Raw genomic sequence first — 72089 nt, 5'->3', positions numbered from 1 at the left:
TAACATAGACAGGGTCAGCCGGAATCATGCCGGTTTGTACAAAGCACAATTGCAAAGCAGCAAAGCACCCATGGAGCTACATCAGGATTTTATCTCCACCTGTTACTCCCCTGTCCTAACCTGAGTGTTCCCATCCTCGGGCTGGGTGTGCCCTGCAGGTGTCCCAGGGGTGGGATGCACCTGGCAGCTGCCCTGCAGCCTCGGGAGGTCACTTTGCCATTTGGCCCAGGCTCCAGGAGCATTCTGTGCCCTTTGAGGGCCCATGTGCACCAAGATCAGTCACAGCCATCACCACTCCCCCACCCATGGAATGCATTAATTATGCAAGCATCCAGAGAGTTCCTCCTGCAATTCCCACCTGGTGTTCTTATCTTAGGACAGATCATATTCCAAGATTGCATGGGAGAGGGGGTTGGTGTGTGTGGAGGACATGCTCCAAGATCTATTTTTTGTCACTATCACAGGGGCAAAATGGATACGGTAGAGTAAACTTTGCTAATGAGCAAAGTCATGAGTGGTGGGTCACTCCCTGGTGACCCAAATCTTGAGCTGCAAAGATGCTTACTTTGACCCAAACTGCAGAAAGATAGGTAGGCAGCGGATGCACAACAGCCTAGTTTGTATTCCTTCCCTCCCCTGTTCTTTCCTTTTTCACATGTGTTTCCCTTCGATTTCTGTTTGAGAAAAATCTGCTTGAGATACTAAAGCTGTCTTTTGGAGAGCTGCTGTGACGCTGTTAACAAACATCCAAAAAGCTGTGTTAGAGACAGCAGGGCATTGCTGCAATTCCATGTTTCCATGTGACCAACGGACAAAATGCTGTCCTGAAATTCTCCAGCAATGAATTTGCTATTGAGTGCCAACACGAGAGAGAGAGAGCCTGAGTTCCCTTCCCCTGCAGCTCTTGGGCTGTCTTTGTCCCTCTCCCATACGGCCCTGCCTCTCCAGGGAAGGACTGGGCTCTGTCAACGGCACCAGTAGAATTTCCAGCCCATCTCTGTGAACTGAATATATCTCTTCTCTCAAATACAAAACCCAGTACTTTGTCTTTCTTGCTATATCTAAGCCTGTTAAACAACGGTGTTTTTCTCATATAGACTTCAAACGGTGAATGCAAATTGGAGTTTTAAAATTAAAGCCTGACTCTTCTGCATTCTAAATATTTTTATTCTTCTTTTTTCCTTACATTTTTATATGTTTAACAAAGGGTTTAAAAGATTTCCTGTGATCCATATTGCCACAGGAATAAACAAGCATTTGGACTTCAAACCCTATCCAAAGCTTGTTTAGCAATATAGTTTTGTTGCAGTGACACAGGACCTTTAATTCATTTGACCCTCTGGGTCTGTTTGCTTTACTGAAATTTGACTCAGCAAAGTTAAATCCCCTTCTATCATTCTGCAAGACAACTCATTTTATGTTTGGATAAAAACCAATTCACTGCCAAAGCTGCATAATCAACTCCCACCCTAACATTCCGGTTAGTAGGGCTGAATGGAAAAAGAAATGGCGATGGTTGTATAGAAATACACCTAATTTCTATGGGATGCTCAGTGAATATCAGAACAATAGATGGTTTGTTAACTACTATGTTTACCAACACTCTTTTTCCTTGGCATGGTTTATATATTTATGTAAGGGGATGGCAGTCTACTGTCATTTTATTGTGCAAAATTCTTGAGTGGATACCATGAAATAATCTTTTTTTTTTTTTCCAAATTTATTTTTACTTGATATTCGGGAAACTGTTCAGTAATGACAAGCTCTGGAGCAAAATCTAAAAGACAGGGCATCTTCTGTATTTGAAGGATTTCTCCATATAACTGCAAATAAGAAAATTATGGAAATATCTATTCTCTTTATATTCCATACTGTTCAATCAACATGATTTTCTCTTCCCTCTTGCTATACAATCATGTGCCGATTTTATTTTGTCTCTGGTTAATTTTTAATATTTATATCTACTTATTATCAAACAAAACAGAGCAATCACTTGTTTAAGGACGTGCTGGAACAAATCATTACAGGAAATTTATATTTATTTCCATGTTCAGGCTATGGAAGCCTAGCCAAGGATATCTCTTTCCACTTAAAAATGTTAAGTCCATTGGAAAAGAATTAGGGGTTGGCCAAAAAAGGATTTTCCTCTCTTTTTTTTTTTTTTCCTCCTCCTCCCTTTTGTGTGACACATTAGAGTCCATGAAAAGCAGCCTATTATCATAAGCCATAAAGGAGGTTCTTTCCCTGTTTCAGAGAAATGCGCGCAGCCTTTTTGATCTCCAGGCTCCTAGTCTGGGCAAACAGATGGAGTGTTTCTACCTGGGCTATTATTTTCTTTTCCTCTTCTCTCCTTTGAGCCAATCCATGCTCCCTGTGCAACCCAAGAGGAAGGACTTTTAACCCAACACAGAGCACTGGCCCTGGCTGAACAGCTCACAGAAAGCTCTCAGTACTCCTCAGTCCCAGTGCACCAGCTCTCATGGACCCCAAAGCATAGGTGCACATCTGCCTCATTTCCCTGCACTGCCTGATTGTATTTCCACCCTCTGCCAAGCTGGTGATGGCCACAGGACCTGAAGAGGGAAAGAGTGAAATACTGCTTTCACCAAGGTATATATGAGAGGATTGTTGGTTGCTTCTAAGTCTGAATCACTCAATTTTCAGTGGCTTGCAATATCACTAACACAGTTTCTTTTTTCCACTACCTTGTTAAATGGAAGAAACCCTTCTCTTTTATTTGAAACATTGGTTTTCTTCAGCTCCCTGTATTTCCTCTACAAGTCCTTAGGCATTTTTCTTAATATAACTCTGTGCCTCAGCTACTGAGGTAACTATATAAGAAGAGTGAGGTATATCTGACATGACTCCTGTGTGACTCTGATCTGACACAGCCCAAAATACTATTGGGATGTGATTGCTACATAGCAGTCAGCCAGAGCTAACACAACACTGGGGGAAATCTTAGAGGCTGCAAAAAGAATGCAGCAACATTGGGAAGGAGGCATTGAAGTGTGGCAAAATGTGAGTAAAGGAATGGAAAGACTGAAATGGAATATTAAAAGTAAATGCACTCAGGAAAAACAAATCAGAGCATGAAGGCTCCTACTCTCTGCAGACACTGGAAATAGATACTGACAATGATAATATATAATTGTTTTTTTCATTTGTTATACAAAAGAATGTACATAAGAAAAATGAGGTAGGAAAATGAAAGGAACAGATTAACAAATGCACCTGAAATTTGAAAGGTATTGGACTGGCATAATTCCAGTGGCAAGAGCAGGAATCATTAACTTGAGCTATTTAGCATTCATATCAGGGCACAACTGTAGAAAACTACAAAATGGAAAAAAATCTGCACCGGTCTATCAGATAACTATAAATAATTTAAAACAAATTCTATCTTATATTTTACAAATCAGTGGACAACTGATTATGCTGTTACGTAGTTTTATCACAGCTACCTCCTTTTATCAGAAAATGGTGGGGGGTGTTAAGCTAATGTACATTGCTTTTACCACTCCTATTTTGGTGGTTCAATTTTTTCCTAGGAAAAAAAAAGAGTTGTCATGTTCATTGTTTGATACTGCTGCTATTCAGATCTGGTTTTACATTAATTCTTCTTGATTTGTCACTCACATGTGATTAATCAAGCAGAAACTAAGAAATAAAATTATGTATTTTGTAAAGGTGAACTAAGGTTTCAGTAACTGTGGAACTGTGGGTAGGAACACTGTGACAGACTGTCAGGAACTCCAACTTGGTCTAGTTCTAGCTACACTGGTGGAGCTATGCTGAACCATATTTTCTGAGAATCTGAATTTTATGTATCCTTGCTATGTTCTTCATAATGCAGTATAATCTCTGTAGGAATAATAACTTGGGAAAATTTTGCTTTGGTCAATATCTGAAATGAAAATTGTGTCATTAGCTGTGAACTGTCTCCCAGGGCAAAAATACACCCAGTTATTACTTGAGACCAAGGAAAGAAATTGCAATATTCTCCTTATTTTAATCTTTTACTAGATGATGATAATGGCAAATTAGAAATTACTTCCAAGTTCCAACTTCATTTTAACATTTAGGATATCTGTCTGCTGCACATTTAATATTATTTCCAATTACAACAATATGTGAGATATCTCAGTATTTGAGGTCCCTCACAACAGGCCCATGGGACAGGAAATTGCAATTTCTGTGCAAATGCAAACAGAGCTATAGACTGTTTTCCCCAGGGAAGTATGTGATTGATACATGTGTATATATATAAAATATATAATAAAATATAATATGTCTGTTATATACATGTGTGTGTGTGCATATCTATAAACTCAATCCAGTTGTGTTTAAATCCAGAATATGTCCCTGATGCATGAACCATAATCCTTGATCCTATATCTTGAAATCAAATGATACCCTCAAAAAATATATTAAAATTCATTATACTCTAGACATATTACTAAAATATTCCTTTGAGGTATGACTTGTTTGAATAGAAGTACAAGAAATAAATTAGGCAGTTTTTTACTTACATACTGCCCACAGTTCTATAGATTTATGAGGAAAACAGATCTGGAGTGCTGCATTGCACAACTTTGTAATGCTGCAGTTAGATTTTCCCTTGTATTTACAGACTGGCTTATTTTAAAATCTATTCAAGCCCTGGAAAATCATAAATATGCAGCTCCACAGATCTGGAGGTCAGGTTCCTGTGACTGTAATACATATCTTCTTTTGGCAAAGCTCTCCAATCTAGGGTCAAACTCTGCTTGCTTTTCTCATGTTTGATTTGGGATGGAAATACACACGAGTGAAGGAACAGGTTTTGTCAGAGTATTGTATGGCTACACAGTGCTGACTGCTCCAAACATGAGCAAAAATATGTACTAAGGTTATAATCTAAGTGAGGCAGAATGACAATGTTTGGTAGAAATATTTCTAAGAGATCTATCAGCACCTTCATGTTTTCATAGGAAATCTAACTAAAATATGCCTTGATATATGGCTATTTGTCCCTCCCAACCAGAACTTCTGAAGGCTCATAGTTGAAGCCTCATTTTGACTCCTCTATTAATATTAGAATTTGTTTTAAAAATGAGTCAACAGATATAAAAGCTGGTATCAGCCTTAACACCTTCAATTTCTGATCAAAAATGCAATTAAGAATCACCCCTTTATTTTAAATCCAGAAGAGAGCATGACTGAGAAGCTGGAAAGTTGGCATCCTGGTACCATCAATGCTCTATCACTCTCTTGTGATGGGGCACTGTAGAGCTGCCACTGGCATGCTCATTGATTTTTGAAGATTCTCTTTCCTGCAGCCAACCAAAGCATGATAATCCCCTCCTCCAGCAAAAAACTGGAGCACACAGCAGTGCTGTGTTCAGGGCATGACTGAACATTTGAGCAGCTGACGTGGCACCACTTCATCCCTGGCACTGCTGCCAAAAGGGTTGTGTATCACGTCATAACCCCAGGGAGGAATTTCTGTACAGCTGGAAATCGTATGTGAAAAAGCAAAGGCAAAATGAACCTTACCTATCTTCCCTGGATATTACCCAAACAAAAAGATTTTATAAAAGGAAATGCTCTTAGATGTTGAGCATTTGCCTAGATCCATAAATGTCTTGAGGTAACCCAGAGCAAAGTCTGTGAGGTTTAGATATTATCTATCCAAAGTTCTTTTATATATATAGATAAATCTACTCCTTTAAATTTCATTATAATACCCTAAGAATTAATACCATAAATAGTTCCATTATCATGTAATCCCCTAAGAATTAATGCCAAAAATAGTGACAGCAGAATGAACAAATTGGAGAGAAGCTGGGGATATCTCATCCCTTATGTCGTGGGGCTGAAATAAGTCATATTGCCATGTCTCCTATGGCAAAGAAGACTTTCATGACTGGGAGGCCAGGTTAGAGCCTTGAAATTTCTGTGCAGCAGTCTTGAGGTCTGTCCAGACACAGATGGTTGAAGGGCTCAGAAGGTGTTATTCCAAGTAACACAGTCCTGTATGTATCCACTGTGGCTCTTAACTGGATTGGGACTTGTTTATCCTCTATTTTGTTGTCCCACCCTCTATTCAGGGCTGCTCAGAGAAGTTGTGTAATGAAACAGAAGAGTTGGTTTGGCTCCAGCTGGTCCTGGTGCCTGTTGTCCAACGTGGGTTTGGTTTAGTTGTGGGGACAACACTTGGGACACAATGAGAGAGAAACTCAGGCTTTTGAAGAGCTTAATATTTTATTTACTAGCTAGTTACCACTGCAAATAAAAATTTTAGTACACAAGATAAGATTAGTTTTATCTTTCTGCTAGGAAATCTGTAGCATGTTCCTGCAACTTAAATTGATAGACTCTGAATTTTCTAATAAGCTTTGCTTCTTTGAAAACCAACTGTCTATAAACAGCAACATGTGAAAGCAAACCAACCCTTCCTATTTTCCCTGTAGGTATAGTCAGAATCCTATCTCCAAACAACCTTAAAGAAAGTTTTCGATGCTACTTTTTTATTCTTGTTAGTTCAGCATAGCCAACAGTAAAGGCCTTGTTGACATTAGGCAAATGTGCAATGATGCAGCAAAATCAATTTAGTCACACTGATGCAAATCCCTCACACAGATGTAATGCCTGTGTGCAAAGTAGGGCATTTCTGAATATACACAATATTTAAAATGAAGTGAAAGAGAGAGATCCTATTCCTCCCAACTGATTCCTTAATGTGATTCATATGGGTGCCCCTGAAAGCCTAAGTTGAAAGAAAGGGACTTTCTGGTCAAAAATAAGGGTTCATTAGGAGTACTGTTGATCAGGAAGGAATATTATGACCTTTAAATTCCAAGTTGCAGTAGCTTAACTGATGGAATAATACTTTAAAAAATACCCTTTACCTTTAAACCAAGAGTATCTGACCTTAAAATCACTAGGAAAAGAAATACATGATTGCATAACTCCATTATATGGTTACTTTTCAGAATAGAAGTGAAAATTAATGTGTTTTTGGTCCTGGGCTGTTTTTAGTAATTTAATGTGATCTGCTGTCAACAAGAGGGAAAACAAACCTCTGATGTTCAATAAGACTAAGAGAACAAAATGTACCTTACTATGGGTATTTAGTAAAAGTTCTATGGGCAAAAAATGGCACAGCCTGTGAAGGCATTATTGAAAAACAGGTGAGGTCAGCAAGGAATACCAGTAATGAGGTAATGACCATCTTCTTTTTTTTTTTTTTTTTTTTTTTTTTTTTTTTATTTTAATAAAAATGCTTCACCAAACTGAATTTGAAGCAAAAGTTTTAGTAATTTTGTAAGTGCATTTTAGATGTTATGGAGGAAAAAGTTCCAAATACTTCATGTATATAATTTATTTAACATAGTAATAAATGAAATATCAAAATCCAAATATAATATATTTATTGAAAGCATAGTTTTTAATCAAATCCGGGGTATGTTGCAACACTTTTCTTTAAAAAGTATTTTAAATTTGGGGAAGCTCTTTCCCAATCTGAATGGAAGCACATTTTGGAACCTGGGATCCTTTTTGTTAAATGAATCTGTGATTCTCCTTGCAGCTGAAGACTCACGCTAGCGATGTGAAAAGATATGCAGGGCTTCTTTTCCATGTACATTCACCTACAACCTGACTGTTAAAGCAACGTTTTCCTACTCCACCCTGCCTCAGAAAGGAGACTAGGAAGTCCCTTTTCAGGAATGAAGTCAGGGCATAATCTCATCCTGGTAGATTACAGTCTCCCAGTGGAGCCAGGTGGCTTGAGGAAACGCGGTTTTGTTCATTTATTGCCAGGAGTTGGCAGTGCTTCATTTTGTTCTAGCAACAATGCTAACAAGAACCTGAGTAGGAAACCCTCATGAGAGAAGGAATCACAGAATATGCTGAGTTGGAAGGGACTCACAAGGATCATGGAGAAGGGCAAGGGAAGTGCTCAGGCAGGTAGGGAGCTAAGCAATCAATTATTACTGAATTTCAAACCCACAGGCAATACAACTATACCCCCTGCTTTATAATTACTGAGATTCATCAACAGGAGCTGTGGCCCCCACTGGGCAAGTCCCAAGTTCCTTGAAATGAGTCTAATACCCAATGAGGTTACTTGTGCTGCTGCAGAAAGATATTTCTGGCCTTTTATGTGTCAGAAAAGAAACTGGATGTGACAGATTTGGAGCTGGCCTGTGATAATTTAGGAATATGGTCTGTTGGCCTGATTATTTGGTTGAATATCTGGGTTTAACTCATCAGAGATTAGCTTGCAATTGCATTCTTAAATCATCAGGGCTGATCTGTGCTCCTTACCCTGGGATACCCCACTTCCACTGGCACTGCACAGCCAGGAGCACAGGGACTTGGAAGGGGAAGACATTAAGTTTTGAACCACAGCATCTCTACGTGGGCAGGGCTAGAATCCTACTCATCCCTAGGAGAGACAGAGGGTTCCAAAGGTGCATTGGGAATTAGAGATGGGACCTGTAAGTGTCTGACAAAACAAGTGGATAGAGCATTGTTAGGAGACATTAATTGTGATATGTTCATGTATATCTAGGTTGTTTCCACGTGTTTGTGGAATTTTCAATGAAAGTGAAAACTAAAAAATACCTTTGGAAGAAAAGGGGGGTTGTGAATACCACAATAATTTCCATCAGTTTTTATCTAATACTGGGTGTTCAGAACTGGCATGTTGCCTCTCACCTTAGGCAAGCTCCTTTTCCCTGAAAGGGAATCTAATGGATGAACGCAGAGTTAATTTACAAAAGCAGAGTGTATTCCCTGACCATGAAACCAATAGGAAAGTGTGCAGAGTTGATATTATTCCATAGTTTACAGTGGAGATATGTTGTGTGGAGAGCTGGAAACATTACAAGGCAGCTGCCCACTCCAGAGTGCTGGACCCAGCCTTATTTGTGGTGAGCTTCCAGCTGAAACTGGTCAAGTAAATCTCTTCTCAGTTGTTAAAGTCTCTGTTGTTATTTGCCAGGTGCTGGAGAAATATTTTACTTGGGTAAAGAGCATAAATAATAGGACACAAAAAAGGTTTCCAAGAAATCATCCTCCAATCTGGAAGAAAAGTTATATGTGTGTGTCTGTATATTTCAGGTGACTGAAATATAAAAAACAGAAAGTTGAAAATCCTAAGAAAATTACCTGAACCAGGTAGTTTTTCTTACTCTCTCCTTACTGAAAGGACAAGTCAGTATAGCTCGATGGGTTCTTGATTGTGGAGTTCCAGAAGGCAGCCTACAGATCTAAGCTATATTCTAGATCAATTCCTAATTCAGCCTTCAGAGCTTGGGAGGGACTATGCTCATTCATTGCTTGTACCAGATGTTTTAGTATGTAAAGTTCTCCTACTTCACTGTTGCTGGAAAGGTTAATAAATTACGTTTGCCTAACCATGAATTCCTAATGCATTCATCTTGCTTCCAGTGAACATATTTTATATTTTACAGATTTTGAAAACCAACTGCATATGAAGATGTCAATTTTTCAAAAGGACACGGACCAGGAAAGGCTGTATATTCTGGGACACATCCTCCCAGTGACTGCTTTGTGTTGCTGTAATAGAGTCTGGCCAGAAAGCTGCCAGATCTATGTCTTGGATGACTACTGTGTCAAAAGCATTTTTTAATGACACAGATGGAGCACTGAGTCTCCTCCCCACTTCCTTCACTGTTGCCACATAAAGGTTAAACTGGACTGGCACACTGCAAAGCCCCATGGTTTTTAGTCTGTAAAAACATCTTTGGAAAGAGACTGTTTAGTGTCACATGGCTTTTTTAAGACGAGGAAATGCACATGCTGATGTTTAGCGGTAATCTGGGAAGATTTGCCTCTGTTGCATTTGCAAGGCCAAGTGACTTCCACTAGATAACATCTGTTGCATTAGCAAGGCCAAGTGACTACTAGAAAATCTAGAAATACAAGAAAGAGACAAACTGAACCAGGGACAAAAGGAGGAAATTAGAGCCAGCAAGTAAACTCTAAGTGCAAGGAACTTCTAGTTATGAGATCTCCATTGAGAAATTCTTCAGTGCAGCTGGCAGTCATTTCTTTCTGCAGCTGAAGTTTCTGAATGATAACTTTTTGTGGAGTATATCACAGGAATGTAGATTGCAAAGGGCAAAAATCTAGACTGCAGCCACAAAGTATATATCTGAACAGAAGGTAAAATGCTTCTGGAACTTGCTTGGACTTGGGATGTCCAGAAGAAGCAGAGGAGGTAGCAAAACAAATTGTAAACAGAAGTAATGAGTAGCATAGCAAGGGAAGAGAGAAGCAGCCTCAGCTTCTGGATGTTTCCTAGGTAGTCATCTTGATTTCCAGCCATCAGCTTGTCACCATTGTCATTCTTTCTTCATTGGTGTAACTCATTCCAGTGAAACACTGGAGAGCCCAACAAGTCATCTTCTATCAGAAACTGGACAAAACCATCAGCTGTTTTCAGACAGAAGTGAGTACAGCACATATTGCCCTGTGGTGGGTTTGTCTACATGACCTTTTCCAAAAGCCCCAAGCCAGCTCTGCCAGTGTTCCCTGATGGCCAGGTGTGGTGTAGCTGTGGCCAAAAGCTGTGCACCCAGGTCAGTGTAACGGGATGCCACTTCTTTCACTGATTGTTGTCACTCTTTGCCTGAACAATGTGGTTGTTTAAAAAGCTTTTTAAACAACCACAAAAGCTTTTTTCCTTGCTCCCTTGTTTACATGTACTGAATGGTTCCTTATCTCAGGGTGGTTTTTTCTGTTCCTCCAAGCCCTTTTTGTTTCTGTCCCAAGTGCTCCTAATATGATGCCATAGCTAACAGGAAGGCTCTACATTCAAATTCAAATTATGCAAGTTCAAACTTTCATTTTAAATCAGATGTTGTTCAGATCCAACGGCAACTACAGATTTTACAGGCAGTTTGAGCGAGCTTTGCAAACATCCCAAGCAAACAAACTTTGCAGGAAACATAAATCCTATTATTTTACTAATCTTTGGGATACTGCCTCACCGGGATCATCATTTGCAACAGAGCATCTACTCAGTTCATTCACAGGGTGATCTTTGTACCATTACACAGTATTGCTATTTTCCTATGCTGACATCTGTTAGAGAAATAGTTCATACTAGTTATGGGAACTACCTAGTTTGATGATCTTACGACTTGCTATTACTCCTCACAAATGTATTATTTACTGAGTTTCTGATCATGTTTGCTCTCAATACTAATCAATCAATCTTCAGTTATTGCCTGTTCCTCAACAGACCCTTTCTAATGTCGTTTTTGCTAATTTTCACCTTGCAGAACCTGTACCATCCTCCTTAACTTTAATTCCAGAACCCGTTTCATCATTCATGGCATGCTCTCAGCCTGCAAGCTGCTATCACAGTGGATTGTTAGCACATCATCATAGGATGTTGGATAACCAAACCCGTGGTGGGGAGGAAAGAGGACTACAGGACTCTCCTACCACGTGGTGACTCTTAGTAAAGGGACAGAGGCAGCTGGACTGGGAGGCAGGAGGTGTACTTCAGGAGAGCGCTTCTGGAGGCATTTTTCCCTTGTGTGTTGGCAGATCATGGGTTGAGAATGTATGGCTTGTCCCTTCCATTGATATTCTTAGTCAGGGAATGACATTTATTTACCTCTTAACAATTCCTCATTGTAAAGCCAAATCCGTTCCTCCTCCCCAAAACAACCTGTGGTATTGTTCTCCGGTTACCATGATAAATTATGAATGTGAGACACGCTGAATCATGACAATGCTCCTGTACACAGTGGTTCCTTGTGCTGGAGAAATTAGTATTTTGTCATGTACGGCTTTATCATGGTCCTCTTTATTATGGGACCAATGTTAGGGTTTTGGAGAAATTGCTAGGAAGTGGGAAGTATACTGGCTGCTCTGGGAATTTAGGCACAGACATCTGGAATATTCTGAGAGACATCTGGAATATTCTGAGGAGCTTGGACCTGGTTTATGGTTGATCTAGCAACCAACGTGGTAGATCTAGCTTTGTCTCTGCATACTTCATAGTAGCTCACAGAATCACAGAACAGTTTGGGTTGGAAGAGACCGTAACTATTATCTGCTTCCACCCCACCCTACCATGGGCAGGTCACCTTCCACTACACCAGGTTGCTCAAAGCCCTGTCCTGATAGATAACACAGAGAAGAGAAATTTTCAGTTCTCCTGAAGTTACTGGATAGAGCTTAAAGACAAACTAACAAAAAATGATAAAAGAATGTAAAAGTGTGCACACAGGATGATAAACATAGCTGGAACCAGTAGATAAACAGATAATGAGAATTATAGTGGCTTTTTGGGCCAAGTTATCTAAAAAGAAGCAACAGCGCATGCCCTAAGATAAATTCAAGGAAATGTCATCTGTAATATGGGGGGCACTTGGTGAGTACAACTACCAAAAACCCCTTCAGACAACCCTCTAGGGACATTAAAAGACTTTGAGTAGGAGGAAGCTGCATGCAAACCAGTTCTACGAAAAGTGATGTTTATGTATCAGCCAGAAGTACACTGTAATCAATATGTGTATGATCATGATGGAATAAATACCTTGTTCTACCTTCTGGACACGCATCAGATAAACAGAGATATACTTCTGATGTGTCCAGCACTGTAATAAAGAATGCCTGCTGTCTGATACTCAAAATTGTGTTAGAAAGTTTTGTTGTCTGATTTCAGTATCGGTCCAACATTGCCTTGAACACTTCCAGGGTTGGGGCAGCCGCAGTTCTCTGGGCAGCGTGCTCCAATGTCTCACCAGCACAATACTAAAGTTGTGTCAATAAAATGTTGTGTCTAAACAAGAATTGTTCTTTTCTGTTGTATCTTTTTAATTGTACCAGTCACCAGTTAGCTTCAGTCAGGTAACATGGCTGCATGTGGTAGTATTGCTGTGATCCGCCAAGCCAACAAAACTTACAGACTCTCACCTGCACACAGGGCAGGGAGAAGGGTGACCTCTTTTAAGCCCTGTCCAAGGGACAAAGACTTCTCACACAGTCACAGAACGGGTCAGGTTGGAAGGGACCACAGTGGGTCACCTGGCCCAAGCTCCCTTCTCAAGCATGGTCATTCTAGAGCACATGGCACAGGACTGTGTCCAGATGGTTCTTGAGCATCTCCAGTGAGGGAGATTCCACACCCTCTCTGGGCAACCTGCGCCAGAGCATGGCCACCCACACAGTAAAGTTTTTCCTCATATTCAAGAGGAACTTCCCGTCCTTCCTCTCACCCGGACAGAGCCAGGCAGGCACCCAGCTGGGCGGGAGCGGTCACCGGTACCGGGGAGAGGGCGGGGCTCCGCGGCGGCCGGGCCGGTTCCCGCGGGGCGGGCGGGGCAGCGCTCGCCTCACGTCGCGGGGGCGGGGGCGCGGTCCCGGCGGGGAGGGGCGGGGCACGGGCGGGGCGGGGCGCTGGGCGGGGCGGGCCGCGAGCGGCCGTTGGCGGCGCGGCGCGGCGGGGCAGCCGCTGCCGGGGCGGGCGCACGAACACCCGCGGGGTGGGGGCCGGTAGGCGGCGGCGGCGGCGCGGGCGGGAAGCGGCGGGGCTGCCCCGCCTCCCTTCGGCTCTCCGGCGGCGGCCGGCGTAGGACAATGGAAGAGGCGGCAGCGGCGTTAGCAGCTGCAGCAGCGGCGGCGGCAGGGGGGCCGTGCCCGGCGGACCGACCGGGGGCAGCGGCGGCGGCGGCGCTGAGCGGGGAGAACGAGGCCGAGAGCCGGCAGGGCCCGGCGGAGCGCGACGGGGACGCGGCCCCGCTCAACCTGTTGGACACTTGCGGCGTGTGCGGGCAGCCTATCCAGAGCCGGCGGCCCAAGCTGCTGCCCTGCCTGCACTCGGTGTGCCAGCGCTGCCTGCCGCAGCCGGACCGGTACCTCATGCTGCCCCCCGTCCTGACCTCCGCGGCCGCCGCCGCCCTCAAGGAGCCGCCGCCGGCGGCGCCTCCCTCCTCGCCCGTCTCTTCGCAAGCCTCACCGCTGCACTGCACGCCCAGTAAGTGCCCTTTCTTGCCCGTACCCCCTTTGCCCCTGCCTGGGGGTGCTGCCCCCTCCAACGCCGAGGCCCCGTTTGAGGGCACGGGGAGCTGTCGGGACCGGGTGCCGTGGGCGGGTGCGGGTGCCCGGCCGCGGAGCTGCCGGGGCACGGAGCTGTCGGGACGGGAGCTGCTCGCCAGCGCCAAGGCTGGCGGCCGGGTTGTGCTTCGGCTTGGTTTGTTTTAATCGTTATTTTTTTTAAATTTCCCACCTCGGAGGGAGGCAGAACTACTGTGCTTTCCCAGGACCTCTGTGTGCGGGTGGAGAGGGGCGGTGAGAGCCGGCCTGCCGCTCCGGGCCGCGGGTGCGGGGCCGGGCAGCCGCTATCGGGGGAGCCGGGAGGCTTTGGCCGCTGGCCGGCGGAAAAGCTGAACGCGGGCTGATAGCAAGGCTCGAAAACGTAGCGAGAGCACAGACTCTTTATGAGCGGTGTTTGGAGTGCGGCCGGAGGGGAGTCCTGCAGGTGTCATCCGCCGCGCCTGGGCGGGGACCGGGGCGGCCCAGCAATAATAACACTTGTCCGGGCCATGGGCAGCCTGCATGGCTCTGCTGATGCGTTCATGCACCACTTACTCGCTAATTACCGCGCCGAAGGAAGAATGCCGCGAGGAAGTTCTGTTAAGCTCATGTACTGACACAATAGCCTCTGTCAATGTGTTTGAAAAGTACATGTCGCTGTAGAAGGTGTGGAATAAACGCCTTCCGCTCGAAACTACTTTCCTAATGTTTTTGGGTTTTTTTTCCCCCTAACCCTCTTAGGCTAGATCTAATGGATCACTTGGTTTTGTTAAAGGCAGTTTCGTCTGAGAAAAAAGTGCGAACAAACATCCTGTAGTGGTAACTGGTTAAGGTCTTGGTAAAACTCGTATAGGAAAGAGGAAGTGTGATGGAAATTGAGCTAATCCATAGGTATTAGTGGAGGTTGTACTTGCTGGAATGTGTAGCGGGGGCTCAAGTGAAAAGTAGTAGCTCCAGGTTGACGTTTTTAAGTCCTTTAAGTGGACTTATTAAGCTTGACCATCCTGCCAGAGTTCTGACCAAAGATTACCATTTAATTATATAAAGTGTTTGCAGCAATTCGTAAAGGAGGCACCCCTCTTCAGAGAGAGAAATATTTGGAACAGCTAGAGATTTGCTTCAGAATATCTGAGAAACTCCCAAGTATGTTAACAGGATGTGCTGAACTCTTCATCTATGTGAATGTCTGTGCTAGTATATTCATTCAGTCTTTAATTGTAGCATGTAAAGTCTGTCGTAGTCAGAGTGCCTAATCAAAAGTTACAGAGTGGGAAAATCTGTAGGACCCAAAGCTTATATACTTAAGCTTGATTGATTCAGGACGTGTTATTGCTCATACATCTATGAGTAGAAAAGGGAAATTCTGCATGGGAGGAACAGAAAAACACAGACTCTGGAGTATGGTGAGATACTTGGAAATAGGAAAGAGGGCATAGATACAAGCTCAGGAATTTACAAGGTAGTTAAGAGGCAATACCATCATTGTCTTCTGAGATAAGAAGTCATGAACAGTATAGGTCCATTCCCAGATGTTCTATATAAAAATAGCAGAAACAGGGATCTGTAGCTGAATGAGAAATGAGGTGCATCATAACAATTAAAAGATTAGTGCTGTTCAAACATCTGCCCGATAATGAATCACAGCAACAGTAAGCTTGTAGCTCTGTTCCCTCCTTTTGATTGTGAGTTGGTTCTGTATGAATGATTTCACAGTACATACTCCTTCTCATTCTGCAGATTTGCAGATATACTGTATTTTTGGTGACAATTATTTTTACCCTCTTGACTTTTCTCCCAAGCTACTTTCATGCTTCCATACTAGAGTTCATTGTCCAGTTGGAAGAAGAAACTCACACTCACCTGGAGGCATTTTTTATATCTTTACTTGTCGCGTGTTTGCCCTGGTTAAAATGACAGGGACTGTATAGTAGCTAGCTATGGCCAAACTTGGTGAAGTGCATTGTCTACTTTGTTTTCCAACTGGTACAACAAAACCTGTGAATTTGAAGTTAGGATTGGGAAAATACCCACCTGTTATCATCCAAAACTGATTATATAGAGGAAATTTGTTACAACTAGAGGAGTTCTTAAATTCTCACAAGGAAGAAGGACCAAAGTGGTGCAAATCTGTCTCTTCTGGTAATATATTGTGCAAAATGCTTAGGAGGAATGACATGAAGAAATGAACGGAAGAGTATAATCTTAGAAAGCTGGATAACAAATGACTCTTCTGATGTAAATTATGAAATTACTGTGACTAAACTGAAGAAATAAGCATCAAGGAAGCTGTTTGTGCTGGAAGGAATGTCCTAAGTAAGGAACACAATAGAATTGCAAATTTTGAAAATGTCCTGAGAGATAAGCAGACCTATGCTGCTTGCACCTAAGCAGACCTATGCACCTATGCTGAGCACTTGAGTTGCACAAAAAGAAGCCTGAAGAAAGATTGGTACAATTGAGTCTGTCTTGAGCAAAACAGAGGATGTAATTTGAAAAGTGCTTCACCAAACCAGCCTTGTGTGTTGTATGGATACTGAAATTAGCTGAGAAACAGGCAGCTGAAGAGGTTGAGCTTCAAGTATAATCTGGAGAGACTTTTTGTCTCCATCGAACTGTTTCCAAAAAGAAACATTTGTTCACTTTACTGGAATAAAGTGTGCCTTGAACTTCCAGCATACAGACGAGTTTATTTGTTGGCTCTCTTTCTGTGAAGATTCTAACAACTAATTAAGGAGCTGTGAAAGAAAAGACTTCAAGCTTAAAGTGAATTAAGAGTTCTGGAGTTGCTCACTTGAATACAAGATTCAGTATGGATGACAGCAGACGCGTGGCACGACATACAGAGGAGTTTCATGTGAGAAATGTTAACTATTATTCCTCTTGCAAAGGCAAACTAGTGGAGAGGCCAGTTGGCATGGATATATTCTATACTGCCACATGCACTCAGTTTTGAAGTAGAATAACTTCTATAGAAAAGAAAACTTGGAGTTTCTGATTTCTCTGCCATTCCTGAAGTTGGAGGTGTTGAAGAATCATCAGTGTGTCAGACACCAGTGGTTTTAGCACTGGAGAGTTCACTGCTTTCTGAATGTTCAGTGGTAGTTTATTTGCTATAGGTGATAATTTTGGTGTTGCACTGCCAAAAAATTGGTTGTCAGACAGAACATTATGGACTGCAGGGAGTGCTGCAAAGAGCAGTTCTGTAAAAGTGACACTGGCTTGTGAGCAAGTATCTACAGCCACCTCTACTAACTATTTGGCTGAGTGCATATGGGTTTTCTTTTTGTTCCTCGAATGGCCATTCTTTACTGTCCAGTTGTGTGAGTTACAACTGGAGCATACACAAAAAGTGCTCCTATTAGAAGTCTGCCATTTGCCCAGATTTTGTCTGGGCTGCACTTCAATTAGCAAGCAGTGGCCTGTACGTAAAGGGTAGTGTTTGTAACATGCAGACCCTCATAGTACTGGGTCATTCTGGAATTTTGGAATGTGAAATAGGTACATGAAAGCTGCGAAGTTAGAGATTGAAATTCTATCCCTTCTCAAAACTTTTAAAGTTGCAAGTAGCCTTGTTTGTTCTTTGTCATTAATCTGTACATGAAATAGTCTTGGAACTGGTGTGGGGGAAATACTTGTGAATGGAAATGGAATGGAATGGCATGGCAAAGTTTTATGCAACTATCATCATGAAATTTTACTAATGTCAATGCCAAAATAGTAGAGGGAAACTTTTTTTTTGTGACTAGTCTGTAGCAAACCTGCTAGCAAACAAATTTATATGAAGCTGTTAGAACCATATAGTATTTGGACAATCCATTATCTAAATTCTTGGGGAGTATCTGGACTAACATTTTAAATATATTCAATACATGCTGTTAAATAAGGAGTAAATACTTCAGAGTTACTAAACAAGGTTTCAGAGGTGTTCATGTTTCAGGTTGTTACTTCCCAGAAATATTTACTTGGCAATACAGTTTGAAATTCTCTAATGATGCTATGAAGACCTTACCCTTGACATCCCCCCAGATATGTGGACGGCATCTGCTTGTTTATGAAGTCCCACAGGCAGTCCTTTTACAGATAGGTTCAAATGCTTTCAGCTTCTCATCTGATCTTTACATCTGGACTTTCTGGTGTTATCACTTCATTTGACCTTGAAAATACAGCTTTTGACATGAACTTAAATTTTGTTACTTGTTTCTTTAGTTACTTCACTCCTTTAGCTGGATAGTTATTGGGATTCTTCTTAGTTAGTTTGAAGGATATAATAACTTCATTTGAGGTTCTTGTGGTGAAGTTCAATTTTTCTTCCATGTCTTGGTAGTCTAAGAAGACTTAAGATTCTTTTTCTAAATCTGCTGCTACAAATTATTATTTCCATTTTGTCCTTGATATTGCCACTTACTCTAAGTGGATTCTCTCCATCTTTGCCATTACAAAGAGCCCATATTTTGTTTGTGTACATTCACACTTTCACAAGCATGGTTGCATCCTTTTCACAAGGATCATCTTGTTTCTGCTGTGGTGCATCAAGAGATGAATTGTTTAATCTCCAACATAAGGAGATTTGGGAGTGCTAATATTTGGAAGTAGTGTATGTTATAGGAATATGTATAGGAAAGACATGTCTAGTGTTCATTCTGTTTTGGATTTGTGCTTACTTTGATTTGAAAATTCCCAGAGCCCCAGATATTGCATATGTGAAATGAATTTAGCATTGTTACAGGTGAAATACAATATTATTGTTTTGATAGCCTGTAATAGACGAATCTTTTGGTTAAAAAAACCTAGTAAAAGCTGAAAATATTAATATAAATATTAATGAATAGAGAAAGTTCTTATTTTTCTAGTTATAATATAATACCCTTCTTTTAGAGAAAAGTATGCTCTCGAGATATATACCATGGGATATGATACTTACTGTACAAGTGTAATTTGAAGTAGGGATATATTTGCCAAAAGTTACTGCTTTCTCTTCTACCAGGAATTCCATAAAAATCTGGAGGCATGCCTATACAGCCTTTATTGAGGCAGGCAACTGCATGTTGTGGAAATTAGCTTGAATCATGCTTGCTCTGATATATGATTAATGTAAGTATGTAGTAGATGTTTATTGTTTTATGTATGCAGAGTAGTATTTCTAGGGTAGTTTGGATGCATTTATGTTCTTGCTTCTTTCACCCATAGAAAGTGGGAGATTAAAAAGCTGAAGCCATCAGGAACATCAGATGAGTGGTAAAACAACTGCAGTTACCAAGCTTGTTCCAGTTGGAAGCCTTAGAGAAATTAGGCTGTACAAGTTATCAAAATAGGTGTATCATTGTGTGAAACTTCTTTTCAGACAAAGATTTCTATCCTCAGAGGCCAACCTAGCTCTGTTTCAATACAAAAGCAGCTAATTATGTCTCTGGTAAGCAACTAGTTTTAGCAGTGGAAAGGAATTCTAAATCATAAGGTGAAAGGATCATAAGGAAAGCAAATATATACTAATGTATTAAAAATTCTCAGGTGTGTCTAACTGAAAATGTATTGGGTTGCTTTAATGCTTATAGTAGAGATATCTCTTAAGAAAATATCTTGTCTGAAGAGCAAGGGAAAATAGTGGTGCATATGTTCATGAAGAGGCAAGTGGAAGAATGTTTTTGTGGGCGAGCTTATTCCTGGGAAAAGTGTTCTGAAGAACTACTCAGTTATGCAGCAGGTCTGCTGAATTCCATGAGTGCTACAAAGTGACCACATTCTCTCAACTTCACCCAGTTTGTTAAATCTGAGAAAGACATTTTGATGAAACTTGATTCTGAATGCAGTATTGTTAAAGAAACTTGTCTTTTGTACAGGTAAGTCTTTATGCCAGCATTGTGTGTGTTTGCTGAGGTGCTGTAGGAGGAATTTCCATATTATTTAATGGAATTTCCCAGTAACAGTAAACTTGCAAAGCTGGTATTTTGCCTGTTGCATCTAATCTAAGAACAAGCTAGGGGAAAACCAAAAGGAACTTAGGTGAATTCTAAATAGGACTGTATTTCAGGATGAGTAACTGACTAGATGAAAAAATCCATTATTTCTGAAATTGGAAATTTAGGCTTTTAAAACGTTTTTGCAGTAAAATTATATACTTTACTACAGTAGTACAGTGGTTTGACCTTGGATGGATGCCAGATGCCCACCAATTTGGCAGATTTAAAGGACACAGAAAAAATGGTTTCATAAAAAATTCTGGTGATGCTTTTAAAATTTACCTCAGCAATTAGGTAGCTATGGAGTTGTATATGCTTAAAATAGGTGCTTGCAGTTCAAATGTGCTTTGAAGGCATCAGTGCCATAGTTGAACTGACCAAATCTATTTTTTACCTGCTGGCCAGAGAGTATGTGTAAAACTCTTCCTTTGCCATCAAAGAAAGCATGAAACAGTTGTGTAAAGTAAGTAAGAAAATGACACAATTTTTTACCAGGAAACAGTCTTGTAAAACCAGCTATGAAACTGAAGGTTGAGCCAAGGAATGTCCCTAATTACTTGATACTGTGTCTCCAGTGATTCAAGTAAATGCTTATTTGAAGCTTTTATGTGGGACAAAATTGTGTATTACCTTACATACATTACTAACATGATAGAGGACTGATGTGAAACAAGGTTTCTAGTTATTTTTGGAGTTTATCAGTGGGCTATGGGAAAAAGATGACAGTAAGCAAGGCTCAGCTCTTTGAACTGCACTCATGGGTTTTGAGGGCCCTTGGATTTGGGTCATGGAGACATCCTCATTTCAAAAAAGAAATATGTAACTCTGGTGCTAAATCCTCTGTAAATGGGAGTACATGGACAGGGGAGCGAAGCCATTTGCCTTCTGAATGCAGAAAGACTGATTAATAACTAAGTTGCCACAGGCAACTTTCTATTAAAATGGAGAGTTTCCCTTTCAACTGTAGTCCCTCAAGTGAATATAGTTTGAATTTGAATAAAACAAGACTGTAGTGCAAATACCCTTTGAACTAAAATGATTGCCTAATTTGAAAAGTGACTGTATAATTTTCCCAGTGAGCTAACACATCTGTCTGGACTGTGCTCATAAAAAAGAAACAGGGCTATTTTAACATACATGCTGACTTGGAAACCCCCCTGTATTTTCTAGGATGCCTACATGAGGTCAGAAAGCATTTACTAAAACTTACTTGATTGGCTTCATATGTTTCTAGGCATGTGCTCCAGAGTCTGAGCATGGTCAAGGATGTGTGGAGCTGAAGTTTGCTGAACTAATGCTCTAATCCAGCTCTCACACAAGTTCATGTTGTGAACCTGCCACATCAGGGTACTTGTAACACCGATGCTCTTAGGGGAGGGAATGCTGGCAGCTGCACAGGGAATCAGTAGGTGGAAAGACAGAGGGAGAGAGCTGCAGCACTGCTGGGACTGGAGAATGAGACATTTTAAAGTAGGAGCAAGGTTCTAATTTTAAATGCAAGGTGCAGTGCCTTGACAAAACAGCCCAGCACCAACAAGTCTGTTACTAGAAATAAGCAGTATGCAAAATTGTCCTGAACAGCAGAAGTGTGAATTGAAACACATATTTTTTTTCCTATCATGGACTTTGCTTTAAAATGAATAAAGTAGTTGCTGAAGTAATGTAGGAGTGTCAATTACATGCCCTTCTCACCGGTTGGTTTAAGAAGGGGTAGCAGCTTTGAATCTTCTTTGCCTTTGGAAAAACTTTGATGATTTGTAACTATCGTTTCAAGAGTTTTCAAGTAAAAGTTGGAATTCATAGCATTGCCCAGCTGACAGTAGAACAGAAAACCATTTTAGTCTGAGGATAGTAGAACAGAACAGCACAGCCTTGCAGGAATAGGTAAAGGATGTAACTTAGGCAAACAGAAGTCATGCAAAAGGCAAGTAGGATGCCAGCTCAGCTCTGCAAGGCTGACAAAGCAGAAGTTACAGAAAAAAATGATACTGTGCTTACTCAAAAGTGGGGGTCTGTGGCTGCATTTCTCTTCACAGAGAAAAGCAAGGCACGACTTCCCAAGGATATCTCTGGGATTCACATGCTCAGCCATGGCTGCGAACTCCGGCCAGCCCAGGCTATAGCCAACATTGGATTCACCACTTAGAGTAAAAACAGGGCAACCCTGACAAAGGGGAGAAAATGATGAGGAGGACTCCATGGATATCAGAAGGCTAATTAATTACTTTATTATACTATATTATTGTGTACTATACTACACTACGTCTAAACTGAAACTGCACAAGCACTCAACTCAACTGCATGGAATCTCATGACTGTCAGCCAACAGTCCTGACACACATGTACACTCACACACACGTGGATTCAATTGGTCAATGAATCAAAACACTCACACCAGAATCCCATCAAGCAAATTCCTTCAGGTAAATAATCTTCCTCAATGCATTCCACTTGTTCCAAAACACAGGAGCAGTAAATGAGATAAGAGTTGTTTTTTCTTTCTCTGAGGTTCAGAGAATGTGAATCCCAGAAATATCCTTTGGAAGTTGTGCCTTGCTTTTCTCTGTGAAGAGAAATGTGGCTACAGGGGTCAAGGAACAGTCACTTCAAAAGGACACTGGACATTGAGGGCCACTGAAAAAGACCCCCAAAGAGCCCTGTAAGGACTCCCAGTGAGGGGTGGGACTGTGTCAAATAAAGTAATACGTATACATGAAGTAAGGGGGGATAAGTAATGAATATGCCATCAGTGTGTATGATAAAAACCTGTTTGCTCAGGGAACTTGATTAGAGGAAGGATCCTCCAAGGGACCAGCGCACTGTAGTAGAGTGCTGCTTTGTAATACTTAAAACTTGTTAGATAGTTTCTGTGTGTCTGGTTTCAGTATCAGCCCCAAAGTGATAAATTAGGGTAGCAGGCAACTCATCAGTTGGATACTGAGATAAAGACAATCTGTTTAGCAGACAAGCTGTGTTTAAAGAATGTAGAGCTGTATAATGATGGGTAGTGTCCCATAGCAGGACCTCAGAAATGGCTAAGTGTCTGGGAACTTTGAAACCCTGGGGGTATCATGTCTGGATTATATTTATCTCTTTTGTGTGTTTACAGATTCCTACCTTTTCTTGCTTAAGCAGTTGGTTTTCAGCACTCAATAGTTCTGTTCCTTATTTGCTTTTGTCTCGTTTAGGGGCCTTTCACACATTAGCAGCTATTGTTCTCACTTGTTCTAGCTAATGGACTGGTTGTTGAGCTTACTAACTACAGACTACTTGGCCTTCAATAGTTCAGTTTTATCTTCCCTGTGGGAGTAGGGAGAAGGGACTGTGAGGGTATAACCCACTGGTTAGCATATATGGGAAATCACTAAACTTAGAGTACTTAGATTGTTTAGTTAATCAACTGTTAAAGGAACGTTAGAACTTCTAAAGGAGATAAAGTTTTCTTCAGTCCCTTCTCTATGCAAGAAACTCAAACGTGGTTTCAGAGCTCATGTGTTAAATGTTGTCTGAGTAAGTATTACCTCAAAACAGGCACATGGAATTCTTTACTTGGTTAAACATAGGTGGTGTTCAGATAGAGCTGCTAGCATCTCTTGACTCCCATACAGATAAACTTTCTTCAAATATTGCACTCCAAGTTGTTAAATAGAATGTTTATTTTCTGCTTCATTGCAAAGGCAGAGTCCAGTCTTGTGAAAGAGTGTTCAGAAGTTTCTGGAATGGAACATGTGGGAGGACCTGTGGTCTTCCCTCATCTAGCAGTGAATTTTAAACAAAAAATGAAAGAAAATACTCTTATGTTTGTCATAACTCCTATCTGTACCAAAACAATGACTTGCAAGTATTGCTTTTATCACTCAGTAAACAAGTATTTGATATATAGAGTGTTGGCACAGGCACCTTCAGTAAAATTGTGTGCATCTTGATGGATTGTGCAGGGAGACAGTACTCTTGCTTTTTGCTTTTCAGAAATGGCCTTATAGTTAGAAGCAAAGCCATGATTTGTGGTAGTAGCTCATGTGTCTTCTAGATTATTATCACAGCCATTGACACTCAACAGGGCCAAAGAGCTCTCCTCAAAATAATGATTTTAGAAGCTGGTTTGGCAAAATGAAGATGACTTTGTTTATGGGTATCCCAAATGGATTCAGCTGACGGTCCTCTTTGCTGCATTCCACCCTTTGTGCAAGAGCTGAATGTAGTCTGGATTCTTTAAGAAACTAAATGCTAATCTCACATCTTTTAAAAGTCCATTTAGCAACAGCATTATTGTATTGTGTTCCAGTCTGATTGTTTGTATTGTGTGGGCTTTTTTCCTTTTCCCTGCTCCCAGTTCCATTGAGATGAGGTCAGATTTAAAATGGTTCTTTGGCTGCCTTTTTGACTGATCTAAATTTTTGAGACTATGGTGTAGGTGTTGTAAGATGCAGGATGTTTGGCTTCAAACTTCTGCCAGAATTACTGTTGTTCTGGCTTAAAGTTGTGGCTGGTTGGTTTTGTTTTTCATTTCTCATTATGCCAGATAAGTAGATAAGGAACCACAATGCCATGCTGGAACCCTTGTGATTATTCCTTAAAAATAAAGAAGGAATAGAAGTACCATTCTAGTTCATTCTCAAGCATTATCAGTCCTTTGAGGCAGTATGGTGCAAGAAGGTGGAAAGAGATTGAGTGAAGAACAGAAGGTATATAAATGGCACTTATGAAGACCAGTTTTGGTAGAAGATGAATTTTCTTAAGCTTTGTTCTTTGTGCCAAGTGCCATGCTGGGAGAGCTCCTTTGAATGAGTTGTTCTTTAGTTCTGAGAAAATGGAGGAAACCATAGGAATACTAGATTTCCTCAGTGGATGTAGATATCCATTCACATCAGCCAACAGGCTCTGGCTCATGGTTCAGTTACCTAGTGCAGATACAGCAACAGGAGATACACCGCGGGAACATAAGCAGTATCACTGCTGGCTCTGTAACCTGCTGTTTTCTGAAAGCTGTAGGGTAGCTGTTAGAAATCCCTGTTGTTCTTATTTGACCAATTAGTTCATCTCTTCAACCCAGAAGGAATATGTTTTATTAGTTACATTCAGTAATTTCCGTATTGATGTAGTGTCAGAGGAGATGATAACACTGCTTCTTAATTACTGCTGCTTCTTGCATGCTGCATAGCCATGTGTGAATCCCACAATGCTTATATTGCTCCAGCTTGGTACTCTTAAAGCTATGTGGAGCTGGGAGAAGCTGGGCACCTTGCTTTTTGAACCCTTACAATGGTGCTGTGGCATACTGGGCACATGTAAGAGAAGAATATAAAGTGAGCTGGCTCTTTATTCCTGGCCATCTACACCCAAAAGTGCAATCCCTGTAAGTTGCAGTATACTTGGAGGATATTCTCCTCTTTTAATGACTGGTTTTAGAATATCAGAGGAATTCATGCAATTGAAGTGGATGCCCAGTAGTGGATAAGAATACTACTATAGTTACTGGAAAGAAGTGGATGTTTTTAAGGTGTAATTCATCTGACCAAGTGAAAACATCTGCTTTAACAAGGAGACCACTCATGACCTGTTACCTATGTCTGCAATGAAGGGAACTTCATTTAACGTTTAGATGAATCCTGCTGAAGGTACTAAAACTTGGCAACACTGCAAAGAAACTTTATCCATTTTTCAGGTGTAAAATTCTATTCTGTGGAATAGAATAAATAATATAGCATAATAAATCAGTATTAGTTTTGTGCTGCCATTAAGAGTTGCTTTTTCATAGATGCAAAAATCCTGCCTGCAGACAAGCTTTGTTGTTGAACAGCTTTTAAATATAACATGTAGTCAGAATAGGCTGGATTTGGGAGTCTTGGGTTATATTACTTAAATGCATTAAATGGCTTGGAGCTTTACTTTTTTATTCCATTAATAATGCCTTGCAGAGCACTCAAACTTATCTGATATAAACTGTAGGAAATAGGTATCTTTATTTTTTTCTCTTATTAGCATGGGAATTTTCATCAAATATTTTTTGTACTTTTCATTATCTCTGTCCCTGTCAACAGCAAGCTTTAAAAAAATAAATCTAGAAAATTTTAAAATACTGCCAGGTCAAAGTATTTGTTATAGAACAGATTTAATTGCAGCACAGATTCAAAATGTACCTTTAAAAATACTCTGAATTTATTGAGAAATACATAAATTCCTCTTTTTTGCTGTTGAGTATCTAAGTGTTGGCCAGTGTACTTGGATGATAAGTGTGCTGTTACTGTATTGTCGTTGAAGAATATATTGAAGAGACATTAATTAGTAAAAAAATCTCTTCTTAGTAACAATTAGCCCTTTTTTCCTCTCCACCCTCTCACCAAACAAAAGAACCTAAATAAAGGCAGAGCCCATTATTTTAAACCAACATATTATTTCTATGTAATTTTAAACATCCATTCCCTGCACAAATACTTTACAGATAAAGTTGATGGAATGTTCCATTACATTTTGCATCACTATAATCTGTGTTTTGAGATAGTTTGAAGGAAACATAACAAGAGATCTTGATGACTTCTGAACTCTGTCCTTGAGGAGAACCTCAAAATAAATATCCATGTAGCAGAATATGGACAGATGCCACGAACACTGCAGTTAACAAGTTGATGGCTCTGAATACGGACACTTGAAGATTTTAAACCAAGTTTTCCTTTGGAGCTACAGACTGCAGTTTGTTAGAGTGCAAAGATCTGTGTGCCTCAGTTGTGTTCTCCAGCAGGAACTTAAGATCACAGTATCAAAAATACATGGCATAGAATAGGCGGGTAAACTGAAAGTCAGCTGTCTGAACTAAAATATCTTCTGCCATTGCTGAATTTTTGGGATGCCTGTAATATTTTAAAAATGTCTGGTAAATGTACTGCACAATCCACAGGAACCCTATTTCCTTCTGGAATAGTAGCTGGAAGCCAGGCAGGATATTACCTTCAAATTAGGGATGTCTGTTTAGGCACCTGAATTGCTCCCCTGAGCCTAGTGGCGGGGAAAATGAGGGCCAAGAGGGTAGTTTGCCAAGTCTCTTAGGTAGTTTCCAGTTTCAGAGTGGTGAACACATTGAGAATGGAAGCAGACTGGTGAGGAACAGGTTGCAAGGATGCATCTGAGCACTTGAAGAAGAGAGGGAGTAGTATGAGCTAGTCAAAGGCCTTGAGTTGCATTATCACTCCTGTTTTGGATGACATTTATAGTGAAAAACTCTGACTAAAGCCTGTTACCTACTGTTGTTTCTACTACCTACTGTTGCTTCTAATTTGGTTCCCTTAATATGATCCAGATTCTTAGTAGTTATTTTTTGAGGCTTTTTTTTACCTTTACATCTGTTCAGTGTTGATGGGAATATTAAGGTAGCTGGGGCTAAATAGAAGAAGTGGGTGAAACCCTCAAGAGTGTCACATGTTGTTTCATCCTTTCAACAAAGAATTAAAAAGAACTAACTCTTCCAGTGCCTGAGAAGGGCTTGGTTCTCTGGGTTGGGACTGGCTCTTACTGTCCGAATTACACTCTGCTAACCCGCTATTTTTATAGCTAGGATTTCTGGGAATAGAGGCATTGTACTGCCACTGCTGAACTAACAGCTGGTGGTAGATGAGAACTCAAAAAGATGAAGGCCAGAGTATGAAATGTAGCGCTCCAAAGAAATGATTGTTAGCTGTGTTGTGCTGTAAGGCAGGGTTCATTTTCATACCAGAGATTCTGGCAACAAGTTTTTTTTATTCCAGTCATCTTTTTTTTTTTTTTAATCAATTATTACCTGTTAACATGCTGCTATTTATGGAGAAAGGTACTAATTTCCTTGTTCCAGAAACACATGGATACAATGGACTTGAGCACTGTTGGCAAGATCCAAGAGTATCTGCAAAATGGTATTTCAGTAAAATGTATAAATCCAAACAGTATTAAGCCCACTTTTAAAATGAAATACTTGGCTGCTCAGAGAAAACGATGCAAGAATATCCCAGAATCTTAAACATGCTTGCATGTTATATGTCTGAATTCATTACATATCATTTGGAAATACTTGATAATTTCGGGACTGGAAAGAATGTATTTTAATTTGGATGAAAGAAATGCTCATCACAGTCAGCAGTGACAATTGGCTTGTTGGCAGATTCTGCATCATGGTTTAAGCACGGTCATTGCAAGACAGTGAGAGTTTTTGTTCATCATCTTGGACTTAAACATTGTCCATCCCACAATAACAATGTTTCCTTTTGTTGGCACTGTGACACTTCTTATAATTGTGTTGAAGAAAATGCCTTGGACGGCTTTGGATGTGGATGTAAACTCTGCCACCAGAATTTCTTAAGGTATTCAGAAGTGGCTGGAGAGTCAATCCTTGCAAAATTTACAATTTTTGAAGTCTAATACATGCTATGTAAAATGTTTGAGGATTGGGCATATATAGCAAAAACAATGAACCATTTCACAGAGCAGCTGAAATATTTTAATTCAGCTCTGCAGTGCTTTCCAAGAAAGTCAATGTACTGCAGCATAAAAACTGGCCTGTAACACTCTTCCACAGGGGGGATTACAGCTAATAGTCTTTGTCTGGTTTTCATATATTTGCATTTTAAAGGATTTAAAATAATTTAAATTTACAATTAATTAATTATAATTTTAATAAACTTTTTGCTAGATTGGTGGTGGGTTGGAATGTTTATGTCTTGGTAGTAGGTGCCAATTTTCCCTTGAGATGTGCCTCTTATTGGTTTAACCTATCTCCCCTCTACTAGCAGCAGCAGGCTGTCACAACTAGATGGGAGCAGCTTTTTCTGGAACAAACTGGTTTGAAGAACTTGCCAATTTTGCAGCACCAGTAGTGGCTTAATGAGAAGCAAGAGGAAAGCAGTAATTATTTTAAAAATTGATTCAGACATTATTTCACAAGATACTGCCTCTCAAATTAAGTTTTCTAAGTGTTTGTTCTTAACTGGGAAACATGACCTGTGTAAATATAACCTTCTTACCCTCGAACCCATGCATTTTAATGAAAAGGCTTGCAAGTATTAATGGTATCTATAGAAAGAGCAAGAGGAGAAAAGAATCTGTAGCTCACAGTAAGAACACCCTAATTTTCTGTGTAGTTATGTTAAAAATCTTATAGCTGGTGCTGCCTTCAATCTCTGTCATACCTTTTATTAGTTTTAATTAGCATGTCCATGTTTTAAACATTTTAACTGGATGTGTAACTTGCTGCTAATATTTTTTTGTTCTGAAATCTGTATGGTTGGAATTTCAAGCAAAACATCTGTAAAACTGGGAAAGATTGCTGCACAAAACCCTAATTATTTATTCTGTAATGACTATGTCGTTGCAGGTAAAATTGCCAGTTGCTTCTGAGCACTCTATTTAATAAAGAGAGCTCTCTTTCAGAGAACTAGTGGGTTTTTTGACTGATTTAATCTGAAGAAAGGGAACTATTAAATCCTCATTTTTTTAGTAAAGCACTTTGCATCTACTAACAAAAATACCCTCTTGGATCTACAAATGATCATCCAGTGGCTTTATTAAATTGGCTCTGAAACTTGTTTGCAATAGTGAAGACGCAAATGAGTCAAAATTGGGGCAAAGCAGAGCAGTCTCCTCCTATTGTCTCGGGATGCTTCAGTGGTCTTGAATGTGCTTCCAGGAAATTGAGTTTGGAGTTGGAAATAATACTGTATAACCTATAAATCCATTCCACTGAATGGCATGAGATGCCCTTGTGGATGCAGTGTGTAACTTGTGAAGAAGCCTAAGAATGGGCCATGATTTTTCCTACCTAAAATGCAGTTTAGCATTCCTTTAAAGAGGTGCACGTGTTATGAGCCTGTATACAGTGAGGGGAAAACACTCTTCTCTCCTGGAACAGCCCCATTGAATCAATATTGCAGTCCTAATCCAGCTCAGTGCATGGCAGCACAAATCTTTTTTGTTGTCACAGGATAGAAATGAATGTGAGGCAACCAGCATTGCTACTCTTGTAGCATTGTGGTGTCCTGGCCTGGTTCAAGCAAAATCTGAATGTGACATTCCACAACTGCTTGGTTTTTCTAAGAATGCTGCTCAGAAGGGTGGAGGTCTTCTCTTTTACTCCTATGTAAGAGCCGCAAGGGCTTGATGCAGCTCCTTTTACAGCTGAAAAAACAATGCTCCTGATGCTAAGATCCAGCTATTGAGATGTGCCTCTGCCCAAATTAGGGGTCAAACAAGATCATACACTGAAGTCCATAATACAGATTTTATTTCATGGACTGTCAGGGAGAAAGGTAGAAAGAAATGGAAAAGAGAGCAGAGAGATCAGATAATCACCACCTATAGATCCAGTGGTGTCTTTTTGATCCTTCTTCACCCTGGGCTTCACTCGTTAGTGGTATTTTCCAGGTCTTTTCACTATTCATACATATTAGCAAAGAAACAAATTACTGCTCATTGGCTACACAGTGCTACTATTCTATTGGTTAATTGATTCCCTTGCTTCTAATGCTAATTAGTCCTTGTACTCCTTGTACTCTTCCTCTTTGTTTGAGTTGGTGGTCGATCTCCCCCTGCTGGAATTGCATTTTACCAAGCCCAAGCTGATTTCAGCACAGTTGCTGAGCTGGCTTTCCTTGTGGCCCGTAAATTCTGCAGTTGTGTGACAAATTCTTCTCCCGCAGCTTTGTTAATCTCCCCCTAGAGCTGAGATAACACTCAGACAACAGCACCCCTTTTATCTTATCTCGGGTTCCTGCTGTGGTGGCTTACCTTACAATCCAAGTTCCAGGTATCCAGGGAGGCATTTTCAGGTGGCCTCAGTGGTTGGTAGTGGTCACAGATTTCAGCTTTTCCAGAACTTGGGGTGATCTTTCTTTGGCCAGTGACATGCATATGAGCAGTTGCTTCTTTACACACATTTCCACAGTGGGAAATTATGTTGGGATGCATTACCCAGAATGAGCTAACCAGGTCTCACCTCTGCCAGGCCTGGAGATAGCACTATCCTGTCACTCTATTCTGTCCTGATCTCATGGCAAAGTCAGCCTGGGGCTGTGCCAATGTTTGAGACAGGCAACTGTGTTAACTCCTTCCACCTGGCACAAAGGAGCAGATAAAAATATGGGATCTGCTCACTCATCATCCTCACAATTATAATGATGATGATTATGAAACTCCTCCCAACTTAAGTCATATGTTATCACCTTTTTGTGTTTGCTCCATTACAGAGAAATAAGAATCTTATAGAATTACTTTGACTAATAGAAACCCTGATACTTGAGGTTTTTTGGTGAAATTCACCATCCTGAGGTTGACTAAATCTGGGTTAAAATTGATTTGTGTAGCAGTCATCAATTCAGGATTATAACAAAAGCAAGTTTACCCTCACACAGTGGTGGAGGAAACCCCTGACATAAGGCTAGACAGCATAAGGAATTCTAAAGAAGAAAATTCATGAAGACTTCGGGAGTTTTAGGCAATTTTCCCTTTTTTTCCCCTTTTTCCATGTCACACTAGAAATTCTAAGTGATTTCTTGAACAGGTAGTTGGCATACGTTGGCAAGTTCTGTTGGTGAAAAGGCATGTTAAATACTTGGTTTGTCTTGATATGCTTCCTAATTTCTTGCCTCCCCTTCCTTGTCTTCCACATTTTCAACTCAAGCTGACTTACAAACCCTGGTTAATGCTGCTGATCTTGTTCAGTGGCTCCAGGTTTACTCTTCAGTAATGGTGTTGTCCTCTTCCCATATTTGTGCTGCTTCTCATGTTGCTTCACTGTAGTCAGTAGTGCATTTGGGCAGTGAAGCAGAGCAGGGGATGAAAGTAAAGCTTGGGAGAGCAGTAAAAACACATCCATGCCTGAATTGGTTTGCCAGTCTCATTCTATGTCTATACCCATCTCCCAAACACTTGCAAAGACCAACTCAAGACACCTGTGTTGACCTTGATAGAAGGAACAGAACATCATGATGCCTTACATGTCCAAGTAAGGGAACAATGTGTTTTAAAGAAGTAGATTAAATAATGTATAAGTAGGCACACAGGATGCTCCATTTATCCAGTGGATAAATAGATAATGAGGATTACAGTGGGTTTTGTGGTAGCTACGTATCAAGAGGCAACAGTGAATTGTTGAATTCTTAAGAGAAATGCAAGGAAAGGTCACATGTAACACTGGGGGCTCTCAGGGAATACAATCACCAGATACCCCTTCACAGGACCCTGTAGGAACACAAAAGGACTACTCTTCCTAGGAGGTAGATGCATGCAAATTAGGTCTAGAAAAAGTGATGTGTATGTATTAGCCAGGAAGTACACTGTAATCAATATTTATGATCATGATGGAATAAATATCTTTTTTGTAAAGTTTCATGACACATCAGAGTAGAGGAAATAACCTGTGTCCAGTGTGCTGCAATAAAGAATGCCTGCTTTTTAGTACTTTAAATTGTGTTAGAAAGTTTCCTCCCTAGCTTATTTTGGTATCAACCCAGAGCACTGTGCTTTGTCAGGATCAAGAATGAGCAGTGAGGGAACCGGGAGAGGGTGGTTTGTAATTGGTGCTGTTGAAAAATGTAAAAAATAGGTTTTTTTGGAGAGTGTGTAGATTGAGTATTAGAAGATGTGTTCACTCTTGACTGTAAATTGATTTGCTTAATTACAGGAGAAATTCAGTACTTGCAGTTCTGCTAGCTGCTTGACTTACCAGAACTGAATTTCTCAATTATCCTTGCAGATGATGATATAAAAAATGTTACAAAATTTGTAGCCAAAAAATGGAATTTGTATATCAAAGGAAACTGCACAAATGTGTATTGAAATGCAGACTGGTAAAATGGCACTTAGAGTAAAATCAGGCTTAACATCATAGCTGTTCAAGAGTAAAATCAGGCTTAACATCATAGCTGTTCAGATGAAAGTGAAATGCCTTGATATCAAGTGAAAAACTGGTTGCTGATTTTCCAGAATAAGAATTGCTTTAGTAAAATGGGTGGACTTTTATTAAAGCACTGCTTTATACTGAGTTGCCAGTTAAATCTTGAACATCTGTTGGAAGAATCTTACGAAAAAGTTACCTAAATCTTGTATGAAGCAATTAGAGTAAGGAATTAGGTTCTTCTGCAGAAAGTGAAATATTTAATAGCTTCTATACTTTTACATTTTATTGTAAAAATAAAACAGAAACTGCTTTAAGCCACGCTGGTTTAGTTAAATATGCAAGTGGTGAGTTATATACTGGTATTGAATTCATTGGGTTAAACAGGTTAAGCAGATCTTTTTTGAGGCCTAAATCTGTGTTTCCTCACAAATGGGAGCTGAAGGTCTAGAATCTATGTCAGTGTAAACTTGCATGACTGTTCTACTGTAGACTTTTTGCATGTGACTTCCATGTCCTAAGTGATTATTTCAGCCTAACTTAATTTCAATTGCTTCCTTTTTTGGTTGTAATGACTACAGTAATTTTCTTCAAGCAAGATATCAGTGCCTAGCATTTTAGAGATTTTTCTTGGACATTAAAAACAAGCCTCAGTGCTAATAGGACATTCTTATTTTCTGCAGTTAGAAAAGTTTCTGCTTAAAAATGTTTATATGGATCTTTTCCATTTCAACCCAGTCTACTCACAGCTCAACCCCAAGTTTTGAACATTACTTTGTCCTTTCCATTCTGTTGAAAAGACTAATTGTTTAAGCCTTTGTGTTACTGGTTCTCAGCTTTCTTCAACCGGAGCCTAACTATGTTTCTGTCTGAGAATTGCACCCCATTGTGTCTTGCAGAGGAGAGGAGGGAGAGAGCCCTGCTTATTTATTCCTAAGTTTTTATTACTTTTCCATGCTTAATATGAACATAGTCATGATATTAATACAGGTCAATTCTTCCTTCCTACAAGTCACCTCATTAAATTTGAATGTACTGCATTTGTGTTCTCATGTGACATGGATCAAGGTCAGTCACGTCACGCTGCTGGCGTGTATGTGTGTGTGTATGTAATACCACTCAGTGTCCCTTGTTAATATTCCACACTAATAAGTGTTTACTTTAATCCATTCTTCAGCAACAAATTGTCAATGGGAATATGTTCCCTTTATAGTAAAATAATTATTTCTTTATGAGATTAAGGCAAATTCCTTATGGCATTGAAACAAGAAAATGTTTGACCTTGGATGATAGTATGTCAACAAGTAAATGTTACTTAAGTGATAAATGAGAATTTTCCTTTTCTTGCTCACACCTTATTGACAGGAAAGTAATATAACATCCTTTCAAAATTATTTATCTTTGCAAGTTGTCTTTAAAATTATTTAATATATCTTAGTTTGTGCAAGCATAATCAGATTTTCTTTTTTCCCCCCAGTCGGTGTTATCCGCTGTCCAATTTGTGGTCAGGAATGTGCAGAGAGACACATCATAGATAACTTTTTTGTGAAGGATACCACAGAGGTTCCCAGTAGCACAGTAGAGAAATCAAATCAGGTAAGTGCATTAACATGTAATCAAGTTAACACCTTTTGGACATGTGTGCATATCCTTGGCTTCTTGCTGTGTGGCCTTTTTGCTCTTCATATGCAGACAGAACTTCAACTACTTAGACATCACATGGGGTAGCTACTCTAGAAAATCAGTTAAAATGTATGAAAATTAATTGTTGATATAAACTTGCATCTTAATAGCAAAAGATAAAAGTAAGGAATAGGCATTAGAATGGGAATTTCTGTACTTTGGACAGGGTACTTGAAGCACTCTCTGAAGCAAAGATTTGAATAACACTGCACCAGGAGATCTAAATGGACTTTATCACATCACTGACAAAACATGGCATTAAATAGCTGGAGTCCTGTTGCCAAGGAAGAGGCTCAAGATGCTAATGGGGGAGAATGGTATATTGTAGGGGTTTCTTGTTTGTTTTGCTTATGTAGGTTGCCTCTTCTTCCTTTTGCAGTCAAGTTAATAGCCATCTCATAAAAGTTGCTTGTCTGAAAGAACAGTAATATTGGGGGGGGTTTCAGAAGGCAAGTACTAGCTAGTGTGGAAGCAATACCAAACAAATAGTCACATCTGTGTAGGATCACAATTGAACAATCTCTGTTAGCAAAACATTGCATGTCTTCATTTTTAGCTAGTAAGGGAGTATCTCATGCATCTCTTCACTCAAGGACATTTTATTAAACTCCAGGAACTTATTGTAAATAATCCAGCCTCTTTGTATGTTGCTTCATTCTTCATAACAGTACAGTAAGGTTGCTATATCAATGTGGCTTGCATTCCAACTCATGCCCTAATATTTGGATGGTGGTCTCCTTTTATTTTTGAAAATTCCTCTTTTTCACTTTCCCATTTTAGGGGAGACTGTATCATTGGCTCTTGAGCTGTTTGCTTCAGAGGCAGTGTCTTAGAGGTCCTTTGTTGTGCCTTCTGCTCCTTTCAAGGCTTAGCTGAATTTGTGCTTGCGTGTGGGAACAGCCACATCTCTTGGGAGCAGATGGCAGGAGCCAGTCAGGTTTGTGATTCCAACTCACTGGCTATTGAAAGCATATGTGGTGTCATCATCTCTGAGGAACTGAACTTGTGTCTTGCAAGCCATGAAACTGTTCAGATTTTAAGGAATTTTGAAACTGATTTCTGAGAAATGATAGACCTTACCAGAAACTGAGCTGTGAGTTGCTGGAAGTACAAGCTGTCTTCTTGCAATGTAGGACTGTTTGAACTTGGCTTTTTTTTGGATTTGGCAAGGGGAAATGTTTGTTTTTTGTTTGTCCTCTGGGAATTGCAGGATAATATATGAGTTTTGCAGATGGTTGTGAGATTTACACAGGCTTTCAGTACTGTACAGTAAGATTGACAAAATGAGTAGTCCCTGTTGAAAATTTGACCATAACTTTTATAGTGACTTTAAAATTAGGAAGAGAAGCAAGATGGCAAATAATGTTATGCAAAAGCAGTCCTAAATGTTTGGGGTTTTTTTGAGAGGGTGGGACTGTCCCATAGCCTCTGCTTAGTTATATAACAAGTCCTCAAAGTTACTGCTTTGGGGAGTGGTGACAGAAATGGATTTTTTTTTCCCTTGGGAGTAGTAAACAATTTTTTCAAGTCTCTGATGACCCCCTCTTTCCCCTCACAATATTTTTTTTGCTTCCTGTGAAAGTTAAGTGGAGAATTCCGTTCACTGAGTGGTGTGAGCATTTGTCAGGGAGGTTTTTGAAAGCATTTGTGTTTCCTTCAGATCCTTTCTAGACTTTGGTCTTACTCTTCCATTCCATATTTGTTTTTCCCTCTCCCTGACACAAACCAGCAGGTTTGCACTTTGAAAGCAAGTCTGTTCTTCAGCTAAGGTCCTTGGCTGAACTCAGCACACTTTCTGTAGCAGTTGAAGGCAGACCAGCAGACTTTGCTGAACCAGCAGAATAGGACATTCATGTGCTTTTTTTCTGACTTTTTTCTAAAAAAAGGGAGTTAGATGTTTTATTAGATGCCTGCTAAGTGAGTTACCTCTTGGAAACAAATGATGTGCAGTTTTCCTCATTTGAACAGATTTATTTTGGTATGATAATGAAACTTTTTGTACATTCCTTTGTACCTTGACATAAGAAAAAAGCTACACTGTTCTGTAAATGTCTCTTTTGTGGAACAGCAAAGTTAAATCAATAATAGTTAAACTGATTAGTGTACTGCCCAGGGGGGAATATTATGAGGTTTAAGGATGATACAGCTTTCTAATCAGCCTGTCTTCTTTTGCCTTTGAAGGAACAAAGAGAAAAGCAAGAAAATTTGGCATTAGCATAGGCAACAGATCAGAGAAATTAAAGTAGAAAAGATACTGACACTTGCAGGAAGTACTGCATCAGAGATCATCCAAATTCTATCCAAAACGGTGGCTATTTTATAGGACTTTTTCTACTGAGATAGTTGATTTGTCTTAAGTAGTTTTACAGCTTTATTTGATTGATTAAGAAATTAGAATTGGAAGCAAGGCAAGGGTTTTGTGCAAATACTGTTGTGGCTTAGAACCACTGGCCTGTATCTATGATTAGCCTTATATGTGTGTTGGCAGGAAGGACTGTTTTGTTTCAATCCAAAAGAGACTGTAAAAGACCTCTTGCAAATGAAATGTTTGATTGTTTCAGATTCAAAATAGTACTTATGGTAAAGCAGTTTTTAGCATACTGAATTAAAACTGCAGGAGTGAATGGCATATCATGGAGCCTGGCATTGTGGGAAGAGAAAAATAAGTGGAACCCATGAAAGTTCTGTCCATCAATCTATAATCATGTTTATCTTTCCTGAGCCTGATCTGAGAAGTTCAGTACACTACTGGCATAGCTGTGCTTTCTAGCAATTTCTGCTGAAAACTTCAGGAGCACAAGAAGTGAGCATGAAGGAAGTAGAGAACTCGAATTCCCTAGAACATGTTCCACAAGAGCTTTCCTGGGTAGCATGAAAGGTTTTTTGCTGGCTATTAGCATAGGAAACTTTGCAAAATAAAAGAAACTCACAGGAAACACAGTAATTGTGTAGGTTGTGGGCAGCTAGGACATAAATATTTTGGAAGAGCAGATGCTTTATAATTTTTTTTTTCACATTGTGATTTATTGAAAGACTTGGCAAAATTATCACCTTCTAAAGAGAAGTTTGAAAATAAAAAATAATTATACTTCGTTCATAAGAGTGAGCAGAAAGGGGCTTGCTTGAGACCTAAGAGATGTTGCTGAAGCAAGTGTCAGATTTGAATAAGATTAAAGGGTAGACAAGTGAGGGAAATTTAGGGACTTTACCAGAAGAACATGGTGTATGTAAAGCTATGAAAATAAAAATGAGAAATGTGAGATTGATGCAAGAGAGAGGACCTCAGTGATAACGTGGGAATTGGTGTAGCATCCTGAGCCTCTGGAGCATTTTAGTCTAGGTTCTAATTCTCATAGCTTCTGTATCCAAAACAGAATGCGTGTAAGAATATTATTGATGGTAAGAATAACATTCTGTATCTTTATCAGTAACTGACCTGAGAGTTTAAAATATTGTACTAGGAATGAAGAACAGCTGGGTTTTATGTGCATTGTTGGGAATTGTGATAAATGGATATGATTTGTGCTAAGTAAATTGTAACTATATCAATATTTTAGAAAATAATTGTTATAAAATAATAAAGGAAAAGTATACGTGATTGGTGTTACAAAGCAGATGGGGCCCTTGGCAGATGTTGCATGTGAAAAACAGGATACAGGATGTAGTATTGAGATAAGCAAGATCCCAAAACAGAATTGGCCTTGGGATGAGCAAAGCTGGGACAATTCCAGGTATGGAATCTAAGTTGTGGTTTTATCTATGCAATAATAAGGCTTATTTGGAATATAATGCTTACTTATATAACACAAAGCCTAGTGTGCATGTGCAACCTGCCAGGTTATTCAGAGGACGGCGAGGAAGATGGTGAGCCTTCCTCTGAAAAGACCACCAAAAAGCCAGGAGACCCCCTAGCAACAATGGAGCATGCACTGTGCAATACAGTGATGTAGAGTTCAAGAATTGAAAATAGGAGGGGACTTAGATAAAATTATTGATGAATATCTATTAGCATACAGTATAGAAGTGTAGTTTGGATTCCTTTGTTTTCCCATGTGAGGCAGGGTGAGAAGCCCTCCCCATACCCCGACTGGTTTTGCTTATGCTTTATATGAACCTTAATAATACTTAAATAATCACAAATTTTTGTATATGCTTGATTATATTTCATATACTTGATTGTATTCATTTTTATAAAATTGCTGTTCAATTAAAACTGCTGCTAAATTCAATTTTGTTGTTTATTAATTAGACATATAGAACTTCATTCATAACAGGAATGTAGTAACAAGGTATCAGCTTAGATCTGATACTAGATCCAGATATTTGGAAAGCAAGTCTGACTGCCAGAGCTGATTAATAAGGACAATTTAGAACAATAAGTTTCTTTAAGTGTATATGGTGCCAGAGGAACCACTGTGTGTGTTTATTATGCTTAAACAGTTTATAAAAGCTGTACCTGTGACCGAAGCATCTCTGAAAGCCACCAGTGGTTTATGGAGGTGGGTGATAGACTCAGGAAGAGTCACAATATGCCCTTGTATGCTTTGAAGTGATGTGGATATTGATGGGATGGTGGGGTAAGAAGGATTTAATGCATTTTGAGCTGTCAGTACATGGTTCATATTGGGAATTACATATAGTCTCTGTCTTCAGTGATTTTTTTATGTGCCAGGAGATAGTTGTGTTGCTATTAGCATCAGTGAGGCTTGGATCCAGTGGGGGAAAGCATTGCATCTCATTTACATTGGTGAAGTTTGGAGTTCACTGAATATTCATCTGCACTACTTTGCGCTCTTCCTTTGAAACCTTGGCTTGATTATTTAATCTCTTTAATACTCAAAGTGTGTTTAACTGGAAGAGTGGTTACTTATTACAGGAGCTGAGAAGACAGGTCTACTACCTCAACTCTTGCAAGTAAATGTGTTTTTTCTGCCATAAAAGCTTGTGTATTTTCTTAAAATAGTACTTACCTGCAACATGCTGAGTAATTTCTGCTTTCATTAAATTTGACTGAAGGATGAATGAACACTTCCTGGGGTTATAAATACTAGAACTTGTAACTGAATTAAATATAATTACAAGGAAAATTCAATTAAAAATAAATGTCTGTCTGACCAGAATAAAGGCTTGTAGGTTAACTAGAGAGAGTTTTCTTTGAAATCACTGAAACACTGCTTGTGTGAGTCACAGAAATGGGTTTTAGGTTTTGTAAGTGCATAACAAATATTTGCAGTAATTATACTTCCATGTGCTTTAGCTATATGGCTTAATGTAATAACTAGGAATTCTCGCAAAGTCCAACCTATATCTGAAAATGCATATTTCAAATCAGGAGTGGATAGGAGCAAATCTGATGCTACCTAGAAGGCATTGCTGTTTTGACAGCCTGAGTTATGATGTCTATGAAAAGCTTTAGAAATCTGTCTCCTGTCCACTTGGTGGATTTGAAGAGTATAAAGGTGGGATATATATTTTTGATACTACAAAGGAGGAGTTTTGATTCTTTTGGCAGCACCTGATTATTGAATCACAATTTTCATCTCATTCCACATACAGCAGGTCAGAGGAGTTAAAAAAACCCAACTAAAGCATATGGAATAAAGAAAATAGATGAAGCTCTTGGAATCTAGGGAGAATTAATAACTTCAAACATTCTTTGAACTTACCTAAATGTCCTGGCATGTTCATCTGCCTGATTTTGCTAAAGGTGATCTGGAAAGGCTGTTGTGGGGAGGTTGGTTGGTTTTGCTTTTAATTTGGTTCCTGCCTTTCTCTCTCTCTCTCTCTCTCTCGCTCTCTCTTTCTTTCTTCCTTTCTTTTTCTTTCTTTTTTTTTTTTTCTTTTTGTTTTGCTTCTTTGACTTAGGAATGCCTGAAAGACCTTTTTGTTCTTTTTCTCTCTGCTTATTTTGTTTTTAGGGCTGTTTTTTTTTTTACACTAGAAAACCAAATATCCAGTATGTAACTCTTCACTCTGACTTTCAAGAACATGTCTGGGTATTTGGGGGCACAGCACAATCACACCTCTCTGGCCACAAGACTGATGTGAAAACTTCCTTGTGCTGCCTGCTCAGTTCACTCTCCAGTCAGCATTGCTGATGTAACTGAGCCTTGGGCTACAATGGTGTAATCAGTCCTGGTTTGCATCACAGTCTTGCAGAGAGTTGCACTGGCACAAAAAGGAGGAGACAACTGGCTCAAGAGAAAGGAGGGAGAATATTTTCCCCATGAATTAAGAACAGTTTTAAATTTTTTGTTTTGTTTTTCAAAATGTCATTGAATTTAAGGGTTAATAACAAGTGTTATGCTTTAACCCCAGCTGGTAACCAAGCACCATGCAGCCTTTCTTACTTCCCCCTTCCAATTTATCTCCTTCCTCCCTCCCCACCTCCAGTGGGATGGGGAGAGAATCAGGGGAAAAAAAGATAAAACTGTAGGTTGAGCTAAGAACAGCTTAATAAATGAAACAAAGTAATATTAAATAATTATAATAATAGTAGTAATGAGGGGGGGGGGGGGAGGGAGGAGTAAAGCCCAAGACAAACAAATGATGCCAAATAAATTTGCTCACCACCCACTGACTGGTGCCCAACCTTTCCCTGAACAGAGATTGGTGCCTCCCACCCAACTGCCCATGGTTCCTATGCTGAGCATGATATTCTGTGGTATGGAATATGGTATGGAATATCCCTGTGGGAAGCTCAGGCCAGCTGTGCTGGCCACACTCCCTCCTTGTACATGTGCTGACTGGCAGAGAGCATGGGAAGCTGAAAACTCCTTGAGTTTGTGTAAGCACTGCCTAACAAACTGATGTGCTGGTTGTTGCTATCAATGTTATTTTTGTACTAAAAATCTGAAACCACAGCACTGTGCCAGCTAGTGAGGAAAACCCCCACTGTCCCCACTGAAATCAAGACAGAAAGTAACAATTTTCAATTTCCTGATTACAGTTCACTTCCTCTAATTGCTTTATTTCAATTTTCTAGACTTTTTTAATGATGTCCTGACTTTGGTATTTTTCCCTCATCTACTGGTCTGGATAGGAATAAGAATATTTTTTGTTAAGAGAAGAAGGGGAAGAAAAAGAAAAGCCAAGGAGAAGTTAAATTTTTGAGATTATTTTGAAAAAGAAAACTTTCAGGCTTCATTTTTGTAAAGAAACAGAAAAAGGGGCTCAAGCCCATTTTTTCCTCCTTTACAAGTCACCTATAGTGAAAAGGAACTACTTCAAACTCCAAGTGACAACAAGAGGGGTCAACAGCCCTTGTGTTGTAACTTCATTTCTCAGAAGCTACTTGTTTTGAGAGCTAACATGATCCAGAAGCATAAGCACAGCATTGGGAATCTGGAACTCATGTTGAAATTCCAGCTCTGTCAGTAACTTGCCATGTGGCCTAAGGCAAATTTTGTGCTAATTTTTCTCTTTCCTGAAGGGGAAACTGGAACACAGTTCTATGTATATATCTTTTATCTGCATGAGATATAAATATTTCCTTCCTCTTTAACTTAGGCTATATTTACCTTGTGTGGGTACAGAAGTCGTTTGGTTGAGGTTTTTTTAATCAAACTGAAAACAAAACTAAAACCTAAAATGTTCTCCTTGTTGCTCCTGCGAGCAGAAATGTGTCACTGTGATCTGTAGGATGTAGCAATCTCCAGACACCCCAGGCTTTGGTTTGCAGCAGTGCTAAACACTGCCAGAAATGGGTGCTGGTTACCTCCACCACCACTACATAAGCATGTTCTCTATTTTTTACTACCAAAACCCCACTGAAGGTAGGACTACAGAGGCATTGTAAAGGAGGGGTAAAAATGAAATGATATTATGAGTGTGTATAAAATGGTGTTGTCCATCATTCAAAGTTTTCAACCTGTTGTTCAGACTGTGGTACTGTAGCAATTTTTTCTTGGGTATGTATTTACTCTGTGTAGAGAGCTTTTGGTCTACTGACATGTTTGTTTCCCTTAATTATTTCTTCTTCCTGTTGGGTGTAGTCCAAAGAGCCCAGGAGTTAACAGGCCACAGTTTGAGCATTCTTGTGCATTGGTTGCAAATCTGTTCTGGGGTAGCCTTTTTGACAGACTTAACTGGAATACTGTCTTTAAGATGTGAAGCTAAGATTCTTGAGAGGAACCTTGCTGCTCAGCATGGTGTGTTCTTCCTGAAACCAAGCAGGTGTCTGCAAGCTAAAATTAAAGCTGCTGTGTGAACTGAGGGAGGCTTCTAAAATCAGAGTAGTGCTGATTGTGTTCTGTCTTTAGTAATATTTCACAAAAGCATCTTGTATACAGTAAACATTGTTTGGCTTCTAAGTGTGCAGGGAATGGTAGAAAGTAGTGGTCTGACTTTTTTCATGTCAGGCAAAGATTTTAGGGTAACACTGACAAAATGACCTGTTTCTTTGAAAAGTCACATTCAATTACTTCTGTGCTGTTATTTATAATGTTCTTGTACCTCAGGCAGTTTTCTGTTCTCATTTCACTGTTTTCAGAAGACTATTAAACTGCACTGAAGATGTATGAAAAATAACCTGTGTGTATATTCCAAACTTATTTTAACAGCTACTTTCTTCCTCTTGTCAGGTCTGCACAAGCTGTGAAGACAATGCAGAAGCTCATGGGTTTTGTGTGGAATGTGTAGAGTGGTTGTGCAAGACCTGCATCAGAGCTCACCAGAGGGTTAAATTCACAAAGGATCATACTGTGAGGCAGAAAGAGGAAGTATCTCCAGGTAACATATTTATAATTTCACAAAGAATTTGTGTCTGCATTGGAAAGTTACGTTGGACCAACACACTTTTTTAAAAAAAGTGGTAACTTGAAAGCTGATGTTCTGTCAGTTTTTTGTCTCAGATTAGCTGAATAGTGGTACAGGTCATTTTTATTTTATTTTAATTTTTTAACATGTTTTAAACCAATAAATACACATAGATTTTGTCTTTCACATGGATTGATTGCAGATTATTGTCTAGACTTTAGAGATCAGCTGCAGAAAATACTTCTTTAGGCATTTGGCTTCTCTAGTTTTACTAGAGGTCTAATAAATGGTTAATATGAGCTTTATTGTATGCAGCAGGAAAAGGAGCACTAATAGATTATATATTTTCAGCATTCTGATAAAAAGCCAGCCAAAATTCATGTTTTAGCTAAGTATCTTCTGAGCTTGAAATGTTTTTCCTTAAAAATATAAGGGAAGTATATTATGAATTGGGGCACTTTTCCTTAGTAGGATCTACAATAATTTGGGCTAGAAGGGACCTCAGGAGATCATCTAGTCCAACCTCCTGCTTCAGGCATTCAGTTCTGAGCTCCAGCTGCTCAGGGCTTTATCCATTTGGGCCCTGGGAACCAGCAATGATGAATGTGGTGTACAGTACAGCCTCTCTTGAGAAATCTTGACTACTCTGTGGTAGAAAAGGTTGTATTTTTCTGTTCATAGAGAACCTTTTTTGTTTGAGTTTTTTCCCCACTGTGTCTTGTCTTGTCGTGTCATTGAAGGAGGATAATAAATGTTACAGGATGCTGACAAACATTCTACTGGTTCTAATACGTCCATTGGACTTGAATGGTTTTTCTTGTAAACACATACTTTTTAGAAATTGTTATATATTATTTTAAATATATGTATTATTAGAATAGGTACTTATTTTTGTTCCACGCTATCTAGTACTATGAGGTAATCTATTGCTCAAAGGGTCTCTTCCACCATGGTACTTCGAAGATATTTGCTGTATTGTGTATCCTACTTTCACCTGTTGTTAATCAAAAGTGAGTACTGAGTGTACTTTCAAGAGAGGACAAAAGTGGGTAGGAGTGGCTGATGGACTGGTAGGCAGAACAGGACTTGGTGGTAGGAATGGTCTCAGTGCACTCAGGCCTCTTTGGGAGGCAGTTTGTTGGTGAGTTGGAAAGAATTTTGACTGAAGGATACAGATCTGAAAATAACTTCTTCCAGATTTTTGGAAAATACATAAATGAATGGATATGGAAAAGAGACCTTATTGATCTGCAGTGAAGGATGGGTTGCAGTGTGAAGCCAGTTTTCATTACAGGCTGGATAATACTTATGAACTCAGTGTCCAACCTAACTCCTAGGAAATCAGCCTTTGTCAGTTAAATTGTTTAAAGAAACAGATTCCATTTCTATGATCTGGTGGTGTTTCCTGCTCCCTTTGGTACTGGCTCACTAGAAACTGAATGAGACCTCTCACCCATTTAGAATGGGGTCCTGAAGGGCAGTTCATATCCCTTGGTTGTTACATTCTGTATGTTCTATATTTTGAATGTCCATGTCTTGATATCCTCAAACCCCTTTCCACCAAGTGAGCTGAGAAAGAAGACAGAGCAGAAATTAAGTCAACCATCTCCATTTAAGAAAGGAGCTTGTTGATTTTGCCATGTCTTTTGCAGCTGCAGCAGTACTGGCTACCCCTTTTGTAAATAGTTTTGTGAGGCCAGAAGAGAGAATGTTAAAACAGGTTCTAGACATTTTCCATTAGAAAGGGTGCTAGCTCCATGCTTGAGCAAGAAGAGTGACACATTGCAGTTTGAGCTTATGGCTGTTACAGTCTCAGTGAGGGACCTGATACACACTTGGTCATCTGAGGAAAAGCAGGAGAGTGCAAATCTTGAACCAGTTCAGTAGACTGTCCTAACATCTTCCTTTATTCCACAGAGGCAGTTGGAGTGACCAGTCAGCGACCAGTGTTCTGCCCTTACCACAAAAAGGAGCAGCTGAAGTTGTATTGTGAAACCTGTGACAAGCTGACCTGCAGAGACTGTCAGCTACTAGAGCACAAAGAGCACAGGTATCAAAGCAAAGTGTGTATTTTATCCATCTCGCTTGCTGGAGGGTAGCCTGAAGTAGATTCAGGCAATCTAGTTCTAGCTGTATGGAGCACAGTCAGGTGGAAAAAGTGTAAACTAAAATTTTCTGCTCAGACATGAAACTCACAAAAAACAGAGACTGTATCCCAAAGAATGTGACTGATGAGTGTGTGTTACATTTAGAATAAAACCTAATTCTTCCAGTTGTTAATCTGGTGACTTGAGCACAAGACCTTTTTTACAGTCAAGTTATTTGGTCAGAATTTGTTGCTATGCAGCTCTTCAGAGAGTCCTTAGAAAACACAGGGGCTGTGTTATGCAACTGTACACTTATGTGTAATTCCTCCCTTTGTCCTTCAACAAGATTATATAACAACGTTACCAAACCATTTTGAATGGAGAAAATGGGAATTCTTTTTTCTGTGAAGACCCCTTTCAGAGGAAGAGTTAACCTACAGTTTGGCTAATACTGTACTTTGAAAACACCATAACACTCAAATCTTTGTGTTGCTGTTCTCTTTTGGACATCTCTTACTGGTCACCAAAGCTGAAAGGCAGAATTATATACAACTTCTGAGTACAAGGCAAAAATCTTGCTGGTTAACACATACTGTTGTGTTTTGGGGCAGATGCACTCTGGTTAAATATTAATTGCTTGCTATACCTGATGCAACCACCCAAAGAGCTTGCTTGCCTGACCAGGTGAATGTCAGTAGGTGGAGAAGTGTTGGCCACTCTTGCTCCTTGGAACAGGCTAAACATTGCTCTTGCAGAGTTGCAGTCTTCCTCTTTTATTCTTCTTTTCTTAGGATTTATATCCCTTTTATAATGTGCCACCTCTTTTTTTCCTCAAATTGCTAAAGATTTTGGTTCCTTGATTTAAAATGTTGCCAACTTCTACCAGCTCAGCAATCTCTTTTATTTCTGCATCCTTGTCCTGCATGAAGTAATAGCTTACCTGCATTTTCACATTCAAAGTGATGACTACCACAAAACATTTTTTTTTTGCTAAAATTAGGCTATGGTCACACAATATCCTTTTGTATTTATGAAAATCATAAATTCTTACCCCAGTATGACAGGAAATAGACTGTAAATTAAATGTACTATAAATGAAATATGTAAGCATTTGTTGACATGTGTTTCCATGATGACATTTAAGTTTCAGATTTGAGCAGCCCCTTTCTTTAAATAAAGAGGTATTATTTTGTAAGTCACTCTGCTCTTTAGCAAGTCTATAACACCTTTTATATGTGTAAATCCTCACTGCTTTTTACTACAGGTACCAGTTCATAGAAGAAGCTTTTCAGAACCAGAAAGTTATCATTGAGACACTAATCACCAAATTGATGGAGAAGACAAAGTACATAAAATATACAGGGAAACAGATCCATAACAGGTTTGTATTAGATTGAGGTTAAAACTGACAGAAGGCAACTTTACATACACTGTAGTTTCTTGAAATGTTTAAGTTACTGTATTTTGTACCTCCCTCCTTTTATTCTTCCAGCAAGAGGAATTATAAAGTTCACTGTAGTGGCTTGTTTCCTGCTCAGCATGCTTGGCTGTGTTAGGTAATTCTTCTGCTCAGCCTGTGGACTTAATGGGCAGCAATTGCTTGGGTGCAACAAAACAACTTATGCAATAAAGACTGTAGAAGACAGTCTTAAATGCTTCCCCACCACCAGCACATTAATTTTCTTAGTGTAGATCCCTCATAGAAAGTGAAAGGTTATGACTCATGTTTTCATAATGTTTGTGACATGTATTTGAAGATCTATGTAGTACTTTTATGCTTGGGGCTCTATTCATTGGGTACTACAAACCCAGGAGAAAAATAAATCTGTAAAATGCAATCTGCAGTGAGCCTTTGTGGCTGCTCCTTCAGCAGAGTTCAGGGGCTGCAGTACCCAGGGAGGATCAGCACAGCTGGGGATGCCAAGTGTGACTTGAACCCTTCCTTCATCTTTGCAGTAGAGGTTTCCCCAATATAACATTAAGCTTTGCTGTTAGGAGTTTGAGCACTGTTGCAGAAACAGCTAAATTAGTGCCATTCTACCTGAGATGGAAATTAGATTTAAGCAGTTTTGATTGGCATGGACCATTCCAGAAAAGTGCCAAAACTCTGAAAAATCAGCAATTTCAATTAAAATGAGCATTTAATAGGGGCACATGTCAGAGTTATGACATTAGTGTTTGCCACCAGTTAATGAATTTTGTCATAGGTCACTGTTACTCGCTCTATTTCTCCCAGTAATTTTCCTGGCTATAAGTATCTGATGATACATGTATTAATTGCTGCATATGACAAGAAGTATTGTAGTCTAAGCCACAGATTTTTTGTTAAATACTGTTTAGAGGATGGGTTTATGAGCTAAAGAACATTATTTTCTATACTGTCTACTTACAGAATTCTTGAAGTGAATCAGAATCAAAAGCAGGTGGAACAGGATATTAAAGTTGCCATATTTACACTGATGGTAGAAATAAATAAAAAGGGAAAAGCTCTGCTGCATCAATTGGAGGTAATTTCATTTCTATCATAAGAAAGAAAAACTTTCAATCTTATTTTTTTTTTCGATGTATTCATATTACAGTAAATTTCTAGCATGAGTCCTCCTGTGCATGTCCTATCATGATTCCAAAGTGGATAGGAGTACTTGAGCAAGTGGGGTTTTTGGTGGAGGAAAATTTGGTTTTTGAGGGGTGGCCAGTTTCTTTCTCCATGCTTTTACAATTCATAATTCCACATGTCATGCATGAAAAGTGCTTTATCAGATTTTTTCATAAATTCAGTAATCCAGTAGCAAATCACAGGAGAAAATTCTCTAGAATGGGTACCTGGAAAAATAATATCTCCAATTGTGTTTTAAAAAGAGAGAGTGTGTGTGTGTAGAGATGCACACACATACATATATATATAATATATGTAAAAATGTGTAATTAGCACAGAAAGCCCTGATACCTTGAGTAAATGTGTACTGACTTTTCTGCTTGATAGCTGCTGCATCAGGGGGCAGAGTCCTTTTTAGAGGAGCTAAGTGAAACCATTGATCATTGTGAATTACCAGTATGAAAGTTAATGCCTTTTAACTGTAAGCTGAACCTTTTGACTGGAACTGCTTTTCTACTTGCAGACTCTGGCAAAAGAGCACAGGATGAAACTTCTGCAGCAACAACAGGAAGTGGCAGGTCTCTCTAAACAGCTGGAACACGTCATGAATTTTTCCAAATGGGCAGTTTCCAGTGGGAGCAGCACAGCACTGTTGTACAGTAAACGTTTGGTAAGGTTAGGAAGACAGCTCTCTCCATTCACCCAGAGATAGGGTTAACTCAGATATGCATGCACATGCTTGTCTGGAGTACTAGGGTATTAGAATTTTTAATGATTATCTACTAATTGGAATATTTATATATGCTTGTCTTGGTTTTCTCTTAAACATAAATACAGAATGTTTCTATAAATTTAGCTCTCTGGTCATCATTCTCTCCTGTTACAATACCATAGAACTATTGTAGATCTGCAGAAGCAGGAACAACTCCTTTTCTGTGGGTTGAAAACCATGAAGCCATGAAACACTGGCAAAAAATGTTGTGTGGCCTACATCATCATTGTGCTTCTTTACAATATTTGCTACAGCATCTGAGTTCATGAAAAACAGTATTTGTATATGATAGTGTCTGGTATCTAGCATTTTAATGTAAATATTATTGTATGCCTTTGTTCAGTCAGATTCATCTCCCACTGAAAGACTTTCAAAATTGATAAAAATCAAACAAAGGTTTTTGTTTGTCCATACAAGCAATTACAAAGCTAAATTTTTCATTGCTATAACGACCCTTGAGGTCTGAGTGCATGTTGTCTCACTAAGCTTAATGTTCATGATAGACAGAAATCCTAGAAAATTTGAAAGAAAAAAAAAAAAAACCCGAAAGTTTACCTTGATTTTTCCAAAGGTTACTAGACTGTACTTTCCTGACAGCAGAAATCTGGGGCAATGTTGAGGAAAGGTGCTAGATGCTTTTTTTTTCCAATTCCTATAAACTGGTTCACAAAGTTTTTATCTTTATTTTTCTCATTGGTTAGTGGAGAACCTACCAGGGTATTTGGTGGGGTTTGTTTGTTTGGCTTTGAATTTGCTGTTGATTCTTGGTGGTGGTTTTTCTTTTTTCTTTTTTTCTTTTTTTTTTTTTTTTTTTGATACCCATTATTGATACTGCAGGCTATAGCAGAATATGACTTGTTTTTATCAACTTCAAGTAGTTAAATTCATTTGATCTGCCTTATACTGCCTCAACCAGTCATTATTTTTAATTGAATAGAGAAAAAGGACATCAAACTGAGTCATATTGTTTATAATTGCTTAGTGTTGCCATCGAGACTCTGCTACATGAGTAAGAAAACAAGTTGTGTTTCAGGCATCTTAATCATATAAACATTAGGCAGCTGAAAGAAAGGATCATCTAGCCCAGAAAGCCTTAGCAAATGAAAAGTATTTTTCAAAAGAACAGATTGAGCTTTAGAAAGTTGGTGCTGCCTGGGGGTTGAGTAGATAACCCATCTGTGGGCATTTGGAAAAATCTATTTCCAAGGAGTTTTGCATGTGAGACTTGTGCTCCAGCACATCCAGGAGAGAGGAAGGAATGCCCATCACACTTAAAGGCAGCATTAGAGCTTGGGGTGCTGTACTCTCGGGCTGTACTGTTCACTACTAACACCAGGCAGGTGTTTATCTACAACACATGTGTGCACAATAGTAGGAAAATAGTGGAGCAAACTATGGCAGAACTGTGTGCGACCAGTACTGCTAACAGGACAAAAGCCTGGAATTTCTGTAGTGTCATCTACTCCATTCTGGTAGTGTACACAAAAATCCTAAGGCAATCTCTAACCAAAATAATAATAATAATGCACTTAAAGTTTTTTCATGGTCATTTAAAAATCTGGAGTCAATTTTTTTTTGAGTATGGTCTTAAACTGACCTGCCTAAAATAAAAAGAAAAAAATCTTGTGTCATTTTAAACAGTTAAGATGATTTCGCCAAGTATCTCTTTTCCAGGAAATAATCCATCACTCAAGAAAAACAAGAGTTGAACTCAAGTTGATTTTTTTTTTACAGGATCTGCTCTGTGTGATTCTAAAATTAGTGCCTGTTAGATTTTGGTATATCAGTTCCTGACATTTCTAGTGAAACAACTGTGGGACAATATTTTCTTTCTAGGCACTAGATAAATTGTGAGCATTTGGTAGAATATTCTCTTGTGTAATCACAGTCCAGTTCTTTGGAACCAAGGCATTGGGAAAATCTGAAAATATCTGTGAATCTGAGTTTTCAAAGACAGTTTATAAAAATCTGTTCTTTGGCTGTCTGAAGAAAACTTAAATTTAGTACAAAAGAAAATTCCCTGTGATCATACTTGTTGCCAGACGAATGGCATACTTTGAAAGAATGAATGGGCTAAAATAGATTCATGGAGGAAAAACATCAATGGTTATGTAAATCTGAGTAGTTAAAGTCATTGAATATAATGGCCAAGTTTTTAGAAGCATATGTATTCTACAGGGAAGAATTGTTATTTTTGTTTAGGCTGTAGTTAATTCTTTTTAAAACTACGTTAGGAATAAGGGAAGATGTTAAAAATACCCCTTTATTTGTAGCTTGGACAAGTTTCTCTATCTTTAACCTCTATTCTCTAGGGGCTTGTTCAGGGGAGTTTTTGTTAGTGGGTTTTTTTGATTGGTTGCTTTGTTTGGTGTGTGTGGGGGTGTATTTTTGGGTTTCTTGTGCTGTTCAGATACATGGCTCGGCCCCAGAGGAGGAAAAAAAGCCAAACCCTTGTTTTTGTTCTTGTTCTAGATTACATATCGACTACGGTATCTCCTCCGAGCAAGGTGTGATCCTTCCCCAGTGACTAACAATACCATCCAGTTCCACTGTGATCCTAGCTTCTGGGCTCAGAATATTTTCAATCTAGGTATGATACATTTTTATTAGCCTTTTGGTGTCTTGATCCTATTTTGAAAGCAGCTTTCTTTTTGTGACGACAGCCTCTGCGCTATTCATTTCTTCATTTACTCTGTTAAATGTATTTCCCTAACTGTGAAAAACATTTAAAGTGCATTGCATGGGGAAAAGTTTTACTTATGAATACTATGATAAAGTATTAACAAACGTATCTTGTTTGAATGGTATATGTGATGGTGAAAATAGCAGCTTTCAGCTTTCTGGTCAATACTTCTAACTTCTGGCTTCTAAAACAAGGAACACAGTTTTTAACCTTATTTCCTATCCAAAGAAAGGTTTCCTGCTGTCAACCAGCACTCCCAGGTCCTTTCCCATGGGACAGCTTTCAGCCACAATGATAAGCACTCTAAGAACTCAACAGCTTGGCAGGACTTAAAGGTTTTAGAGGCCTTTCAGGATTTTGACTGTTGTGCTTCCTTTCTCTCTCCACTGTCATCTTGGTGGGCATTTTTGTTTTTCTGTCATGTGCAGAAGGCTTTGTGAGATTCCTGTGGGACATCTTCTGCCTTTCATCAGAAAGTGCTCTCTCAGTGTACAGGGGTGCAAATGTGTGATTCTCTACAATGTCAGAGGCAAAAAGTGTTATGGCACTTCTTCAAGGCAGACAAGCTCCTTTTCCCAGACAAGAGGACACTGGATGGTAGCAAGGAAATTCTCCAAGTTCCTTCTTTATAAATAATTTTCTTAGAGGCAGGAATTGAAAGTGAAACATATTTCCAGAAACCAGCTGTCAGGTTGTGTGGTGATAACTCTGAATTGCTGCTCAGCTGAGATGTTTGTCATGAGCTGACTTTTTCCTGTGTTTGGTGGACTCTTTTTCTTGTGTATATTTATTTCGTGAACCTCTGAAGTACAGTCCCTTGTATTCTGAAAAGTGCTACAATAGAAATGGCACCTGTATAGACCAGCACTGGGGTTCTTGTAAGACTTTAAGTGACAGTTAAAACCAAATCATGTTTATCTATCTAGTTTCAGAAATCACAGCCTTCAGGCCATTTTGTTTATGATCAGACATGTTCAGTTTCTGTAGATAAGCTAGATATAAGAACCAGTGAAGAAAAATAAAATAAAGTCTGAGTAAAGAAACAAATTACTTCAGAAATGGTTTTTGAGTTCTAGTCAGGCTGCATGTCACTGACAGTGTGATGGCATTTCTGCTAACTGCCATACCTCAGTACTGATTTTATTTCTTTTGGTTAAAATAGGTTCTTTAGTAATTGAAGATAAGGAAACTCCACCACATATGCCCAAGAGCCCTGTGATGGAAGCAAACTTGCAGCCACCAGGCAGCTTACCTCCCAACCAGCTCTCCAAGTTCCCAACCCAGATCAGCTTGGCTCAGCTGCGCCTGCAGCACATGCAGCAGCAGGTCATGGCTCAGCGGCAGCAAGCTCAGCGCAGAGCAGCACCTGCAGTTCTGCCAAACACAAGAGTGCCAGGAGCCATGCAACAACCTCCTGCTTCTCATCAGGTAAGCCAGCACTCTTTTCAGTCTCTCTTTTTTCCATGGCACTGAAGGAGAAAATAAAGATATGAAAAAAAGGAAAGCAATTAAACCTAGATACATAAGTTCAGCTGTCCTCATCTTCAGCATGCAGCTGTGTAGATGCTTTAGAGGACATTTTCTTTACTGAGAAATGAGTGGGCATTTTAAACTTGCCTTGCAAAATGCGTGGTAGCACCCAGCCTGTATTTATTCTTGGAAAAAAATAAAACCTTATTGTATCCAGCCATATACAGTGCTTAGCAACATTTTTGTGTTTTTGTCAAGTGATCAAAAAGTTAATGTCATTAATTTTTTTTGCTAAATCTATTTTGCATACCATCCAATGATTGTCTCGTGTATCTTTCAAAGCTGGAAACAATCTCACTGGCTCTTGTTATGTCTCTTCATATAATAAAATAATTCAAAACTCTCTACTAGGTTTTAACATTGAAATTCAATGCTTTTGATCATTCAGATAAATGGTGTGGTAGTATTTATTTGCAAATAATTTATGAGGAGTTTCAGAAGTTTGAAAGGACCATTTAGTAAAAAATGTGTGGAATATAGAACAGACCTCAGCTAACTTGCAGAACTGCTTTCATTGTTTTTATGCAGGCACCGCCACGCTTGATTCATTTTCAGAATCATAGTCCCAAGCCCAATGGTTCAGCTCTTCCTGCACAACAGATGAGATTTCCCCAGAATCAGAACCTACCAAGGCCAGCAGTGAAGCCCAACCCATTGCAAATGGCATTCTTGGCACAGCAAGCTATAAAACAGGTAAAGTGTCTTTCCCTTTTACTTTCCATTTAGAAATTAAACATCAAATGTGCCTTATATCATCTTTTATCCTACACTTCTAGAGTGCTTTTCAATTAAAACAGAGATTACATTATTTTTCTATGACAAGATACCCATAATTTTCTTCATGAAGTAAATGTCAAGTTGCTTTCATTTGGACAGTTCTAAGCAGCTGAAGCATTAGGGAGGTGAGCCCCTGTGCGGGCTGTGCAGGTGTTTCATTCTCTTACTTGCTGTTGCTGTGGTTTCTGACCATTTATGCAAAACTTAGCATGGCTATGGTCTGTACACTGCAGTCAGTGAGAAGACAAATCAGAAAATCCCAGTTTATGTTGATGATAGTGACTTCACCAGGAGCCAGGTAAAACCTTGACTGAAAAGCTAGAGCTGCCATGGTTCCCCAGGGGATGGCAAATCTGAACCCTTACAGGTGAGGGAAGAAAAGAGAGTCCACAATTGTGGCACCTCTGCTGAGTGAGACTGATCAATGCCCAGCTGATCAGCAGCTGAACTGGGGCAGAAGCAAACACATTGGTGTTTAGGAAGGCTCATCTTTATTAAAAACCATATTGTTTCCACATGAGTTGCTGGGTGCAGGTAAGCAGGAAAGAATCAAACAAATCTGTCACCTGAAAAGTGGGGTAATATCAGTTATGTTTGCAATGTTTATGATGTCAGAGAACTAATTCAATTAAATGGAAGAAAGCTGAACAATATCTAAGAGAACTTGTGAGAATAAAAAGTAAGTCATTTCTATTCTGTGCTTCTGAAAAGAAGGCTGGCCTGTCTACAAGCCTTTCTTTCAAGACACCTCATAATTCAGTAATGTCTTTCTGAAACTAGAGGCCAGTAAATAAAATGACTGACTAAAAGGAAATTGAGCATAGTCAGATTTTGCCCGCAGTTGCCAGGAAATTCCATTAAAGTCATTGAAAACTGCATATATCTAGATGAGAAAGAAATTTGGTCTGACTTGACTGTGCACTTCATATCATGGTGTTAAATGTATATATGGATGGAGATCCAGTCAGCATTTCAAATTCTTAATGACTTTATGTTGTTAAGGGAACATCAAAGACTTCAAGGCATGCAGGTTTATTTGGTAAAGCACTGGAGCAGTTGTGCCTTCAGCCTATTACCTGTAATGCTTTTATTTAACAAAAACTATTACTTTTCTTCCACAACACTGTCAATGCAGCATGAAATATTAATAGGTACTTAACACTGAGGTATAGCTTTGAATTTAAGAATTTGCATTCATTTCTTCTATTCATAGTTTTCAACTACTTGTCATCTTTCTGTGAGATTGGTTCATGAAATGACATAAGTTCAGAGTAAATCAGGATTTTATGTTTGAAGTCAGCTTCCTGAGCTAAGCTGCTGGTTCTATCAGTATATTCAGTTAGATGTGACCTGTTGCAAAGCAAAAAAATGCTGAATTGTGGATTTTTGTCTCTTCTCTTTAGTGGCAGATCAGTAGTGGACAAGCTTCATCCACCCCTTCAACTGCAAGCAGCTCCACATCGACTCCATCCAGCCCCACAGTCACCAGTGCTGCTGGGTGTGATGGGAAGAATTACGGCCCCCCCGTGATAGATTTGAGTTCCCCAGTGGGCAGCTCCTATAATCTGCCATCCCTCCCTGATGTGAGTGTGACACAGAGGCAATGTTTTACTGATTCTATTTTGAAGCCTAATGTTTCTGAGAAATAGAAACCTTTTAGACTGAAATTCTGTTTGTCAAAATAAAACAGTTCTAGGAAATAAACATTGCAGAGTTGCCTGCACATTGCTGGAAATACTCAGAACCATTCTGGGAGACAGCTGTTAGGACAACTAATTAAAAAAAGTAGGATTACAAGTTGTAATTGGACATGTTTATTTGTATGCTGCATATTTTTCTGCAGCCCTCAAAATGATCCTTACAAAATTCTTACAAAAATATGTTAGTGTAGCTTTTGTTGATCAGTGTCCATAGATAGCAGTGGTTTGCTGATGGCATTTCTGGTAGATTTTTAACATTTTTAAAATCTATTTTTAACTTATTAAAGGAGCTATCTTAGGTAGGTATTATTTGTCAGCATACTGGATATATTCCTTATATCTTTTCCTTTTGGTACTTCTTTTCTTCATATATTCTCTAATGTGCCTCTGAGCTGGTGATAGAAAGAGCATAGTAAGGTCATAATTTCTTAACCTTCTAAGCTTCTCTTTTATAATATCTTCTGAATGGTGCATGTTTGCCAGAGGTCCATGTTGGAGTTCTTGAGTCTTAGGTGATTTTATTTTTCCACATAAGTACCTAACCTGTTTTTTGTGGTCTAAGGTTTGTAGATATCTGAAGTGTCATGGTTTTCTAGTCATAGCTTGCTGTTACTTCCTTTATCCCCCATCTATGCTTTGTTTTTACCTACATACTGTGTGCTCTCTTTATTAAAATGGAGTACCTAGGCTACAGAATCACAGTATCTGTCAGACTTCGAGGGGGAGCTACACAACACAGTCATTAAACCACTGAGTCTGTGAGACATTTTAGCATATTTGTTTCTGTGACAGTATTATGAACTCTTCTGCTTGTGTGTGATGGAGTTCATGCTTTCAAGACACATGGCCCAAATCGCTGTAAATATGCTGACCTTGCCAAGGCTGCTGCATCCACTTTGGATACATCTTATCAAACATTATCTTACATACTGGGAGAAACCAAACATTTCAAAAAGTCATTCCCCTCATCAAACCAGAATGTGTAGCTTTTATGGAAAGTTAGAATGCTGCATTGGGAGCCCCTGGAATAAAGTTCAGTTGTCTGGCCTGAGCCATGGTGGAAAGAGCAAGTGTTGGCTTGCTGTTTCCATTTTGAGTCAATATGCATGGCTCCTGTCCAGAGGGTATGTGGGACAGATGGGATTGAGTGTCCTTTGAGTTTCTTCCAGTCCTGTTCAACACCCATGGATTAAGGGGTAGTTTGTGTATAGCATATTATCTTTTTGAGAGTATTTAATGTGAGCAAGTCCAGAGAAGGTATGGAGATAAACTTACTTCAGTGTTTGAAAGCTCCATGTTTGCTTTAAGCCTTCTCTGTAGCCTGTGGAGAAAAATTGGCATGTACAGAATTATCTGCTCTTAAAATGAAGCACTGTCTGGATTTGGCTATTTCTTTTTAGGGAAAGCAAGATTACATGTTTAAAAGTAACCATCTCACTTTTGGACGGGTAAACTTTGGTGAAATGCATTTTGGTCTTTGCTTTCAAAATAACAGCATGACAGAGGCTTTTTGGTTTTGTTTTGTTTTTGTTGTTTTGAAGGGGTTTTTTTCCCTTCCCAACACTAACTGCTTCCCTTTGCTTCTCCACCTTTTAGATTGATTGTTCAGGAAACATCACACTGGATAATGCTGTAAGGAAGGATGGCACTGTAGAGCAGAATCAGCCAAAACCCCCTTCAAACAGGACTGTGCAGTCACCAAATTCCTCAGTACCATCACCAGGCCTCTCAGGTAATTGAATGTGGTGCAGTTTTCTATTTAAGTGGTGCAATTAAAAAATCAAATGTGGCAATGTTAACACTGACATCAGAATTAATTCTGTTTTATATTAAACATAAGAAATAAGAAAATGAACACAAAGTTGTAGAAAAACCCTGGTAGGAGGTAGAGTTGAGATAATGTTTTAGCACTGTGATCCAAAGCATCCAGATCTTAAAAACAGGGAGGAAAAAAAAAGGGTAGATTTTAGCAAATTGACTAGAAATATATAGGAAAGTGACACTCTCAGGTGTACACCAGATTAAAACCTAGCAGCTGTGGTAAGAGACAAGTATTTGAGAAGGTGAGAGAGGGTGTAACAGCACACTAGAAATGGTGCCTTGGGTGGGTAGTGCAGCACTGACACAGGATGACCAGAGAAATTACTGTGATGGGTGGCTGAATGTGGTAGACCTGGAAGATCCAGGGGATTCCTGTCACCATGCTGGTGGCCCACCATGCTGGTGGCAGCTGTTCCTTGCTCCCATTTTCTGACCTGAGCTGTGGGAATGCTGTGAGTGGGAATTCCCAGGGAGCACTCGTGCGCTGGCTGGTGGTGCTCCCACATTGCTGCAGGACAGCAGAGACAGCGGCTGGTGCATTCACAGGCAGCACTAACAGCCCGCTCAGCCTTCTCAGGGCTGCTGCTCAGCAGTCTGCCTCACAAGGCTTTTGGCTCTCTGGGCCCCAGACCTTTGGTCTCTCTCATATCTGTCCCCCAGACTGCTTCCTGCTCGCAGCTCCAAGTTTCCTGGCAGTTCTCCTGAGATCTGCTTGAATTTAGTAAGACAAAACAGCCTGCAGGGATCAGGTGGAGAGGTCAGCCAGGCGAGGTACTCACCCATCAGCCTCCTTGCATGCATGGGCCCTTTCTTAGTCCTCTTTCCCTCTGTTAGCTCATGCCTCTCATCCTTTCATGAAAATGTATTAAATGAGATATTTCTCACTGCAGGAGAAATTTTCCCCAAAACGTGTGCATTGCTCTGAGTCACATCTCAGGCCTGTGTTCTGTTCTAATCTGATCCTTCTGTCCTAGGAGGAATCAGTGTGACAAACGTACACCCTCCAATTCGTTCACCCAGTGCCTCCAGTGTTGGGAGCAGAGAGAGGTAAGGAAAGTGTGAGAGAAGGAAATGTAACTTCCACCTGACAGAGCATGCCTGAGTCTCTTCTCTCTTTAATGCATAAAGATGTCAATTTGTCTCACCTTCTCTGTTAACAGGTCAGGCCAGATGGTTGTTAGAGCACTCTTTGCATTCTAAAAACAGTAATTTCATTTGTAATGCATTAATAGAACATCTAATGATGTATTGACTCTGCAAATGATGGTTAGGTTGGCATTATTGAAAGAATACCATTTATAAATTAGGTTTTAAGTTCAGAAAAATCAGCTAAAGGAAAAAGCTGCATATTGAAGGCCCTTGTGGAACTATAAATTACTCCAGAATTGAGGAACTGATGTTACAAAGAGGGTTATTAACCATTTTCTTCTGCAATACAGTTAAATGAGCACTAGATATCTACTGAGAGTCTACACAAATGTTTTTATCCCTAACTGATGGAATATTAATGAACAAATATATTTACACAGCGTTGTTTAAAGAGTGCAGATCTGTTAATGCGTTGCAATAAATTAGAGCATGCATCTGACATGAGATTAATTTTTCATGCAGAGAAAAATCAGATGACATTCATCCTACTTGAGTTGGAAATGCAGGTGCTTTTTAATCTGGAATACCTTTTGCTCTATTCCATTTACATGGTAAATTCTGTGAAGGACTCTTATGAACAGTTTAAATGGTTGTTTGAAGAGTCTTTACTTGCATTTAAAAATGTGATTTCATATGCTGCTGCTTGAATTAATTTTGTTAGATTTAAATTCTTCACTTTTATTTAAAAAGATGAGCAGGTATTTTAAAGTTTGATTGTCCATTCTCATCTTGTTAGGACTAAATACATGAAAAAAGACAGGGTCCAAGTTTTGGTGGAGCTGCAAGGCTCTAAGAAAGTTTCCCAAGATAATATAAATATCTATTTTATCTGCTTTATTTGGTTGTGTAGTTTACAATGTCCAGTGAAAGTGCTTTTTTGTGCATGATTTGAAAGAAACTGAACTTTGCAAATTTTGCACTAACGGGTCAAACCATGAGTAATTCTCAAATTTTAATGGTGGAGCCATTAAAATTTTCCCATTTGGTAATGCTTTTTCAGTATACATCAAAGGAAATAAGCTTGGATGTTGCATTCCATAAAGAGAATACTACTCAGGATTCAAAGAAACAAAGTGGATTCACATCCTGAGGTCTTGGAAAGCATCAGTGTACAAAAGGTGTCCAGTTCTCACTCCCAATTTCCTTTTTTTTCCTGCCTCTTCCTGTCATTTACAGTTCTGGCTCCTCCAGCAGGCCCCCAGGAGCTGATTCCACACACAAAGTCCCTGTTGTTATGTTGGAGCCCATCAGAATTAAGCAGGAGTCAAGTCCATCAGAGGAGACCTTTGATTTCCCCATCGTTGTCGTGAAGGAAGAGACGGAGGAGGAGCCCCGGCCTCGGAATGTAATGTTTGCAGCTGGAAAGAGCTCCTTTCTCTTTGGAGGGTATTTTGTATTTATGGGGACTAAAATAATTTACTTGTATTCTGTTGGGAACTGTTTTAGGGGAAAACTAAAATGCTAAGTAAAAGGAAGAGATGAAATTCAAAATCAAACTAGCCCTACTGCCAGTTAAATTAAATGGTGTGATCAGATTGTTTTTATCCATTGAAAACCTGGGAAATCCAGGAATAACTTGCAGAGATGACATTTTTTTCAGGTGCTGCTAGGAAATGTTTCTAGGCATAGTGCAGAAATATCCCTTAACAAGGTATTATTTTTTTGGGCCATCAGAGGTTAGTTTTTTATTGGTGGAGCAGTAAATAGCCTTTCATAGCTAATTTATTTTGTTCATTTGCCTGTGTTATAGAGTGTTACTAATTTCTGCATGCATGTAGCAAGTTGTATGGCTGCTGGTATAGAAATCTGTTATTCAGGTCAGTTAGCACGTTTTTAGGGTCATGTAAATTCACATAAATACTGTAATCTGACCTCCTTTGTTTCTTCCTGCAGTCCATACTTACTTCCTTGCTGCTGGATACCAGTCACAATTCCACTTCTGAGGAAGCCATGCTAAGAACAGATGCACCAGACAGCACAGATGACCAGCCAGGGGCACTGCAGGAGAGCACCTTCCCTGGGAAAACAGGATGGATGGGATCCTCCCATGCTGGTGAGGGCAGAAAAGAGGATGATCCCAATGAAGATTGGTGTGCTGTATGTCAAAATGGAGGGAAGCTCCTCTGCTGTGAGAAGTGTCCCAAAGTATTCCATCTTTCCTGTCATGTCCCTACATTGATGAGCTTTCCAAGGTAATTGACTTTTTAGATTCCATCTAAAATTGCACTAGAAGACATTTGATTTCTATTGTGAAACCCAGGGTAAAAAGTTCCAGTCTCAGAAGAAGAGCAGTGCTTTCTTTAAAGTCTTTTATCCAGGAGTTTTATTACTTGGAGAAAATCTGAATTTTCATGAAACTTCAGCTTAATTGTATATTTTTCTACAAAATCTGGTAAAACTCTTCACTTATTTGACAATTAAGCAAGCTCACATCTAGGGCATCTATTATTAAAGCTGGGACGCAGAATTAGCAATCTGTCATAAAATGTTTTAAGGGTGACTGAAATTAGTTAAATTTCTTCATAATAAGGATTTTAAAAAAAATTAAGACATGTCTACAGGAAAAATCTGAATTAATATAGTATTAAATATATTACCTCAGTGCTAAACATGGCTACACTCCAAGCATGGGATGTGTAGTGACTGACATATTTTATAACAGCCAGTATTGAAACAAGCATTGGGCTTTCTTGGTTGGCTGTTACAAAACCATTGCTCAGTTTCTTGACTTTCAAAATCAAGCCTTAAGTAGATTATTGTTATAAGCATTACTGGCATTTGCTTCTGGAATTTGTGTCTTTGATTGAAATAAAGGGCATTTGTTAATGCCCCAGCTTGGAAATGTCATGCTATGAGCTTGTTTGCATTAAAGGATAAAAACATTGGTCATGACATGCTCATTGGTTAATGCTCTTATAAATATTAGGTTTTCTGATTAAATATCAGCATAGTTTACTGGTGTAAAACATTTGCACAGCAACTTAGATTAGCAGGTTGATCATCTCTGTGCTACTCTGAACAGGCATACTTCTGGAAGTATGTCTTAAATGTCAGTTGAAATGACACATAAAAATGTTTCTCTTACTTTTTGAAACTTCAATTTCCAGGGCTTTTTTAATTAAAACAATGCTACATTACAGTTTTATGCCATAAGGAAAACCCAGTAAGGTTACAGTAAGCACTTACATTAATAAATATTCTTTCTGGCAAGGAAACGAAATAATAATCCTGAAGCAGGTAGATAACTATCCATTACAAGACTTTATTTCTATTAAAATTAAATATTCAATTGCAAGTCTTTAAAATGCTTTATTTTTACTGGATCATTCAGTGGAAACTGAGGTAATGATGTCTGAGGGCAAGAGAGCCAAAAACCACTCTGGTGGCAGGTGTTCAGATCTCTAAAGGTGCATATTGCTACAGGTGCATTGTGTTCCTGGGCTCCAGAGCAGTTAGGTGAAGTTTCCGCCTGACTTCTGATGTATCAGGTTTTTGTTCTCATCTTTGTGGGGTTGCTTGCTTTTTTTCCTCCCAGCTCTAAATCTGCCAAACAAACTTTAGTCTCTTAGCATTAGTTCCTTCAAACACACAAAATAATTCTGTTATTATTGTGTCAGGGGTGGCAGTCTGCTGCTTTCGTGGTTGCTTTTTTTTCCTGTTTCAAGTGGATAGAGCAATTTCATAGGTTCAAAGAGTCACGGGGTATTTTGGGTTGGAGGGACCTTTAAAGACCCTCTAATTTTAACCTCCCTGCAACACTCAGGGACATCTTCAACTAGACAAGGTTGCTCAGAGCCCCATCCAACCTGGCCTTGAATGTTTCCAGGTATAAGGCATCCACCACCTCTCTGGGCAACCTGTGCCAGTGTTTCACAGTCCTCACTGTAAAAAACTTTTTCCTTGTATCCAGTCTGAATCTGCCCTCTTTCAGTTTAAAACATGTTCCCACATAGATTCATAGGGCCACAGCATCTTATTTCTTTCACTCCAACCTACAACATTCTTTCTGATTCTTGGATATTTTAATACATGATTTCTTGTATCTCAAGATCTCTAGGTCATAGCCTGTATTAAATTTTGTGTGTCTGCCACATCATTTCTGTGAGGCTTGTCCAGGCACAGAGGTGACACTGTCATAAATCACTCTGTGAAGTTAAGACAGTAGAAAGCAAAACTTCTTGTTGAAGCAAAATGCCCATCATTCACCACTGCATGCTAAAAACTGGCAGATGGTGAAAATCTTTGGATCACTCTGAATAGAAAACAGTAAGATGAATTCTTCTGCCTTACTATTGAAATGAAATAAAGGGTGCTGCAAAAACTATTTCCCATTTATGAAGACTTTGTTTAACATGCCTCTGGGTAAATGTATGCATTTGGTCTCATAACTGGTTATTGCTGGATTCTGTCTATTGTGTGATGATTCAGCCCTCTGGTGGTTATCTGCAAGCATGCAGTTTCTCTTTTTGTAGAGAACTATAGTGAAAAAATAGACTCTTCAGAGGTTTTTTTCAAAACTTTCAAGTTCACAAATAGTGTTCAACAATCAGTAGACATAGCTTGCAGATCTAATTATCTTATAATCTTATGCTGACCTTTAAATCTCCAGTACTGTCTTTTGCAAACTGGTAAAATCATTAATACCTCAAAGTTTTAAGGAGTGAAATATTTTCAGTTTCACAAAGAATCCTGTCTATGGTAATCTCTGTAGATTAGTAATGTGCTGTAGGATCAAGCTTGTAGAGGGTATGTAGTTCTCACCATATAGTACTAACACTTTTCCTTCTCTTCAGCCCATATGACTCCTTCAGTCTCTCTGTAGTTATGGCTGTACAGGGCTTTCATAGTGCTGTCCTTAAATGCTCAAGTGAAAAAACTCAGGATTGACAAAGGTAGAGACCATCTGTCTGTCTTTCTGCTAGGACACCATTAATGGCACCAGTGACACTAAAAGGAAACAAAGCTGTAGTAAAGCATTTTTGCCAGCAGCCTTTTGTACCACCACCAAGAATACAACAGAGATGCAGAGGAAACCCACCCCACAGATGAGGGATTTACCCAGAAATATGTGGAAAGCCTTCCACAAAGGAGTGCTCCCTCACTGAGCTCAATGTGTCTGTTTGTCTTCTTTAGTGGAGAGTGGATCTGTACATTCTGTCGGGATTTGTCCAAGCCAGAAGTTGAATATGACTGTGATAAACCTGCTCACAGCTCTGAAAAAAGAAAATTGGAAGACACCGTGGGTTTGGCACCCATAGACCGCAGGGTAAGGATAAAATTACTATTTAAAACCTTAAAGCTGAAGCAATTTTGAACTGTGTTAGAAAATTTTGTCAGTGTTTAGCTGTTTTCTGATGGCAACTTGTGTATGAATATTTCATTTGGGGGTCTTAGTCTACACGTAGAAAGAACCATGGAGACTCCCAGGCTCACAATGTATGGCACTGATTATGTGGGTGGTTGTGATGAGATTTTTTGCTAGCACAGTATCTAAATGTTGCCAATGCAGTGTGTAATATAAGCAGGTCTGAAGGGCTGTAACATAGACAGGGTCAGCTGGAAACATGCAGGTTTGTACAAAGCACAATTGCAAAGCAGCAAAGCACCCATGGAGCTACATCAGGATTTTATCTCCACCTGTTACTCCCCTGTCCTAACCTGAGCGTTCCCATCCTCGGGCTGGGTGTGCCCTGCAGGTGTCCCAGGGGTGGGATGCACCTGGCAGCTGCCCTGCAGCCTCGGGAGGTCACTTTGCCATTTGGCCCAGGCTCCAGGAGCATTCTGTGCCCTTTGAGGGCCCATGTGCACCAAGATCAGTCACAGCCATCACCACTCCCCCACCCATGGAATGAATTAATTATGCAAGCATCCAGAGAGTTCCTCCTGCAATTCCCACCTGGTGTTCTTATCTTAGGACAGATCACATTGCCCATCAATTGTGTGTGTGTGGAGGACAGACTTTGTCACACCATTATTTACATGTGCTCTATTTGTATTTTGCATTAAATGTAAGTTATAAGCCCTGTAAAGATGCTAATAAGGGATCATCGAGCATAAAATCACACAGAAGTATTTTTTAGAATCTCTTTCAAGGCTCAAGATCCAGTTTATTATATTTGAATACACAAAGAAAAAGGGGGAATACTGAGTTCTGTATTTTCTGTAGTTTGTGATTTTAAAATAAGCTGTGTAGGATTCCTGAATTACTTGGGTATCTGTTTTTCTTGGCACAGAAGTGTGAAAGACTGCTGCTATACCTCTACTGTCATGAAATGAGTCCTGCCTTTCAAGATCCAGTTCCTCCCACAGTATGTACCTCACTTCTATTTTATGGTAGCAGCATATTTGCCATGTTTCTAGTGGCATTCTAAAGTCCATTATCATAAGTCAAATTCCACAGACGTTCAATGTATTAAACATGTTTAGTTTTATTGAAACTGTCTGAAGGGGGAAGTTAAAAGTTGAAGCATTGGGTTGGCAGGGGATTTACAAGTAAAATTCCACAATAACTGATTTTACTTAACACTTCAAAAGTAGTTTTGAAAAGTAATTTCTAACACTGCTGACTTCATACCCTGAGTTACATCGCTGAGAAGGTAAATTGGGATATATTTGGGGGTTTTAAACATAACCTGATTTTGAGAATTGGGATACTCCATAGTACTTACACAAAATTGAATTTCTTATTGACTTGAAATTTGTTAGTTTAAAATGGTAAACAGTACCTGGGTGCAGTAGAAGTCCAGAGCTACAAAGAGCTACCACTGTGATCAGATGAAAAGATGTTCTTCATGACAAGGCAGTGGGGAAGGACAAGTCAATGGGGAAAGAGTTCATCAAATCAAAAAGTAGTATGTTCCTAGGCAGCCTTTCCTCCATTTGAATAAGAATTCTGAAGAACATTCCACAGAGTTTAATAATAAGAAATGGCACAAGAGATTAACTGATTATTCATATTATGGTTATGTGTTACTAAATTCAGGTATTAAAAGCATGAGTCCAATTAAGAGAATGTAGAAAAAAATAAAAATATATTACTACTGATTTTCATTCTTATTTACTTTCTTATTCCTTCTAAAGAAAAAAAACCTCTTGATCCTACAGCCACAGTTTGGGTATGAAAACCACTGATGTCTCTGAAATTTGCCATAATTTCAAAGGACTTATTTCATATGGTGGTCTTGAGAGTGAAACTAATAGAGAGCTTATTTGACTACACCTAAAAATAACATCCAAACCAACTCATTTGCTCTATTATATGTCCTTAGTGGAGTTTTTAATGTATTTCTCCTTGATTTTAAAATAGGCATTGGAAAGACTATACTTTAGCCAACAAATTGTCATACATCACTGTTAATCCAGAAACTGTCTGCATGTATGTTAGAAGTGCAATTCTTGTATCTTTGAGTTGTACTTTGAAGATGAGACTAAATCTTGCCTGCTCCCTCAAATCTAAGTGTTTATGAAACAATAAATGATGAACATGATTGCATTTTGGACTTTTTTCCCACCACTTAGGTCCCTGATTACTACAGAATAATCAAGAAGCCTATGGACTTGTCAACCATCAAGAGAAGACTTGAAGTGACCAATTCATTCTACACAAAGCCAGAAGATTTTGTGGCTGATTTCAGACTGATTTTCCAAAACTGTGCTGAATTTAATGAGGTTAGGAAAGTAGATACTTTATCAGCTTTGTTGGCTTAGTTGTTTTCAGCATAACTGTAATGGGGGTACAACTTACAACACAAGAATTTATTGTATTAAACTTACTTTGATTATGAAAAAAACAGTGAAAACATAGATCAGATTTGACACTGCTGTGATAACTCTGCAGTGGAGATCTTTCCAGAAAAGGGAGGAGGGTGGTAGCAAACACAGCTGAATGGCCTGACAGCAGCTAAAGAAAAGGACAATGTTTGTCATACAGGTTAATGGTGGGCATTATGATCTAAAAATTGGTTTAGTCCTGCTTATGTCAGATCTTAAATTCAGTGGGGTTTTCATTCTGGGATCCCTTATGATTTCAAGTTGCATTTAATAGTTATTATCCCCTACTGCACATAAGAGAATATGTGGTGAAATAGGATGCAGGTTCTGAGTAGGCCACAAAATGAGAGAGAATTACAGTGGGAAAAAAGGCTTTTCCATGTGGCTTCTGTGGGGTTCTCATCCAGTCACCCTGAGAGCTAGGACTTACTCCTACTCTGGTGATATCTGCTTCAAGAAACTGGTAGCTGTGGTGGCTGATGACTTTAGGACTGCTCAGTCTTCCATGTTACACTCATCATCTACCAAGTAATATTTTCTTTGTTTCTAAAAAGATCTGTAAGCTAGAGAAGTTTCTAACACCCTGAGGGCATACCTGTGTTTCACAACACAACACAACTCTGTCCCCCTGCTCCCACCCCAGTCAGGATTTAAGAGTTTTTAGAATCTTTATACAGCTTTGAAGTACCCAGGCAGTGTGGCTTTTGTGAGAGGCTTCTGTGGTCACCTGTTAGAGAAAAAAAATCATTGGTGGTTGTTGGCTGGAAGATTGCCCTCACTCTGTATTTTTGTGCTCTTTGGGGCCCTGTGCTCCATAGCCATTCCTGCTGATGAGTGATAATTTTTTTTGGTAGTTTGTACCTAAAAGACCTAATGTGATCTAAGTCCAAAGCTATTTCACAGTGCACTGATGTTGTTCATTCACCCACAGCCCGATTCAGAAGTGGCTGATGCCGGCATGAAACTTGAAGCCTACTTTGAAGACCTTCTAAGGAACCTTTATCCTGAGAGAAAGTTCCCTGTACAGCCAAGCAGCCAGAGTGAAAAAGATAACCCAGAACTTACCGATGACTCGGATGATGACTTTGTACAGCCCCGGAAAAAACGCCTCAAAGGAGAAGAGCGTCAGTTCCTTAAATGAGCCACATGTGTTACTACAGAAAGTTTTTTAAAAACTGAAAATATTTATCACTGGTATCACTGTTTTGACTTGTAGGTTTGTGAATATTTACTAGACTTTCTACCCCCTGTCTGAAACACAAATCTAATGGAGATCAAGGCATGTGAAGAGCTTCTCTGAAGTTCAAACCTTTCATCTCTTTTCTGGAGCAGCTCAGAAATTGCCATTTGCGTGGGGTGACAGCTGTTTAACTTTGCTTTGAAGAAGTTTGTACAGAATTGAACTTCAAAACACGACATGAGTTCAACATGTGGCTTTCTGAGTTTAAAGAAAATGTGATCTCACCAGACTTTTAATTTTACCAAAGGCATGTGGCTGGCCATAATTTGATCTCTCTGTACTGTATTTAACACAAGCCATGAAAAAAGATGGTGTAACGTTGTTGTCCTGCAGTACTGGTTGGTATAATGAAAGTGTAGTTGCCCCCAAAGAAGTTACTGGAAATTTTTAAATGTAAGGGAGAGGGTAGTAAAAATAACTTAAAAAAAACCCAAAAATAACGAAGAGGAATTCTAGTGGAGGAAGTAAAGAACAGAATATTTTGTTTTGCGCCATGTTTCTCACCACCAGCAGGAGCCAATGGTATTTCTGTACTATTTTAACAGGTGTCTCAAGTGTGATGTACCTCTGTTTAATGAAGTTGGTGGGAAAGTCTTAAGTGGAAAAATGTTTGTTTCCAAAACCAGTCATTTTTGTGAATTTTTAAAGAGGGGAGAAAAAGCATCCTTTCTGTGCACAATCTCTTGTTCTTTTCCCACATTTCTAAATGTCAGAATGCAACCAGTATTCACTAGCGAGTACACAAGTTTGAAGAGAAAGGTATTGCTCTTCAGCCCTCCATCTGTCCTTGATCACCAGAAAATGAAGATGAATTGCCTTATTTTGTTCCATCTGCTTTCCAGAAGCTCTGACAACAACCTTGGGATTGCTTCTGCCCTCGGAGCACACCTCCAGTGGGACCCACCTGTGAAAGCTTTCCTTGAGTGGTTCCCACTGGCTCCCTGAAAAACTCCAAACTTCATCCAAACAAAACTTTATCGCATTTGAACCTTTTATTTTAAGGCATCTCCAAGGGCATTGCTTGGGGTATCATTTCTGTGAGGGAAGATTCCCTTGACTTTAACACTGCTGATGGATGATGTCCCCAGGCTGGAAGGGAAGGGGTTTGGGGGGCTGGGACATACCTGGGGCTGTGCAGGAGCTCCGGGAGGTCGGCACCAGGAATTGCTGTCTGAGCCTCTCCACAAATGGCCCGTGCTGACATTCCCAGGTAACGCCAGCTGCTCCTCGGGATAATTTTGGGGTGTCAGGGGGTCTGTCCAGGCTGAAGCAGCTCTGGGTGCCTGTCAGAGCAGCCCCTGGCCAAGGAGCCGTGGGCAGCCCTTTATCCACGTCCATCCCAGCACCCATCCCTGGGGTGCGTGTGTGGCACGGGCAGGACACTGCAGGCACAGCTCCTCCCCTGCAGGTACCGAGGACAAGAGGGGCTGGTTCCCTTCCTGGGGCTCCCGGCCTCCTCCTGCCACGCATTCCCAGCCAGCTGGGACACACTGAGGAAACACCACGGAACGTTCCTGGCAGGGAGTGGGAGTCACCAAGGCCTCCATGCAGCTCTGGGCCAGGAAAGTGGCCCCAGCCTCAGCACCTGCAGTGATTTTGGGCTGTGAACACTCACCTGCAGGAAACGCCTCTCTGCAGCTGGGACCAGCCCTGACACTCTGCAGAACTTTGGCCATAGACCCAAGTGAATGCTCAGGGCTTGTCCTGCTCATTTCTCCCTGGAAAGGGGCATGGAATGAGCACCTTTACAGCTGTTGGGTAAATCCTGGAAAGGGCAGGAAACAAGGGTTATTTTCCAGTAACAATAGAGTTTTGTGCTGTTGTGTCAGGTACCAGCCAGTTCTACTCTAGAGCCAGTCTAGGTGCTGGTGTGTAAAGCAGCATTAACAGGAAAGAAGGAGCTACATTTGCATAGGAATTCCCTTGCTGGGAGCAGCCATCCCCCAGGCAGGACATTCCTCATGAGCCTGAGACTGGCTCAGGTGCTTGGAGCAGGGTGCTGACAAGGCCAAGATCCTGAATTCAATCCCTACATGGATCAATCACTTATCACTGTTTGACTTGATGATCCTCGTGGCTCTTTCCAATCCAGAATCTCCAGTGCACCAGAAATAAAGAGCAAACACTTTCCACTGGCTTTTTAAACCCACGGGTTTTTCCACTGGGGAGTGCGAGCCACAGAGAAAGTGGGGGAGAGGCGGGAGAGCATCAAGTCTCACCCGGCAGGTGTCGGATGAGCGGCTGGAGCAGGACCGAGCTCCGGCGGGGTCCCGGTCCCACACCGGGCGCAGTCCGGACCCGGCCCCAGCGCCCGTCCCGGAGCGGCTCCTACCGCCCGGGGCGATCCAGCGCCGCTCGTTCCGCGGGAGCCCCGGGGGTTCGGGCACGGGCACGGGTTCGGAGGGCGCTGCCCTGCCCGGGGGTGCGGTGCCCTCGGGGTTCCGGGCCGGGGCCGCACCGGGGCCGCGGGGGCGCTGAGGGAGCGGCGGCGGCCGGAGGGTCCCGGGGCCCCGCCCGCTCCCAGCCGCGATCCAGCGCCCGCTCCGGGAAGCGCCGCCCTCCTCCCGGGCCCGGCACCGGCACGGCCCCGGCTCCCCGGAACCCCGAGGGATGCACCTGCACCGTACCCGGAGCCGCGGCGGGACCCCAGCCCCGCGCCGGCCGAGCGGGAGCGAAGCGGCAGCGCCGGGCTCGGTCCCAGCGCCCGTCCCGGAGCGGCTCCTGCCGCCCGCGGCGATCCCGGTCCTCAGCCCAGCCCAAATCCCGCACCCCGCCCGCCGAGGGAGAAGCGGCTCCGCCCGGGACCCCCGGCAGACACCGGCAGGTGCTTTTTCCCAAGGTAGCATCTCCCCAGACAGTAGCCAGTGTAAGCACAGTTCACAGGAGATATCTCTAGTGAAAAACGCCAATCACTTGTTTTTAGAATTTTAAACGTTTACTAGTAATAAAATGGTTATAAAAATAGTAATATAATGACAGTAATAAGAATGTGGACAATTAGGATTTAGGACAATATGAGACAATAAAAACAAAGAGTTACAGACAGTCTGGACAGTCCAGGTACCTCTTTCTGGGCACCACGAGCCCGAAAAAGGACACCCGTTAACAGAGGCTTAACCCTTAAAAGCAACAGCCTGTTGCATATTCATACACCTCATACATGATGCATAAATTCCATTCAAACACAGGATTCAGTCTGGTCAGTGTCAGCTTCTTCCTCATAATGCTAACGGCACCTTCAGGACTGAGCAAGGCAGGAAGAAGTTCGTTTCTTCTGATAAGAGGGCAATATTTTTTCTCTGAAAGATTTAGGTGTCCTGTGGCTGCTATCTCGGTGCGAGTCCTTTCTTTAAAAAAAGTACCCTACATAGCATAGTTTCTATTTTAACATTTTGTTATAAACTAAAGCTATATTTAACACACTACTTAAGAAAATTAATACAGCATTACTTTCTAACATAACACATATAATATTCATTTGAATATTTGCGAAAAGCCAATCATAAAATACGCATTTTTCACATCTCTTCTCCTGGGATAGATGTTGTCCCTGTTTCCCTGCCTTTCACATTGTCCACAGCAAATTTTCCTTATGGGTAACATGTAAGGAAAGAAAAATTCCAAGTGGAATTTGCCAGGATGACAGCCCTGGGACAGACATTGTCTCTGCTGTGCTCCTGCTCTTTTCAGAGTAGCCAGGAGCCCCCAAATTAGCACAAAGAGCCACCCTCAGAACTACAGTTATTGACACCTTAGCTCCTGGCTGCAGGGAAGTGTGCTGGAAGCCCAGCAGGAGCACAACCCTCAGCACAGAGTCCAGGTGCACACAAAGCACACACTCAAACTCCTCCCTCCAAACTCGGGTACCTTCTGGATGCCACAAAAGAAGGAATTCCAACCCAGCTGGGATTTCCTCCCCCTCCCGGCCTGCAGGGCACTGCTGGACAAGGGCAGCACTCACTCCCTGTCCTGCTGGATTCAGTCTGACTGCTCCAAGCTCTCCCCCACTGTAGAATTACAGCTGAAATATTACACATGCAGCAAACCCTTCTTGAATTAAAAAGACTTCACTCGGCTGGAGAAAAAAGTGAGCTCTGCTATATTTCCCTAAGCCAGGCAACACAATTCAAGACAAAAAAGCCTTTTCAGTTTGGGTCAAAAAAGAACTTTTTTCACTTTTTCACCATTTTCAGCAATCTACCATATTCATTTTGTCTCTCTTCAAACAAAAAGCCAACTCAGCTTTGAGAACCGTATATTCTGGTGTCCCAAGCTACCACATGAATGCATTTCTCTTCCCCTGTGCCCCAAATATACCCTAGACTAGAACCATCCAAGCTCACTTTTCCTGGGAACCTGCAGAATTCTGTGTCAGCAGCTCAGCATTGCCTGATGAAAATCACACAGACTTCTAGTGGGTTCTGCCTGCCTGGATTTTCAATTCCTTTTTCCCAGCTCCTCCCTGCCCTGGCATCTGGGGCAGTTGTTTCCACTGGGCAGGACAGGGAGGGTTCACACCTCGTGTCTCCCTGAGCTGCCATCAGAGCCTTTGGGAGCTGCTGTGTCAGCCCCAGGCCCTAAAGCAGCATTTCCTTCCTTCCACCCTTCCAGAGCTGTCCCACAGCACCCAGGAATGCCCCTTACCAA

General features: G+C 40.1%; 1 protein-coding gene across 1 annotated transcript; it reads left to right on the top strand.

The window, feature by feature from the left end:
• The first annotated feature begins 13594 nt into the window (after positions 1-13594).
• Positions 13595-68105, top strand: TRIM24 (tripartite motif containing 24). Its single transcript, XM_036405068.2, has 19 exons — positions 13595-14008; positions 34355-34473; positions 43143-43290; positions 45235-45367; positions 46669-46785; positions 47797-47911; positions 48524-48670; positions 51245-51362; positions 52618-52883; positions 53514-53678; positions 55166-55345; positions 57059-57194; positions 58258-58330; positions 59609-59777; positions 60326-60624; positions 63566-63698; positions 64666-64740; positions 65951-66100; positions 67134-68105. The coding sequence occupies exons 1-19, from the start codon at positions 13612-13614 to the stop codon at positions 67341-67343; spliced, it is 3150 nt and encodes a 1049-aa protein (XP_036260961.1). The 5' UTR covers positions 13595-13611; the 3' UTR covers positions 67344-68105.
• Positions 68106-72089: the final 3984 nt, after the last annotated feature.

The sequence above is a fragment of the Molothrus ater genome, chromosome 5 (assembly GCF_012460135.2).
Source record: "Molothrus ater isolate BHLD 08-10-18 breed brown headed cowbird chromosome 5, BPBGC_Mater_1.1, whole genome shotgun sequence".
Lineage (NCBI taxonomy): Eukaryota > Metazoa > Chordata > Aves > Passeriformes > Icteridae > Molothrus > Molothrus ater.
The sequence above is the reverse complement of the archived record's forward strand: the minus strand, read 5'-3'. Positions and strand labels throughout refer to the sequence as shown.

Bases quoted from the DNA above. Each gene is read 5' to 3' on its own strand.
- TRIM24 (XM_036405068.2), top strand. From the start codon at position 13,612: ATGGAAGAGGCGGCAGCGGCGTTAGCAGCTGCAGCAGCGGCGGCGGCA. The intron at 46,786-47,796 runs GTTTGTATTAGA...GTCTACTTACAG, and splicing joins GGGAAACAGATCCATAACAG to AATTCTTGAAGTGAATCAGA. The intron at 57,195-58,257 runs GTAATTGAATGT...CTTCTGTCCTAG, and splicing joins ACCATCACCAGGCCTCTCAG to GAGGAATCAGTGTGACAAAC.